Raw genomic sequence first — 50,980 nt, forward strand, 5'->3', positions numbered from 1 at the left:
ACATCATGAAACAGAATGCAGTGCTGATGACGGTCCTGTCAGGTCAGTGTGAATCATTTATTTCCAAAATTCTATGAAATAAAAATTTGTTAAAAATGGGTTAGTACATGAGTAACTTTTGTTGAGGTCTAAAGTGTGAAACAAAGTCTTTGTTCATTATTATACAAGCCTCTCCTAATTTTGCCACTATGAACCAATATTAACAAACTACTATATAATGTCTCATATTCAATAGTTTATGAGGATCCAGAAAATGTCTGATTTGCATTTGTCATGAAATGCTTCAAAGTGAGTTTCTTTATTCTTACCACAGGACTGTGTTTCCTGCCTGCCTGTTTTCCTCGACTCTACATACTTGTTTCACAGGCAAAAGACTGGAGCAGCGCTAAACAGTTCTGTAGGAATAAGTACACTGACCTGGCCTGTGTGCATAATGAGAAAGACCTGGCAATGGTCAATAAACTTACAAAGGGACTTTTAAGCGTTTGGATTGGACTCCAGCCTGACACTGAAGCATGGAGGTGGTCTCTGGAATACCAGAATTACTATGTTGAAGGAGGGTCTGAGTTCAGAATGTGGGCTAGTAATGAACCCAATGTTGGTCCAGGATACTACAAAGCATGTGTGGCAATGCTCCCAAGTGGGGAATGGGCAGATCAGGCGTGCGGTGTCACATACCCATTCATCTGCTACTACAAAAGTAATGAAAAACAGTTATGTCGTTATTAAGACTTTAGCTTTAACATATTCCATGTTGTTTTATTAATAGTTACTCTGATTTTCATTTATAAGGTTTGTTCAAGGATTTTACAACCTTTAGTTTTGTAGAGGAAGGAATGAGGATTTAAGAGATTGAAGAAAGATCCTACTAAGGATGGAGGAATTAGTCCTTATTACTAAATCTTTTATCAGAATAAAATCTGGTCAGAAAAATGACATTACACTTCATTTAAATTACAAAAAAAGTTACCATATTACTATATCAGGTTCTCCTGTGTTTGCAATAAACAAATAAATAAATAAATAATCTATTTGTATATATTTAGTAACCAGATTATTTCAACATGAATGCTACATATCTTGTAGTTACCAGTCCAATCTGTTGTATTAGACTACTACCAAAACATCTGTACGTATATATCTGTGACAGGTAACGCAGTTATTTTCCCAAATACCAAGAGTCCAAAAAAACCAAACACATTTACATGCTACACAACTATTATACAGATATTGATATATTCTTGGAGACTGACTGAATGAAACATATTTCCAGACACATCGAGCTTCATCTATGTGAATGTGAGTGAGACCTGGAAGAACGCTCAGAGCTACTGCAGAGTGAAGCACACAGATCTGGCCAGTGTGAGGAACCAGTCCGAGAATGAACAGCTGAAGATGATGTTGAACAATTCCCCCACGTGGATCGGTCTTTATAGAAATGCATGGATGTGGTCAGATGGAAGCGCATATTCATTCCCCAACTGGGCTCCCAACAAGCCACTGAGTGAAGACAACTACTCCTGTGGCACCACATATTTAGAGAAGTGGCACAACAGTGCATGTAATGGCTACAATTACTTCCTCTGTTACACTGGTGAGCTATCATTTGTTTTGGCTACAATTTAACATTTACAGAAATTCTTGTACAATCTTTTATTCTGCAGTGTAATTCTTATGATAACACAGCATTTTGTATAACAGATGTCAAGGACCAGAGACTGTTGACGGTGGAGCTGAAGACAACAGATGCCTCTGTGGACATGGAGGTGCTGCAGAATGACATCTTGGAAAAGGTAACTAACTAGTTAAAATAGAATAGCATTTTATATCAACAAACCAAAGCAGACAAAACAAACAAGCAAACAAAAGATGGATCCTCATATTTTTTCCCCACTAGCAGCAGCCTTAAGTAATGTATCAGTCAACATAATATCAAAACTTCTGTCACTCTCCCACAACTGATTGTGAAATTGTTAATGGATATTTACTGATAAACAGCTGTTAAAAAATGCACTGTGTGAGAATAATAAATATGTTTCCCAGTTCAATCAGAGGCTGATGGAGAACGGTCTGAGTGAATTCACGCTGAGATGGGTGAAGCAGCTTGATGGAAACATCTTCCACAAAAAGGAACAAGAGGAGGAGAAAGAGGAGACTGAAGAGGAGATCTGTGCTGTCACACTGACACTTTGATTTTCCAGCAGCCAACTTCAGTTAACTGTGGTGTGTCCTATCTCTCTGTCCTGTTCACTGAAAAAAATAACCTACATCGGTTGCAAGCAATAAAGTTATGTTTAGTCAGCCTTAATTTTCTTTTTTATAACTCAACACTTTTATATGTTAAATGAACATGATTTTGATGTTTTTTGTTCCTGTAAAGTCTTTACAGCTATCTCATGATAATGTAACACAAAATGGTTGTTTATGATTATACTTTTTTATGTTGAGAGTATGTAGGTTTTTTATGAGAGGGAAGACAAATACGCTCCAATTATAACTTTTAACAGTTTATTAGCAAAATGGTTAGAATTAGTTTTACATGGCGCCATGGACCTCCTCTCTCTGGCTCAGAGACAAAAGGCTGCCACACCCAGGAATTTATGGCCATGTTTCCTCTAGCGCAGTCAGGCTTAAAGTTTGTACCTTCTGGTGCCTTCACTAGTGAGACACCCTGTCAGGTTTATATTGTTGATTGTCATTTATGCTTAGAAATATTTAACCATATATGCTTAGAGGTGTATAATCGATTGTGTAGTGATAGGATGTGTGCTCCTTAGGAGTCTGCAAAGACTTCGTGTGCATTCCAGAGTGCTCTGGCATTCACACCCACACCCTGGGAGCATGGGAGAGGTCGTACCTTGTTTTATTGTTTTATGGTAGGATAAACATAGCTATATCAGTTTTAGTCTAAGTGCCTTTTGTTTAGATGAACTGCTGGACTTCCAGGCCAGCAGGTTTAGGGAAGTTGTTTATTGCGCCACACTCTGACCACACACACACACACACACACACACACACACACACACACACACACACACACACACACACACACACACACACACACACACACACACATACTTACACAACGCACAGGCAAGGTACTCTTTGTGTGTATGTATACGTCATATGTTAATGAACCTATGTATTTTCATGTAACCACAATAAAAGGAGTGTTACAGGGAACCTGTCTGATGGAGGTCAAGTGGGTGGAACGACACTTGGCTCCAGGCAGGCCTCCCTCATGCATGAGTAACACAAAGAACTTTGCCTACTTGTGTCTTGCTTTTGCTGTGTAGTAAATTGTCTTGAACGATCCAGCGAATAGGTTTATGCTACAAACCTATCACTCCCCCTCCCCCTCAAATTCTTAGAGAAGGGGGCTCCTCTCTGTTTATGTCTGTTAGTATCTGATTATAGCAATCTACTTCTAATACCACTCTACAATTCTTACTGTGTGTCATAAAGCAGCGGTCCCCAACCTTTATTGCGCCACGGACCGGTTTATGCCCGACAATATTTTCACGGACCGGCCTTTAAGGTCTCGCGGATAAATACAACAAAATAAAACTAGTACCGGTACCGAAAAAAAGAAGATTTATTCATAACACACGTGAAAAGACCCAGGAAAACCGAGTTAACGATAAAAACGATAACAAAATAACGCTGAAAACCGATAAAAACCCTGAAAACCATACATTTCACACCTGAGCCTCAACTCTCGTGGCCCAGTACCAAACGACTCATGGACCGGTAGGCTACCAGTCCGAGGCCCAGGGGTTGGGGACCGCTGTAATAAAGTATAAAACAAACCTGCGATGCTAATTATGAGATATTAGCCTTAAAGATAAAAAATAAACCCCAACATGTATTTAGTTATCTTATGTTAAACCAATATACACATTTTGGTGGGCCAAAATGTTCTTTAGCTGGATTAGCTGAATGTCTCAGAGTCTAGGGAATTCAGTATGACAATGGTGACACACCCTTGGGACTCTATTCACTGAAGATAAGTTTACAAAAAGTCTATCCAGTGAGTGAGGGTGAGTGCTGAGTAATCGCATATGAGAGCATGAGGGTGGGAAGGTATGTTTGTATCTGTGTCAGGTTGGGTATCAGACGCCAGCTCTCTGGGGACATCTCAGGTCCTTCAAGGTATGGAGGCCTATCTCCCCCACCACCACTTCCCCTGCCGGTGGCAGACGCCCTCAGACATCAGTGCGTTGGTGGTTCTTTGTGTCCGGGGATGGGCGTCCAGGTACACACCGGCTCACTCCTTGGTGGCTGCTCAGTCTCTCACTGAACGTGCTCCTGTGACTGACCAGCATGTCATGGAGTGGGTGGGAGGTGTTATCCAACATTGTCTTCATCTTGGACAGCATCCGCCTCTCCGACACCACCTTGAGGGAGTCCAGCTCCATCCCCACAACATTACTGGCCTTACGGATTAGTTTATTAAGTCTGTTGGCATCTGCGACCCTCAGCCTGCTCCCCCAGCATGCAACAGCATAGAGGATCGCACTGGCCACAACAGACTCATAGAAAATCCTCAGCATTTTCTGGCAGATGTAGAAGGATCTCAGTCGCCTCAAAAAATAGAGACGACTCTGGCCCTTCCTGTAAAGTGCTGTGGTGTTTGTAGCCCAGTCCAGTTTATTGTCAATGTGTACTCCAAGGTTTTTATAGTCCTCCACAATGTCAACACTGACCCCCTGGATTGAAACAGGGGTCAAGTGTTTCCTGGTCTTCCTGAAGTCCACTATCAATTCCTTGGTCTTTGCCACGTTGAGCTGCAGATGATTCTGCTCACACCACGTGACAAAGGAGTCGACCACAGCCCGGTACTCTGTCTCGTCATCCCTGCTGATGCAACCAACCACCGCAGAGCCATCAGAGAACTTCTGAAGATGGCAGGTCTCTGTGCAGTGGCTGAAGTCTGTGGTGTAGAGGGTGAAGAGGAAGGGGGAGAGGTGGTGCCCCTGTGGTGCCCCTGTGTTGCTGATTACCTTGTCAGACACACACTGTGGGAGACGTACATATTGTGGTCTTCCTGTCAGGTAATCAACAATCCAGGACACCAGAGAAGCATCCACCTGCATCGCTGCTAACTTATCACCCAGGAGGGTCGGCCTGATGGTGTTGAAAGCACTAGAAAAGTCAAAAAACATGACCCTCACAGTGCTCGCCGGCTGGTCCAGATGGGTGTAGACACGATTGAGCAGGTAGATGATGGCGTCCTCAGTTCCGAGACGAGGCTGATAAGCGAACTGAAGGGGATGCAGATGTGGTCTTACTATGGGTCGCAGCTGGTCCAGGATGAGCCTTTCCAGGGTCTTTATGATGTGGGAGGTCAATGCCACGGGCCTGTAATCCTGGGGGCCACTGGGACGTGGCGTCTTTGGTACAGGGACGAGGCATGATGTCTTCCACATCACTGGGACCCTCTGCAGACTCAGACTCAGCATAAACAGTTTATGAAAGACTCCACACAGCTGGGGGGCACAGGTCTTGAGGACGAGGGGACTCACTCCGTCTGGTCCAGCAGACTTCCCTGAGTGAAGTCTCCTCATTTGCATCTCAACCTGGTATTGAGAGAAGGTGATGGGTGGGGGAGGGGTGTCAGGAATCTCACAGGAGGCAACAGCGACATGCGAAGAGAGAGGCTGGCACAGTGGTGTGGCTCTGGATTCCAGGCTGACTACAGGTGAGGTTGTGGAGGTGGGAGCAGACACTGTGGTGTCGAATCTATTGAAAAAAAGATTCAACTCGTTAGCTCTATTCTCACCTCCCTCAGCTCCCCTGCTGTTGGTTGGCCTGAATCCAGTGATGGTCTTCATGCCCCTCCACACCTCTCTCATGCTGTTCTGCTGGAGTTTCCAATCCAGCTTCCTCCTGTAATTGTCCTTAGCCTCTCTGATCTTGTCCTTTAGTAACACCTGGACCTTCCTCACCTCCTCTTTATTGCCCCCTCTGAAAGCCCTCTTCTTCTTGTTGAGGAGGGCTTTGATGTCCTTAGTCACCCACGGCTTGTTATTTGGGTAACAATGAACAGTCTGAGCTGGAACAATGGAGTCGGTGCGGAACGTTATGTAGTCTGTGATACACTCAGTAAGCCCATTGATGTCGTCGGCGTGAGGCTCACAGAGTGTTTCCCAGTTGGTCACCTCGAAACAGCCCTGTAGTTCCGCTAAGGCCTCCTCTGACCACCTCCTAACACTCCTCGTGGTCACAGGTTCCCTCCTCACAATTGGCACATAGCGGGGGGTGAGGTGAATCAGGTTATGATCTGACCTACCAAGTGGGGGGAGGGAGGAGGAGCTGTATGCATCCTTGACATTAGCATACAGTAGGTCTAGAATTTTTTCAACATATTGTCTGAATGTTGTTAGTGTATTTTCCAGTGATACATGGTTGAAGTCACCCGAGATCACAATAAAGGCACTCGGGTGCTGAGTCTGTAACCGGGCTATGGCAGAGTGGATAGTGTCACATGCAGCTGTGGGGTTAGCAGAGGGAGGAACATAAACAGTCACCAAGATGACGTGAGAGAATTCCCTGGGTAAATAATACGGCCTGAGTCCAACAGCACACAGTTCAATGTCTGGGCAACAAATCCTTTCTTTGATTGTTATGTTGGCAGGGTTACACCACCGGTTGTTAACTAAAACAGCAAGCCCACCTCCTTTCCGCTTACCGCTAGCGATGCTGTCCCTGTCCGCCCGAACAGTGTGGAAGCCTTCCACGGAAGCATTCTCATCGGGAATGTCCTGGTGCATCCATGATTCGGTGAAACACATCAGGCTACACTCTCGGTATTCCCTCTGACTCCGTACCAGTGCTGAGAGCTCGCCGATTTTATTCGATAACGATCGCACATTTCCCATCACGATAGAATGGTAAATGGCCTGTATTTATATAGCGCTTTACTAGTCCCTAAGGAACTCAAAGCGCTTTACATATCCAGTCACCCACCCATTCACACATACATTCACACACTGGTGATGGCAAGCTACATTGTAGCAGACACGGCAGACACGGTTTATACCTCCTCCTCGCTTCAAGCCTCCGCTGTCTCACCGTCTCCTTCTTTCTTCTCTTCTGTCCTTGACCTCTGCATCCCCGATGTGTTTTCCTCCAAATTTCAGCTGGTACTTCTGCGGGCCTGGCCAGCGAGCCGGCCACCATCAGGGCGATCAGCTGATCTCTGGAGTAAACAGTCCGTGAGTGTAGGAGATGTGCCGCGGTCCCGTTCCTTGATAAAAGTAATAGTTCCACGGCCACCAGAAGAACAAAAACTCTCTCAATCCACATGATTGAGTAAAAGATAATAAACGGATGAAAATACAAGTCAGACAAAAAAGAATACGTAACAAAAAGAGCTAAACTAAGAGAAAAAGCAGGAGCGACTGTAACAGGCTGCACACTGGTTGGCGCATGCGCACTACTTCAGCTGATCTGTTAGCTCTGTATGAGAACTGGAGCTGGTGGAGTGTTGGTGGCAGGCAGGACATGATGTGGTGTCAGACTAGTTTCTCAAAAGACCTCATTATAACAGGTGTAAGACTGTGGCTAACTTTAGGCATGGCAGGATGCAGGACTGGGACAGTGGAGCGTTGAAGATCTTAATGAAGACCCTGGCCAGCTGGTCTACACATTCTTTTAGGATCCTCCCGGTCACCCTGTCTGGACCGGCTGTCACGGTTCTGGGTCCGTTGGACCCAGTATTTTGAGTTCATTATGTTTTGGTATTTTTGCATCATGGATTTTCCTTTGTTTCTCTGGTACTTGGTGTTTTTCTATATTATGATTTATGATCTGATACTGTTGTGATTATGATTATTATTTAGTAGACTTTGGCCATGTGTCAATTTCTGTCTCTGTGTTGAGTCCGTGTCTCTCAGTTGTGATTCATGTTTCCTGTTTTATTGTGAAAGTCTTTCTTATGTTAGTGTGTGCAGATTTGTCCCCCCTGTCTCGTTAGCCCTGATCTCTCCCAGCTGTGTCTCCCTCCTGTTGCCGATTTCCCCGTTACTACCCTGTGTATATAAGCCCTGTGTTTTCCCATGCTCAGTGTCGCGTCGTACCCTCAGATTATGCCTGTGTGTCCTTGGTCTCAGTGTTCCATCCTCACTTCATATTTGTTTTCCTGCCAGCAATAAAGCTGAGGTTTTTGAGTTACAATTCTGTGTTCGAGTCCTGCATTTGGATCCTCATCTCTGCCTGCCTGCACACAGAGCCCTGACAGAACGACGCGACCAGTAATGGATCCAGCAGACTCCGTATGGTATCGGCGACCCGCAGTCTCCACCTTCCTCAAGGAGAGGGAGAGGCAGGGGGCTAGGTGTGCCTGGGAGCACGAGTCACTATTCGATGGGTCTCGTTTGGCTCTGGGTGGGCCCCGCAGCTTCCAAACTGCGATGGCTACCGCCGTTCCATCAGCTGTTCCGTCAGGGATGCGAGGGGCCAAGTGCTCTCCCTCGACGGCAGTAGCTCCTCCGTTTTCTGGTGTCACTCCACCGCTGCTCTCAGAATTCAGGCCCTGCAGGAGGGGCAAGCAGCGACGAAAGAAGGATTATGTGGTGGAAGATACTGGGCTTACTCCACTGCAATCCTTTGCTTTGTTTTTGGGACTTCCACGTTCGGAGCTACACAAACTTCCTGCCTCTTCGTCCCAGCCCAGCCCACCGAAAGACTTTCGGCCCCGTCTGCAGGAGGATTCGCAGTCTGGCTTACCTCCCTCTTCCCAGAGTGAGCGACGCTCACACAGCCGTTGCTCCGCTTCCTCTGGACAGTCAGCAGTGGTGAGCAACAAAGACTGTCTTTCTCATGCTCCTCCTGAACTCATGAACATAACAAACAATAAATCCACCCCTAAGATTCTGAAGACTACCTGCCATTCAAGTGAATCTAAATCTACTAACTTAAAGGTAGTTGAGTCTGTGTTTGTCAACCCTGTGAACCCCTGCTCTGAGGATTTAAGAACCTGTTTTCATTCTGCCCAATCTGAACCTAGTGTTAAAATGAATAAGACTACTCCACTTAAATCTGGGGGGAGAAATGTTCGAACTGCTGTGAAATTTCCGGAGGCTTCAAGTTCTGTTTTCAAGTCAGCTGAAAGGGGGGTGGTTAATGTTTCTAAGCCAGCCTTTCAGCCATGTACTTTTCAGCAAGGGCGCAGGCAGTTGGTAGGGACAGAAATTGCAGGCTGTAACTCAGGCTCTCTGAAGGAAGGGGCTGTCTGTTCCCCAAGGACATTTAAGGACTCTAGTTGCATCTCTCTACAATCTATTAAGACCGTGGCTCTTCCCAGGGACTGTTCTGTGTCCCGGTTGAATGTTTCTGAGGTTGCCCACTCTGCTAAGACTATATGCCCAGACCCAGTTGGCAATATTGGGCATTTTGAGACCATTCCTGAGCTTCTCTCTCCTCCTGTTTCTGCTCCTAGGGTAGCTCGGGCCCAGCGTTCCCCTCCACCCGTTTCAGTTCCTCGGGTGGAAGGGTTTGGTGTTCAGCTGGTGCCGGCACCCGTTCCTGTGTCAGCTGGGGGCTCAGGTGAGCCCTTCCAGCAGTTTTTGTCGTGTTCAGAAGGCTCAGGAGGATTAGCTCAGTCACCATCACAACCACCATCACTACAACCTTTATGGCAGTTCCCAGCTCAGTTTTCTGATCAGCAGCCACCTTCAGTTCAGTCAGCTGATCAGCAGCCACCTTCAGCTCAGTTTACAGTGTCCCCTGATCAGCAGCCACCTTCAGTTCAGTCAGCTGATCAGCAGCCACCTTCAGCTCAGTTTACAGTGTCCCCTGATCAGCAGCCACCTTCAGCTCAGTTTACAGTGTCCCCTGATCAGCAGCCACCTTCAGCTCAGTTTACAGTGTCTCCTGATCAGCAGCCACCTTCAGCTTAGTTAGCTGATCAGCAGCCACCTGTAGCCCTGTCACCTACTCCACTATCACTTTCACCTCAAGTTCAGTCATCCATAGCTCAGTCGTTACCGCAATCGGATTTTCTACATGCTTTGTTACAGTCCATAACCCAGTCAGTAGCTCAGTTAGTGAAGGAATCATTGGCGTCGTCATCCGCTAAATCAGCCACTCATCTCCACCCTCAGCCAGGGGTCCCACTCACCTCTGGTCCTGCATCTACTCCAGCTGGAGGGCCTGAGGAGCCCGTCCAGCCTCATGTTTCGTCTGCTGGGGGTTCGGGAGAACCCAGCCAGCCTCATGTTTCGTCTGCTGGGGGTTCGGGAGAACCCAGCCAGCCTCATGTTTCGTCTGCTGGGGGTTCGGGAGAACCCAGCCAGCCTCATGTTTCGTCTGCTGGAGGGCCCGAGTCGCCCGTCCAGCCTCAAGCCACGTCTGCTGGAGGGCCCGAGTCGCCCGTCCAGCCTCAAGCCACGTCTGCTGGAGGGCCCGAGTCGCCCGTCCAGCCTCAAGCCACGTCTGCTGGAGGGCCCGAGTCGCCCGTCCAGCCTCATGCCACGTCTGCTGGAGGGCCCGAGTCGCCCGTCCAGCCTCAAACCACGTCTGCTGGAGGGCCCGAGGAGCCCGTCCAGCACCACGCCTCGTTAGCTGAGGGTCCTGGGGGACACCTGCTGATGGTCCGGGGAAATTGGTTCAGCCATCACCTGCTGAATTGTCCCCCGCGACTTTTACATCATCACCTGCATCCGTCCCGCTGCCGTCAGGTTCCGCAGCCGTCCCTTCATCCACGCCTGGTCCGGCCTCCGTGTCTTCATCCATGCCTGGTCCGGCCTCCGTGTCTTCATCCACGCCTGGTCCGGCCTCCGTGTCTTCATCCACGCCTTCGTCTTCGCCTGGTCCGGCTTCGGCGTCTTCATCCACGCCTTCGTCTTCGCCTTCGTCTTCGTCTTCGTCTGGTCTGTCTTCGGCGTCTTCATCCACGCCTTCGCCTTCACCTTCGCCTTCGTCTGGTCCGGCTTCGGCTCCGCCTTCGTCTTCGTCTGGTCCTGCGGTTGCCACACCGCCGTCAGAGCCAGCTCGACTCGTTCCGCCTCACCTCTGCCGGCCGTTTTCTAGGCCTATTAGGTGGCATCATGGCCTTTGGGGACGGCCTCCGGAAAGGGGTTGTCGCCGCCGCTGGCATCGCGGCCGCCCTCCGGACCTGCTCAGTGGCTGCCACTGCCTTCCAAGTGGTCGGCCTCCGGAACTGTTCGCCCGTCGCCGCCGTTGCCATGTGCACGGTCGGCCTCCAGAACTGTTCGCCCGTCGCCGCCGTTGCCGTGTGCACGGTCGGCCCCCTGAACTTTTTGTGGACTCTTGGTGAGCTCTGGTTTCGTTTTGTTTTTGATATGCTTTCCTGCGTTTTTGGACTCTGGTGTGCCTTGTTTTTTGTTTGGGCTCTGTCCCTCCATCCTGGACCCACTCCGCCCGCCCTGGCCTGGTGCTTTGTTGTGCTTTTTTTTTTTTTTTTTTTTGGGGGGGGGGGGGGGGGCTGTCAGGAGCCAGCCCTTAGCGGTGGGGTACTGTCACGGTTCTGGGTCCGTTGGACCCAGTATTTTGAGTTCATTATGTTTTGGTATTTTTGCATCATGGATTTTCCTTTGTTTCTCTGGTACTTGGTGTTTTTCTATATTATGATTTATGATCTGATACTGTTGTGATTATGATTATTATTTAGTAGACTTTGGCCATGTGTCAATTTCTGTCTCTGTGTTGAGTTCGTGTCTCTCAGTTGTGATTCATGTTTCCTGTTTTATTGTGAAAGTCTTTCTTATGTTAGTGTGTGCAGATTTGTCCCCCCTGTCTCGTTAGCCCTGATCTCTCCCAGTTGTGTCTCCCTCCTGTTGCCGATTTCCCCGTTACTACCCTGTGTATATAAGCCCTGTGTTTTCCCATGCTCAGTGTCGCATCGTACCATCAGATTATGCCTCAGATTATGTCCTTGGTCTCAGTGTTCCATCCTCACTTCATGTTTGTTTTCCTGCCAGCAATAAAGCTGAGGTTTTTGAGTTACAATTCTGTGTTCGAGTCCTGCATTTGGATCCTCATCTCTGCCTGCCCGCACACAGAGCCCCGACACCGGCAGCCTTCCTGGGGCTCACTGCCCTCAGTGTGCATCTCTTCTCAAATTCCTGCACCATGCTGCTGTCTGATGTTTGAGTTGTGGCTGCCTCTGGTCCCTTCACTTCGAAGTTGCAAAGAAGTGGTGGTCGCTCTGGCCCTCAGTCATCATGGTATTGCCAGTCTTGTAGTTGCTTAGGTACTAAACTCCCTGCCATACCTGTCATGAATTGTTGTTGCTGAAGTGGTGTTCATCCTTCCTCTTGTGCGCCGCCTTGGCCTCTCTGATACCTCTTTTCAGATCTGGTTGCACTGTACTGCATACTGTCACCAGATCTGAAAGTGGCGTCACGTTGCTTCAGCAGGACCTGGACCTCTTTAGTCATCCAAGGTTTCTGGTTGGAATACACCCGGAGACGTTTGTCCACAGTGACACTGTCGACACAGAAGTTGATGTAGGCGAGCACAGACGTATTATGCTCCTCCAGGTCCTGGGCCCTGTTTCAGGAAGCCGGTTTAGTGGAAAAACTGAGTAAGTATACCCTGAGTTAACGAAAACTCTGGGTTTTCGGTTTCACAAAGCGAGTTCAGATGAAGCCTCAGTGAGTCACTATGACGACACACTCCGTGAAGCTAACCTGCCCCCTAGCAGGTTTACTACAACTAACCCTGACTGTCTCCGCCCCTTTGTCGGAAACCTGACAGTAGGAAGTGTCGGACATGGCGTGCCCCTTCCTTGAAGAGCCAGTAGATCGTGAAGCCCAAATTCTCCGCAGAGCTCTCCGCCGGGAGAGAGTGATTAGAGCGCGTTTGGACATTTTATCATTTCCTGATGATTTTCTGTGCGAACGTTACCGTTTCTCAGCACAATCTATAATTTATTTGAATAACATCCTCAGGCCATATATTACGCATGTGACACATCGCGGACATGCTCTCAGTTCATTACATATTATTTGTATTGCACTTCGGTTTTTTGCAAACGGGAGCTTTCTGTATAATATTGGTGACGCTGAGCACGTTTCCAAGGCTACCGTCTGTCGGGCAGTCAGGAATGTTACAGTTGCACTGAAACGTCTCCTGTACTGGTTTGTGGTGTTCCCCGGTCATAGACCCACAAGATTTATCAAAGAGGGATGCCACAAAATTGCAGGTATCAGGATGAACAAAACTTAATTTATGATGTGGTGATACTTGGACTACTACTTACATTTTACATTTATTTCCAGGGTTCCCAGGCGTGATTGGCTGTACAGATGGCACTCACATTCCAATCATTGCTCCTTCAGTAAATGAAGGAGACTATGTGAACAGGAAGTCTTTCCACAGCATTAATGTACAGGTACATAGTTCCCTGTAGCATTTCAAACTAACAAATTATTTCATTATAGTAATGGATGCTAATTTGTGTTCTCTGCACTGTGAAGATCATATGTGATGCTGCCAACATTATCACAAATGTGGAAGCCAAGTGGCCAGGCTCTGTCCATGACTCACAAATATTCCGTGAATGTACACTGAGCACAAAATTTGGACATGGTGAGTTGAGAATACTTTAAAATATATAAAGACCAATTGCTTCAGAAGTGTATCCTTCTGTCTTAGGAGAGTTCACTGGCTACTTGCTTGGTGATAGGGGGTATCCATGTTTACCCTATTTGCTTACCCCTTACCCTGACCCTGAACCGGGCCCACAGCAGCGATATAATCTGGCTAATTGCAGGACAAGAGCCAGAATTGAAATGACTATCGGAATGCTTAAGGCCCGGTTCCAGTGCCTGCAAAGACTCAGGGTCACCCCAGAAAGGGCATGTGACATTATTGTGGCATGTGTGATTCTTCACAACATTGCCACAATTAGAGGAGAACACTGTCCTTCTGAACCAAACATCAGCAGTGATCCAAACCATGAACATCCTGACCCTCGCACGGACATACAAGATGGAAGAGCAGTCAGAGACACCATATGTCACAATCATTTCTTTTGACCCATCACCTCAACATGTTGAAAGAGGAATAAACAGATTTTTTGTTCAACTGGCTTTATTGGTCGCCTGTGTTTCCTGTACACAAAGTATTAAAAGATGTAAACCTCATAAAGTGTCTCTGTTGCTTCCTCCTCTGTAACAGCTGTCAATGTTTCTTCATTATTTTCCTGTAGTAAAGAAATAAACAACATTGCTGTTCTACTGTAAACTCATATAATCTGTGGAGTATTACTCACAACTGCATGTTGGTCTGGCTCAACAGGAGGCTGCACCAGATGCAGTACACCACCACCATCAACTGATAGAATATGAGGTTTATACAGGTCACTTATAACTTACAAGGGACCAAATGGCAATTAACAAACATACCAATCACCTTACACTTCATTGTCATTATGCTCTCAAAGACAACCAAGACTGAGGGAAGGCAAAATCAGTAGGAAAATAACTTCACTACAAAATAATCCATTATGGTAAAGAGTTTATCAAATGAATGAGTAGCACTGCAAAGGTGACTGTGAAGAAAGGATGTATGCACATCATGTATTATTTTGAATTTACCCCCTATGTAGGCACTTGTGTCTTGCGGGGTTATTGACTCAGAGGATGTCCCCGCAGAGATGCCTTCGGCCACAGGGCGCCCACTGTTTTGGCTGAGGGCCAACTGCTCAGCCTCTGTGAGTGGTGGTGGTGGAGGACCCCCACCTGTTTTTCGGGCCTCCGCTTTTTTTCTGTTGGCTATAACGGGCCACATTTGAGCATACAGAGTAAGCAAATATGTACTTGTAATGTGCTCAGATAATTTCAATAAGTGCTTACAGAGGGGAAATTAATGTAGCCTCTAACTGCAATTGATTTACATCGGACAAACAGACCAAGCACTATGGCTCATAATACAATTACACCTCACCTGTTTGGACTATATTTTTATATTTCATTTTTACTTGCTGCCAGGAACGTTTGGGGCCTGTTGGGTTGTACCTGCGCTCACATCATGTCACAAAATAAAATGTATGAAATAAAAAATAAAATAAAATATAATAAAATAACGTGTTAAATGGGTGGGAAATCCCTAGATCAATGTTTAAATTAACACTCACGCATTGACTCTGTCGGCTATGTTTTGCCATGCATGCTCCCTTTCTTTTGCAGCTGAGGCTGTGTTACTTTTTTCCCGCAAAATTTGCATGTTATCTGCATATGCTGCCATCAGAATTTGGGCCTCAAGCGCTGTAAGATACATTGACCGCGCCTTCTTTCCCTCCGTCTCCATGGTGACTCGCTTAATCTGTGCTCCACTAATCAGGGCTTTATGTATCCTCGTGCGCACGCTTAACTTGGGGTTAAAGCAACTCCGCGTTGATTGAACTAATTGTTATCAGCCTTTCTGAAACCGAATATTCCGAGTTGGACACTTCGGGGTTACTCAACCCCGTGTATCATTTTTAACTCTGAGTTTTCTAAACCGGCTTCCTGAAATAGGGCCCTGGTGTTCAAACACACTCCAGTCTGTGTTTTCAAAACAGTTGTGATTCACCTTCCGGCCAGGTTTTCACAGTCTATGTGGCTAGGGATGGGTACCGGTATCCGGTGCCATTATGGCACCGGTTCTGACATAAACGGTAGTAACCAGACCAAAAAGCAGCGCAGGTTTATTTCGGTGCTTTTTTTTCCTGAGATGTCATACACTTTGGATTCTAGCCAATCATTTTACCTTTGCAAGGATAGTAGGCGAGCCCAGGTACGTACATTCTTTTAGAGCAGAGCTACAGATTAAAAATGCCCAAGGCGAAGCGGTCAAAAGTCTGGCTGTACTCCACAGCAAAAGATGCAAACTCAGCAGCCTGCAACAAGTGCTTTAAGGTGATACTGTGCAAAGGAGGCAACACCTCGAATCTGATGAAACACCTGGCGACGTATAGCATTTTGTTAAAAGCCAAGAAATGCACCGTATTTGATATCTTGCTGTGAGACCTCACACCGAGCACATCTTCTGCACGTGTGGTGCCTGTTATTGGACCCGGAGTTAGCAACATCCCCCAAGAACCCAAAGACGAGAGTCCTGGCCCCCAGCCCTGTCACTGTAGCAGAAATGATGACGGATGATGATGGCAGCAGCAGCCGTTCTTCTCTGCGTGAGTAGCTTAATGTTGTTCGTGTGTAATTTACGTTGAGTAGGCTAACCACGTTATTACATTAATGCACGTAAGGTGAACTAGCAAACACCGTCGTAGTTACATGCGGCTGTCTTCTTGTTTGATGGCAGATACTCCCTTCACCCTGGCCAAAAAGGCTAAAATGACCAAAGAAAAAGTGGGAAAGAGCTAAACGAGAGGTTTTTGGACAAAATTGGTGTTTTTTCCATTGATTAAGCACTGCTTCCAGCCAAGAGTGATACCATATATGCCCTATAGCTGCAGAAAAGGCTAACATTGTTACCTTTTTACAAAAAAAACAGCCAAACATAAGAGGTTTTTGGACAAAGTGTGTGTTCTCCATTCTTTAAGCACCGGTTCGAGCACCGGTGCGAGCACCATTTAAGCACCGGCACCGTTTCAAAAGTACCGGTTTGGTACTGGTATCGGATAAAACCTAAACGATACCCATCCCTATATGTGGCTGACCGTGCTCTCCTGGCGGGAGTATGCAGGTCTCCATAGCATGGATATGTGGTTTGACAAACCTAGGTGTGGTAGTGGGGTTGTTCTGTAGCTTTTTGGATGTTGCTGTAGGCTTTGTCCAGTGTGTTTTCCCCCTTTAATATGCAGTTCAATTCTGGGGTGTATTGAACTTAAGTCAGCATGGATAAAGTCCCCAGCTATGACATCCACTGTGTCGCGACAGGAGTTTTGCTGACTACTTTTTGCCTTGTGCAACTCATCCATGGCCGAGTTAGCATTAGCATCTGGTGGTACATACAGCTGTTACCAGGACGACAGTAAAATCACGAGTTATGTAGACGGGTCTGCATTTAACAGTCAAATATTCTAAATCCAAATCCTAGGTTTTAGAGTAGAGCATTTAAAGTGGATCATATAGGCTAGGCACCATTAAATACACAGGGTACTTGTACTAAAACAGCAATTGTGCAATTGTACAAAAATGAAACTACAACTCAAAATACCTCATACATAAGAAATAATAATATGTATCTGTAAAATGTTTCTCAGCTGTATTAATTTTATTCAGTTATTCACATTTGTTTTGAGTCACTGTTAACTGAATATTTTAAAATGTAGGTATTGACTTGCAGATTTTTTTATTTCTTGTATGATAATACTTGTTAATTAAACAATAAGAACATGTAACTTGATGTCTTCTTTCATCATGAAGTTATAATCTGATATACACAACTTTGTTGATCAGTTTTGATAGTTTTGTTCTGTGGTTTTGCAGTTTTATTTGTTTCATTTATTTTATTTAATTCTGTATTTGTTTTTAAATTGCTGTACTAATGTAAGATTATGTTTTAAAGGCTTTTGAAAGCCACCTATAAATAACTTGTAGGTAGGTCATGTATGCTATTACACTTTACTGAATATAACTGTTGTAATACATTAATTGGATGCTTTGGCTTGACTTTATATAATTATATAGAGATATTATTACATAATTCCTATAAGAATTAATTATGGAACAGTACAGTGGTTAGCACTGTCGTTTCACAGCAAGAAGGTCCTGGAGTTTGCATGTTCATGAAGTGGTTTATTGACATATGCAAACATAAATGTAAATACAGCATATAAAAATAGATTTTTTTTTTTCTCTTTAACACAGTCAGAACTCTCTTTTCCAGGTTTTTCTGTAATTTCTTTTAGGCATCTCCAGTTTTCTTGAAGGACATTCCAAAGTTCTTAGAAGGCTTCCTGCAATCCCAGCAACACCACACTTCAGTGACCTGATGACACAAATGCACAAACAATCCGTGGAACCCCCTCATTCAGAAGCAGTGTAAAAAGAGAACTTGCTCATTGTAACAGATCGGAACATGAGGAAAACCAGTCTAGTGATGGGTCAGAGATACCTGCCTAAACCACCTGGGTTGGCTGGAAGACTGTTTACTTAGCCTAGCAGGGCGAGGGACACTGTCTCAGCTGAACTCTGGACATTCACACACATACATATACACTGATATGCACACACTCATCCCCCCTCCCGTTCCAAACGCCTTCGACGCTTATTCCCTTCCGATGCTGACGGTGGATCAAGGAGACCAGCGCACAGGCTGCAGGCCCGGATGTACTGTCTAATTCCCCCTTTACCCACCCCTGTTGCTTGTCATGTGTTTCTTTGGTGCATTAAGAGTTTTTTCATGTGCTATGTGCAGAGGTGTTTTTTTCTGTTCTCAAACTGATCTCCCTGTTGGAGCTCAGTCTGGGGGGAGTTATTTTTTTCTCCTTATCTTTCCTCATGTGGTGCATTTTCCATTGTTATACTTCTCTGACCTGTCTTCCCCATGTGATGTTTTGTGTAATGTATGTATATATGGTCGGAGGGTAAGATGGCGCCGCCATTGCGTGCAATAGGTCGGCAGCCTTATGAAATTTCCCCTTGTGGGACTAATAAAGGTATATGAATTCAATTCAAATCAAACCTCAAGCCTATTAAGAAAGATATTATGGTCAACAGTATCAAAGGGACAACTGAGGTCAAAGAATATGAGTAATGAAAACATTTCTGCATCAGATATCAATAGAAAATCAATGCGAATATTTTAAAAAGCAGTTTCAGTGGAGTGCTGATATTGAAAACCGGATTAAAAATGGTCAAACATCTATAATCTGCATAGAGATCTAAACTGATTTGCCAGTTTTGTGACCTCAGTGTTGTCAGACTAAACCTAGATTCACATGTTCACATCCAACAATATGTTGAGAATTCGCCTATGTTTATCAGAGGGAAAAAACTTTAGTGAGCAAATATACATAAGCAGACACTTTATAAGCAATGTCACGATGCTACAATACAGAACAGTTTGCTTTTTTGCTTTATACATTTTACATACAGAATAAACGTGCTTTAAATCCTCACCACTGATTTGTGTCATGAAATTACCCTTCAGGTGTCTTTCTGTTGTGTTATTTATTAACACATAAAATAAAAGTCCCTTTAATTTTAGAAAATACTCAAAAACATTGGTTGAATTTGATTATCAGTGGATATAATTCGGAAGCAGAATTCAACTCAAATCACAGCTTTATTGCTGAATTACAGGAGTCAGGAAGCAAAATAAAATTGAACCCAGGCTGGGAAGCAACAGGGAACGTAGTACCCTGGATACACAAAGGACAGCGAGAGGGAAGATGTGACAAAGAACAGAAGCAAACTGAGGGGATAAATTCACAGGAGGAGACTTAGGATTGCATAGAAACTAATGATATACAATATAAACTGAAACCAAGAACAGACTCAATAAAGCTCAATATAATGAAAAACAGTAAGTGCTATAAAAGGACTTAAAACTCAGAACACTGGGTCCTAAACCCAAGACCATGACCCTGTCTATAGCTCTAGCTCTAGCTAGCTATCAAGTGAACTTAAGATATGTGGGCTGTTTTCAGCTTCATGTAGGATTTTAGCATCCAGCTAGGACCAGCTTATTGGTATACTTACTTTAATACACATACAGCATCTGAAACACAAACAAGCAACTTATTTAATTCCAATTAACTTCAAACTTCAATTTAAATGAAAATGATCACAGTTTATGTATTTAAGCTGCCATGAACAAATCTTAGCTGTTCCTGTCGTACACACATACTGACAAATACTGAAATAACATTTGAATCAATTAAGGTTTCCCACATTGAAAATCCCACCACTCACAGCTGGAACCTCTCCCAACATTAGAAAATCCACAATGCATCTGTAAAGTTGCATTTTAGGCCACATAGGCTGTGTATTTGATTTAATGGTCAAAGAATCTGCCACAATGCATTGTTTAGAGAAAGCTACTGTAGTTTTTTAAATAAAGCCAACTTACTGTAAAACCATTTTTATATTGCCTTTGCTAGTCAGTGACAGACATTGCCCTACCCCAACTTTTTTTTCTAACATCAAATTCAAAAACTTACTTTTTACTGTTAGCTTCACACTCCCACAGGTGTTCTGTCATGTTATTATCTTTCCAAAAACACTTGTGCTCTCGTTGCTCTGTTAGCTTTTATGCCATTTTTTTAATTACCGTTGTGTGCCTTAACTAACATAACATTCTCAGGTCTCTCTTATTCTCAAATGAATAACCAAAGCCAAAGACTCTACGTGCACTCTTCCCAATGCAGACAGCATTGGTCAAAGCATGTTTACCCGCTCAGTGTCCCCCTACAGTTGATATCACCAAGTCTTCCCTGGAGTCAGGAGTCTGGGCCCTGACAACTTTAACAATTACCAAACAGTCCTCAAACTTCACCCTTGGGTTTCCTAATAGGTGCTACACAAATTATTATGATGATGATGATGATGATGATGATGATGATGATGATGATGATGATGATAAACCCCATCTGAACATGTAGTTATATTCAAATAAGCAGTCAATAGTACTGTAGTTTTACATGTACAGTGGGGAAAAAACACAAAAAAATTAACTTTATCTTTTATGTTTTAGGTACAGTGTTGTCATCTGTACATATAATTTTCACTGTATCTCTATAAAATTGTTAGAAGGATGTAATTATTCAAATATTTTCTTATTTTTGTAAACAAATATGGCTGACCTCCACCAAAAGGTCATGCTGTTCTTCACTAGGACAAAACCTTCATGCTGATATAAAAGGACATACATTCCAAATCAAGAGCAGGGACAGTGCCAGACCATATATACAGACCTGGCAACAATAGAGATGGACCAAGACATGCTCAGAATAAGAAAGTTCACAAAGACTCTCAACTATTTCTGGATTGGACTCCATGCTGACACGGAATCATGTAGGTGGTCTCTGGAAAACCAGAATTAGGAACTAGGGCAAAGAATGACAGGATAGCCTTTTTAGACTGCGAGATTTCCATCAGTAATGAAGGGCATTTAAAAACTGATTTGTACCATAAACCAGTGCATATGGATCAGTACTAAAAGGCTTAACTCTCAACACCCACTGGAGCACAAACCAATTCAATTCAATTTCTTTATTGTCCCACAAGGGGAAATTAGTTTAGCAGCAGGATATAAATAAACAGAACAATACTATAAAATAATAATGACAATAATAGTGATAGAAAGTCCAAGGACAGTTATTTGCCATTGAGGAGACAAGATGCAGTGGGGATAAAAGAGTCTTTTAGTCTTCCTCACAGGTACTCTAAAACGGCAGCTGTAAGGCAACAACTCAAACTCACTGTGAAGTGGATGGTTCAAACAATTAATAATAGAATGAGCCTTTCTAAGCACATTTCTATTGTAAATGGCCAAAAGTCCATCTTGCCAGCGCCCTGAAATTTTGCTAGCAGTTTTTACCAGAAGTCCCAACCGATTCTTATTCTTCACCGTCAGGTTACCAAACCAGGCAGCGATACAAAAAGACATCACAGATTTGATAAAACTTCTATAAAACAAAGACAACATCTCAGATGAGACATTAAAAGATCTCATTTTCCTTAAAAAGAACAGTCTTTGTTGAACTTTTTAGTAGTGGCATCAACATGAGATTCAAAACACAGTTTATGGTCGAGTACCACACCTAGATATTTATATCTCTCAACTATCCCAATATCGGCAGTTTTAATGATAGTAGGTGATGAGCTATAAGAGGACTTCCTAAAATCAACAATCATGTCTTTAGTTTTTGACACATTAAGTGAAAGGAAGGACTCATCACACCAATTCACAAAATCATCTACAACCTGTCCATGGCCTGACTCATCCCCCACTAGAAGACTGACGATCACTGTGTCGTCAGCAAACTTCAGGATATGTCTGTTCGTGAAATTGCTGCGACACTCATTTGTGTACAGAATGAACAGAAGGGGAGAGAGGCAGCAACCCTAACCCTGAACTGGGGATCAAGACGTCACCAACACCGTGCATTATGGGACTATTGTTCACACAGGTCCAAATTGTATACATAGAATATTAAAGAGCAGCTATCCCCAAGGTCAAGGAAAGTCAGAAAGCCATCTTAAATCTGCACTCTAATCAAAAAACAAGAGAAAGTGATGCATTTACTTGGAAATGTTATTTTTTTAAAACTGTCATAAACAACACAGGCTTATAGTTGTAAATTGCTAATATAAATTGCTAATGTTTCCCATTCATATGTAAAATGTTAAGACAAGTGTGCAACACACCTGCAACTTGAATACCTTACTTTAGTGCAAGAGCTGTAAATTTAGGCGAGAATAAAGAGTAATATAACTAACTAACAACCTCTTATTACAAGTTTTAATTCACTTTTTATGTAAATAGATACATTTCTAAAAAAAAATGTAACTTAACATGTTAATAATTTCAAACTGAATTTCCCTTGTTACTGCAGTTTACCTGCAGTACCTTTGCAGCCTGGTAATCACTATTATAGAGGTTGCTTTTGGATTTGAAAGTAAAAACCCTTAAAACACTTAGAAACTCTTTATAATGGTGAGTTGTGTTGTAAAATGGCGTAAACATTAGATTACCTCTGTACAGAAGTCTCTATTCAAAGGCTCCAAGTCTCTGATCCTTGGGGTATAACCACAACAGGTTAACAGAAACTGATTTAAGCCAGTGATGGGGGGGATACGCCCAGCACTCACTACTAAATGCCCACAGTCTGCTAGATGATGGGGACAGACAAATAGTCACATAGCCCTGCTTAAAGAACTTTTTGAGTAGATTCACTCACTGATTTCCATCATTATACTCCTTTTGTACTGTCTAAGTGCTGGAAATCAGCCATGATAGCTTGTGTAATATTTGGTTATTTCTTGATGAATTCAGGTGGCTAAATCCGCAAAGAACAACAGCAGAGGCCAGATAATTACAATCTCTACTGGAGATCACTGAAAATATCACAACTTATTTCTAGGTATTTCTTTAACCGCTCTTAACACTCTGACTATGCTGGTTTTCTTGTTTAGGTTTGAAGTTAGGTGAAAAATCATATTGACCCAACGGCCTACAACTGCATCTACCCTGGGCTGGATTACCAGTCCAATCCAGACCACTGATGATTCTTCATATTATCTCAACAAGCTTCTGCTGCCCCCAAGAGGCCAGAAGAAAGAAAAAAGCAAAGATATACATGTAGCCTCATAAACCGTCAGTTTTAACAATTTGTGATATTCTATTTTTTTCTTTTTTTTTCTTTTTAGAAAGATGCGCATCTGAGTTTAAATTAATTTCTGTTGTCCCATCATGTCGATTACAATGTAATATCCTTGAGTTCTTTGCTTAATTATATTCATGAAATGTAATTAAAGTCTTAATGTAACAGACTGACGTTTTTAAACAGAGAACACGCACAGACGAGGACGTTGTTGTGTCAGTGATCTGTTCTGATTCATTATGATTCAGTAACAAATGATGAATGATATAAAATGATAATTAATTTTAACCACAGGATTTTTCAAACAAAAAATGTATTCATAAAGCACAACAATAAGTACAACAGTGTCACCTCTTAGCAGTCCAAACAAATGATTGTACAACTACATTTCTATCCGAAACCGTTAAAACTATTTTTCAACCCTTTCCCAAGACCGAATTAAACGGGAACTACATATAACGGCCAGGTAAATTGTTTAGGTAAACAAGTAAATAATTTGATTCTAATAATAATAATAATAATAATAATAATAATAATAATAATAATAATAATAAAAAATTGGACTTACAAAAGAAGAAACACTGGGAAACTAAGGTAAACAGTGTTTTTAAAACACGCGAGACTAATAAGTATAACATCACTTTGTGATCCAGTTCGATTTTCTATCGTAGACGCAAAAAATAACGTAAACACCAAATGTGTTTGGTGAATTTTCCCGACTGTTTTTGAACGCAACGCGTCTCGTCACCCTGACCCGGAGGAACTTCTGTTCAGCTTTATTACCCACAATTCCTTTCTCCGCCTTCCTCTTTCCGTGCTGCAGCAATGTCTAAGAGAGGTATGAGAGTTGCTTTATAAAATCCACCTCCATCTGCTCTTTCTAAGACGAGCTACAGCGTATATAGTTGTTTATGTGTGATAGAGAAGCTAAATCAATGTTTTTGTGGGACTAGTTTTGAAATTATGACAAAAGTTAGCGATTTTATAAAGATCGCGGTTGAGATGGGAATTGAAGGAAGCCATGTTTTTCGTTCAGCGCCATGTATTACTGAAGCGAGAAATGCTAGAGGCGGAAAATGTGTACGAGCTAGTCGCATTTTCTTCCACACACTTTAGCCTTCTGTGTGGTGATAAGGTCTTTGTTTTTAAGTGAGTTATAACGATGCTTCCTGACCTGAAAGTGTGCCAATGAAGTGAATTTATTTGTGGTGATCAGGGCTAGCCGGGAAAGCTAAGCAGAGCCGGTGCACACCAAGCGTGAATTGTAGATAAATTGGAGCTGCCACATTTGAAACAAACTCTTATTGAGCAAAAGGGAAAATGCGTGAGGTTCAATGTAGTTTTAGCTCTTGGTTACTACGTGTCATTACTCTTAACCCAGTGAATGGAAAATAGGGTTTAAAGTGTTTACGTGTTTTGTAGCTTCGAAATTAAACAGAATTGTAAAAAGTTGTGTATTTGTAATATCCTTAAGGTTAGACGTTCCTTTAGATTTGGCTTCTCTGAATTTTAACCATCATTGTGTCCTGATCAAAGGTCATATTCATGCTGCGTTACAAGCTTCAGTAAAGCATGCTGTAGCTTGCTGCTTATGTATTACAGTGGGTGTGTAGATTTCTCAAATGTGACATTCGCTCCTAAAATGGACCTATGTGATGATTAAAGCGCTATCGTAAGTCAGGGATTTCAGTGTCACTAAGTACACAAGGGCACTCATGGTAAATACTTACATTTGAAATATCTTTCCTCTGAGTTTGAATCACAAATGCCCAATTTGTCAGGTAGAAATGATTCTTACTCGAGCATGTTTCTTTTCCTGCAGGACGTGGTGGTTCCTCTGGAGCCAAGTTCCGCATCTCCCTGGGTCTCCCAGTAGGAGCAGTTATCAACTGCGCGGACAACACAGGTAGGTCTGTGGTAACTCGTTGCTGTGTCAGGTTGACTCCTGTTGACTTTTGCTTCTCTTGTTCACCTTTTCTATACAATATGGTCTTAAACTCTTAAGTGATTGAAGGGAATTTAAGATCCAGCCTAAAACTTGCTGTTTTTGATGTTGAGCTGTTATCTTTTCACTAAGACTGACCACACCATTCTTCCCTGTATGTGAACTAGTTTATTTGGTGTGCTCCTTCTGATTTTGTTGTTGTAAATAGTTCAAATTAAAAGTATCACAAAAGGACAAAGTTGGTAAATCTCAGGGTTTGTTTGTTTTTTTCTTTCAAATTTTGAAAGTTATGTGAAACTGCTTAATTTTAACTTGGCTATAGAGAACCATGTGCTGCTCAATGATGAATGTACTGGAAACCTGGATTAATTTCTTACTGCTTGGAATGGCGATAAACCTCCCACTTCCTTGGTATTGCCCTGTGTAGAGAAGAAACCCCTTACTCGTTATTCCCTGTAACTTCATAGTGTTTTTTTTCCTAAAGCAGTTGTTTGCAGAGTAATGATCACAAAAGGCTAATAAAACACATTAGCAAATATAATCATTGTACTCTTTCTTATTGAAAGATATTGTTTTAATCCTTGTTGCTTATACCTGCTGATGTTTGCACTGAATAAGTCTGCTTTTGTTGTCCTGGAAGCAGCTTTATCATTAAATATAAGTGACGACTTGGAATACATGGTATCTACCATACTGACTAATGCATATAAATGGATTATTTGAGATTTTTTTATTTAACCTCTGTGTGAAAATTAACATGTAAAGCATCAGTGTGTCAGGTCTAAGGAGAGAGGTTTTCTGAAAACTAAGATCTCACCCAACATGGTTCTTTTGTTTCCACTTTTTCTAGACAGAATGCTTTTGACTGTTTGATTGTACTTGATTGTACCTGAAGGCTCACCTGACTTAAAATCTATACTCAAAAACATGTTGTTGAAGTTGAACTTGGATTAATATGTAGATTAATTGGTAGCAGTGTCCAATTAATTTACCTTGGGGGGTAAAGTAATTAGACACTGAAGGTATGTTGTTTTTTAGAACCAATTTAAAAAGTACTTGGCAGAAAAAGAAACTGTTTCAGAACTTTGAGTAACTGCATCTCACATTATGTGAACCTGTGCATAAACATAGCACTGTTGTTTAAAAGTGAAACTACAGTGACAGGTAGGGCTTTGCGATATGACCAAAATCTCGTATCCCAATATAAGACATCTATCGTCCCGATAACGATACAAATCACAAAATTGTAACATTTTCTGTGAATTCTGTGAATCTCGGGCAGCTTGACTTGTGTGAAGTGTTTCTAGCTGGGCGTCGTGTACCTGGAGTCGAGTGTTTTAACCGATGCATGAAACGATACATTTTTAGATATAAGTTGAAACGGCCGGCGTTTTCTTTGTATTTATTACACGGCGTGCTGCAGGGAAAAGCCTGTTCTAACGTTTGAGTCTAAGGTTTATTTTTTAGCACCTGGCGGCCCTTTTTTTGCTTCTCACCCGTAAATACTCTGCATACTCTTTCACGTGATTCAGTTTATTTTTGAAAAGTCTCAACAGGATCTTGAGTTTTATTGTGAAAGATTTATGTAGAAAATAAACAAGCGGACACGCGATAGTTTTACCGTCGTTGTTACTAACGACAACGCATAGAAACAGGCGCTTGTCTGTCCGTAGTGTGGTTATATTAAATATAAGAGAAAGAGAGAACTTTAAGACATTAATATAGCCACTACAGTGACATCAAAATAATGAAAAAATATTGCCGTAAACAGTTTATTTTGCGACACCACAAAACAAACTATAGTGTAAAATGAAACGATAGATGTTTTTATATCGTCATGCGATATATCGTTATATCGAACAGCCCTAGTGAAGCACTGGGAAAATGGCTACCAGTTGGTTCCTTCTGTCCGCCCCTTCCAAAAGCACTTGCTTTGTCTGCTCAGTGGCTCGGTGAGTTGTCGTAGAAGGGAATATTGATTTCATCACTGTGGGTGAGACGGCAGCGACCCCACTGTGGCTGACTGATCTCAATCAGGGATGAGACAAGCTGACAAAGTGAATTTATCATAAACCGGAATGGGAGTAGATCTTATTTTCTGCCACCCTGTCCTCTGTTCTCATTATGGTGTTTCTTACTGTGTTTTTCAGGTGCCAAGAACCTGTACATCATCTCTGTGAAAGGCATCAAGGGGCGTCTGAACCGTCTTCCTGCTGCTGGAGTTGGTGACATGGTCATGGCCACAGTCAAGAAAGGCAAGCCAGAGCTCAGGAAGAAGGGTAAGTGGGAAACTGGTCGTCATACAGTCTTCACCAGACATGTAGGTTCTGTTTGCAGCGTTGCACACACTTTCATAAACTAATTATTAAATGTCATTTAAGCTGCTTTCCTGCAGAAGCAGTCATTTCTCAATGATAGATAACTAAACAATAAGGAGCGGTGGATCCATTAACAGTGAAGCTGGTGACTGTATTCCTCTTTGCCTGTTTAGCTTTAGTTTAGTGAAACGTGTTTACAGGTTCTGGTTGGAGTAGCCTTCCAGCTGGAAGATCCCTAGAGCAGAGCAGGAACTACCGTCGCCATCTGCAGTCTTTAAATGTCTAAATATAAGTTGCCAGTTTCAGTTGCAGAAAGTTGTTCAAATATGGTTTTTAGTTTTTCATTTTAAGCTCAAATTAACCTTGTTCCCCTCTCCACAGTGCATCCTGCGGTGGTGATACGGCAGCGGAAGTCGTATAGACGAAAAGATGGCGTGTTTCTCTATTTTGAAGACAACGCGGGTGTCATAGTAAACAACAAAGGAGAAATGAAAGGTGGGTTTTTGAAACGTGGTGTGGCATTCATGCGCGCTGTACAGGGAGGTGATTGGTGTGTGGTCATGACAGGCGCATATTTGCCCTTCCAAAAGCACTTGCTTTGTCTGCTCAGTGGCTCGGTGAGTTGTCGTAGAAGGGAATATTGATTTCATCACTGTGGGTGAGACGGCAGCGACCCCACTGTGGCTGACTGATCTCAATCAGGGATGAGACAATTTATAAATACTCAGTACAACTTTTTCTTTTAATGTATTGGTTAATGTTATGTTTGACCCAAATGATGTGCTCCCAGTAATGAAAATAACACCACCTTATCAATTTGCCTAACTTTTATGCCTCTCCATTGTAAAATCAGTTTATTTTTTAAGCTTTTAAAATAACACAAGTATCGGGACTTATGTTCCTTCGTGTGTGTGTGTCTACAGGTTCTGCCATCACAGGCCCAGTGGCCAAAGAGTGTGCTGACCTGTGGCCCAGGATTGCCTCCAATGCTGGCAGCATAGCCTGAGCTGGACCCTGCACCTGTTTGTTTTCAATAAAAACTTGTTATTGAGATGTGTCTTGGTTGTTTCATTTACCTTTCGGTCCAAAATGTTAAGACTATTACAGAAAAGGCTCTTATTGTTGTGTTTTAATATTCATAAAGAGTCAAGTACATGCTCAGAACTTTTTTGGTAATATGAAGTTTATTTTTCTTTTATATTCAGTATGTACATGACTGAGAGCTGGTACCCCTTGCCGTTCCTCACATTAGATACACTAGGGCCAACAAAGATGTTGTTGTTAACAAAAATGTCAAGACTACAGCTGTAGGGAGAAGTCTAAACTTTGAACCTGACTGGAGAATTTAAATCAAAACAAACTAACTCGTGAGGGGTGAATTTTACAGCCGACATGAGGATGGGATAGAAGCCACACAAAATTAATAAAGAGGAATACACTTCAAAATGTGTTTTTACAGTGTCTAGCTGTCACCACCTAACCGTGAATGAAATCTTCCCCTAGTGGACTTCTTTATAGGAGTGTGGCATTAATAGAGTTTTGAATATACAGTGGAGGTGACCTGTGAATTGGCATGCATGTGTACACCATCCTTTTTCAGTTAGTGTATAAATGTGCTTTCCTGCTCGGCCATTTTCAGTTCTGTCTGCTGTACTTGGACATCCCTGGCACCTCACTGCTTGGCAGATGGAAGCCACACTACCATCTGCATATAGCATGTTTCCTCTGTCATAGATGCCTTCATCATGCCCATGTTCCAAAGTCAATCAGTCTGAGGTACAAAGGAAAGAAAAACATTTTCCCGCACTTCACTGTGACAGTATGTCTGCATACAGTTTCAGTTGTGAAAAAGTGGCGCTTAACAAAGGTACAGATAATACTGTGTATGTGTAGGTGAACGTTCAGCTGTGGTCATGTAGCCTGTGTACCTGCAGGTTTAGTAAAAGAACTTGGAAGTGTTAATGCAAGAGGTTAGTGACACAATGGACATAAAATGCCTGACAAATAAGCAGACAGTGCAAAGCTATCTAGCTGTAGAATGCACAGTTGTGGTAGGAAGTTTACATACTTGATATTTTGAGCCTTAACAATTTCTTTGAATTGTTCTTTTCCCCTGGTATAATAATTGCAGGGCATACATCTTTAATGTTTTAAAAAATATTTAGTACACAACTTTGAATTTATTTTGTTTTTAGAAAACAGAACTAGTGATAACCTCACATAATCCTCCTCACTAAAACACTGAGGGAGAGAAGCAAAGTGAGACCGGAATAAAGTCTTTCCTGGAGCGAGGTGACGGGAATACTTGTCAAATGAGCCACGAGATGGTTTCTCGTGGCTCATTTGTGGTCAAAATTATATATACAGGCTAAAATATATACACACATTCACTTTTGTCTTTCAACTTCAAGAGCTATTCTCATTATCGATCATAATTGACTTTCTCTTTACCAGCATAGAGGAAGTTATATGACAACAATCATTGAATTGACAAATATGCAGAACAACTGGAAAGTCTAAGAAAGGAGAATTACAGAGTTACACAACTTGGGAAGGTGTCTTGGAGCCATTTATAAACATCTGCAGATTCCAAGATCATCAGTTTGAACAATTTTGTGTAGGTACAAGTTGTTTGGATGTGTCATCACCGCCAAGTTGTAGAAGAAGACCCTATCCTGCACTCAGGTGAAGAAATTGGTTAGGATATTCAAGAACAACCAAGGCTCAAGTCTGCCTGAGTCTTGGAAACTGCTATAATGTCAGTGTCACTGTACAGTAGGACAGGTTTTGGATCACTGTGGCGTTTGGAGGCTTTAAAACCTCTGCAAATATACCGACTATCGAGCATGGTGGTGGCAGTATGCTCTCAGGCTGTTTTGCTGGATACAACAGAATGTTCCAACAGGAGGGTAATGCTAAACATGGATCAAAACTGGTTTTGGACTGGATAAAGCAGACAAAGCTTCTAGAATGGCTTTGCTAATGGCTAATAACAACTAATAAACAACAGTTCAACATTACTTTAAGATATGAAAGTCATTCAGTTTGGGAAACCTGAAGTTTAAGAGATTCTTTCTGCTGCAAAGATGGGTTAGAGAAACCACAGCTCATCAAACAGCATTGCTCTAGAAATGCCCCTTTATGTCTAAATTAGTTTAAAATTGGGAAGTACAACTTTTTTTTTATCGTTATAAAGCCTTCAATTAAACCAATGAATCCAATTAAACTATCAACTACTTTAAGTTTACCTACTGGTTTATAAAATGGTTTTGATTGGATACTCATGTCTATTCTTGGTAATGGGCTTCTTAAGAGTTTTGTTCCCACATACTAGGGCAACACATAGGTTAGTACTGCTGCCACAGAGGTGTAGAAATAAGAAAAGTGTATTTTAATTTTTTTTTATCCAATCTCATGTAAAAGGAAATTTCAATGCTATTTTTTATTTTTCATAAACAACCAAATCTCAGCATACTTAAAATGTGTGGCACAGTCGGTCTACTCTGGACTGGTTTAGGATGGTGTCATTCTAGTATTACTACTGTGTGTCAGAAATGCTGTGTCATCCATGGCAACTCAAGTTTTCTTCAAGATATTTTCAGTGTCTTTTCAAGTTTTGCTAGATGGACATTATTCTCCATTAACACAGCATACAGTCTGCTCTGAACTTCCTGGACAATCATCTATTTTTCAGGAGAATGGCCCATGCATCTGAGATGGCTTGAAATGAGTAGGAGCACAGAGTTTAAGAGAACACAGCCACCAAAAGCATTTGTGGGAACTACTTGAAGATATTTGTAAAATCTGTAGGTCTTCATGACTTCTTAATAATAGTGAAATTTAACAGTTTGATGTCTTCAGCAGTGTTCAACAATACAGTAAGACAAGAAAATCCATTAAATGAGCATGTGTTTACAGTAGAATTTCTTTGGCTGTGCGGTATCTCAAAAAAAATTCCTGGTCTTTACATCTGAAAAAAAAGCTTACATTTACTGTATTTGATCAAAAGGCTAGAGTGTCAATTCTTCAGTCATTTTGTATGACAGCAGTTCAGGATTGAATAAAGTAATGGACTGAGTAAGATAGGATATTAACCACTTTCTTGGGCATTTGTTTCAAGCTGTCTCAGAGTTGTGTATTCTATTTTCTTGTTTGGGTTTCTACTGTCAATATAACTTCTTTCCCAATGGTCTTGCCAACCAGCTCCATTTCTACACTTGACACTAAACATCTCTTTGATTATTTTACAGTTTCACTTTTATTTCACCAACGCCAAACAGAAGCAGCTTAGTGGGGTTTTTTTGTTTTTAAATATACAGTAGAGCTTACCCAATGCTGTAGTGGAAAAAGAGTTTAAATTTCCAGGGAGCCACCTTCACTACAAGTCAGAATTTTGGCCAAGCTATGTGAAGTTCCCATTGTGTGGACTTAAGATGTGCCATTTCCCAGAAAGAAATGGGAACCAATTTGTTTTATTTCCCAACAAGTTAACTTTAGATCTTGAATTCAGGTAGAAGAACCGACCCATATGGAAAAGAAATAGTGAAAACTTATATGATTTACTCATGAAAGTGGCCACTTTCTCATTACTTTCATACATTGTTTTAGTAAGTATCCAAAACATACAAGTTTCATTATATAATTTTTCAAGGGATCTTATATCTGTTTTCACTCTTATATGCTTTTCAAGACAGACACAAGACAGATACAAACTTTATAAGATTTATATATATCTTTTCCATATGGAGAAGCTGTTCTATTTGGATAATTAAGCTAGATTCTGAACAATACATTTTATGTGGTGCTCTAAAAGTTGAAGTTTAGCAGACTCATGAGTTGATTTGTACCTCAAGAGTGACTCTGCCTCTGATAAATTTATCTAACAAATTAAAATTCAAGGTATTACGTCCAGTCTGGGAATAAATGGCCTCCCTCCCTTCCCTTTGCTGTCCTCGTTGCTGGGGGCCTCAGTGCGGGTGCTCTGTGTTGGGCTGGGCTGTGGGCGCTGTTCACAGGTGGCATGGGGGTGGGTGTGCCATGTCCCATCCCGGTAGGTGCAGTAGCATACTGTTCGCTCGTCAATGTTCACACGCTCCCCTGCTGGGATCACCCTGTTCCCAGCAAAACAGTTGGGACCTATAATGACAGTTAACATTTTATTGTCGTTTCCGTCATCAAACAGTGAACGAGTTCATAGAAGAGCGTATCCTTCCTCTGTAGTCGAGGTTATCGCTTGTGAAACATGCCGGCTGTCTCTCTAATGGGACCGCACCTTTAGTCTCATTGTTTTCAAGTAGGGTTTACTTTTAGAAATAATCATAAACCTAAAGAATAAATAACTCCATTCTTGCATATTTTAAGTCTCAGATCTGTAATTACAGACAAATCTGGCTGTAGGTTATTATAGGGCTTTAACCCCAATTTGATATGGGGGTCCACTCCCAAGCTACAACCCACCAACCACCCACCTCAGCACTGTCAGTATTAGCTGTATGCTTGATGCTTTGTGAATTATTCAGTTAAAAAAATATTATCATGGCTTGCTAGTGTGCTCAAAACAAACAAGCACACAGTGAAATGTTTTTTTTCCATTGCAACACAGGTCTAAATATAGTTGTTTTTTTATTTTATTTTAATATTACCTGTTAAAATTATTGTTTTTCCTGTTTCGTTTAAATTATGTCAATTTTCTTGCATACAGCAGTTTTACTATTGATTTACTATTTTAGTTTAAGAAGTCTCTCTTCCCAAAAGATAAATGAATGCCCTCTAATATCTCTCAGGTCTATATCATATTAAAGCAACAACAAAATCGCAGTTACAAATTATGTGGGATAGTAATTACTGACTAAATAATGCAAACAGCCTGCCTTTGATTTGCATTCCTTATTCACAGATGGGGCTCCTTTATTTGGCGGCTACCTGAGAAACAATTACCAACCCCAACCAGCAGGAGCACAGGAAGTACAGTTCATCTAATGCCAGATCTGATGGCATCCAATAAAGCACAGCTGACATAAGGGAATTTGGCAGTAGTAAGGAAAAAAATAAATAAATTAAGCAAACAGTGACGCAACAAACTGAACCATCTGTCCCGCTGTCTGTGCAGAACTGAAGCAGTAAAAATAGAAGGTTCAACTTAACTGCAACTGCCTTTAGACACCAAGAGCAAGGCAACAGCAAAGCATGTTTATGTGCATGTTCCTGTTGGGTTTTTCTTTTTTACCTTTTAACTGCTTTCCATGTCCAATTTATTCTATAATTAAGGCAACATATAAAAGCAAAGCTAATATACCCACTGCTACAAAAGAGCTCAAACTCTCCCACACACACACACACACACACACACACACACACACACACACACACTGATGCACCAGTGTTTCAAAGCCAGTAGCAATGAAAGTCTGAGTGACATAACGGGAATGACTGTATAAGCTGCAGGGTGTGTGATGTGACATAACCAGTGCAGCTTCTGAGAGCTCCAGGGTGAACATACTGACTGTCACAATGACCGCTCTTACTATAGTGCACACTGGGCTCAACAGCTTAAATGTGTGTGTGTGTGTGTGTGTGTGTGTGTGTGTGTGTGTGTGTGTGTGTGTGTGTGTGCGCGCATGAGGATAAAGTCAGTGAGATGGGATATAACAGCACAGAGGAGAGTGGATGTACACATAGATGAAACAAATGACAGCTGGGAATGGGGAAAACATTCAGACAGCAACATTTTAAACAGAACTGTTATGAAAAAATGTCCAAAAGCACTGATAAGCTGTATAAAAGCATGCACTGAGTTTGTAAGTAATTTAATGTCCATGTTTAATTAGAACTTCAATTCAATGTTATTTATATAGCGCCAAATCACAACAACAGTTGCCTCAAGGCGCTTTATATTGTAAGGTAGACCCTACAACAATAGATAAAGAGAAAAACCCAAGAAACTTGCAACTGTTCTTGCATTACCCAACCTCACCCCAACCCAGGGGATGATGATACCTCCACCCGACCTGATGTCCTGGGTCCCCCTTGCTGTAGCATTTATGTTGTACGTCATGAGTCTTGTCATAGTTGTGATAGCAGTTGCTTCTTCCAGATGTTGGACTACTGAGCTACTAGTTTTTTCGATGTTAGTCTAGTTGTTGGGTGTAAAAGAATCCATATTTCTCGTCATGTAACTCCTTCCGCTGCTATTGCAGCATAGTGTAGTAGCATGCCAACAGCTCCCTATTCTCATTCCTCGTCTTCTTATGCTTTATTGTTTCAGTAGCCCACTTCTCATCAATGTGCCCTAGTTCCTTAACATCTGATACAGACTTTGTTAATGCAGGCAACGTCCAGGTATGGATTTTGTGGGCTATGTGTCTCTTGCTCATATTTCTGATGCGCATATTCCGTCACAAAAAAAAAATGTCCCTACTCGACCTGTAGACAGCCTTTATCCTAGTTTGGGTTCTCTATCCACTACCATGGGCCTGAGCGCTTGAGGGTCCTGCGCATAGTGGTTCCATTTACCATTTTTTTTAGCTACTGGGTAGAGCTACATCTATCACTACAGCCATCTTTCTCTGCTTGTCTACCACTACTATGTCAAGTGGGTTAGCCACCACTAGTTTGTCTGTCTATACAAAGGAGGGGGGAACAACTAAGCTGTAGTGCCTCTTCACCTCACTGTGCAATACCTTTTGTGCAATACTTTTGTAAATAGTCAACGGTGCAATAGACTCAATACTTGAAATGTGCAATTCACTTGTATTTTTATTTTTATTCCTATTTATTCTATTTATCCCCTTCGTATATTTTATTTATATTGTCTCTGTATTTATATATATATGTGTGTGTGTGTGTGTGTGTGTGTATTATATATATATATATATATAATATTCTGTAACTCTGTAACTTCTGTCGGTGCTGTGCTTTTTTGGAAATCGAATTTCCCAGAGGAACCCACCCGAGGGATTAATAAAGTTCTATCTAATCTAATCTAATCTAATCTGCAAGTCTCACAGGATCTTAGCTCATGGTGTTCCATGCCCTTCCTGCTAGCATCTTGCACCCTGCGCTTATGTGCTGGATTGTCTCTAGATCTTTGCACAGCCTGCGCCTTGGAACTTGCCTTGTGTGATAGACCCCACCCTCTATGGCTTTGTCCAGCCACTGGTAAGGTTTCTTGATGCGAGTCACTTCTTCTGTAGTACGGTAATACTACAAGTACTAGGGTACAAGATCAAGGATATATGTAGATATAGATCCTCGTGGACAAGAAGGCTGGAAGCCAAAATCAGGGTAGCACAGAAGGATTTTCATTTTTTTAACTGAGACATGATCCATGCCTACCTCTGAAGAAGCTAACGGCAGTCCACAGATGATAGGAAGCACAAAGGAGGTGGCTAACAGCAGGTACTCATCTAGACTGGCTAACAAAGGGTAGACAATCCTGATCATGAAGGATGCTCACAAGGGCACGCCATCATGAAATTACTGGCCAATTACCTGCCTCTCCCACACATGGCAGCTCCTGTCAACATTGTAGCTACCAAGCTGAGTAGGTGCATTAGTCAGTATGTAACCACAGTTCAGAAAGGCATTGGAAAAAACACCAGAGGGCCAAAGAACCAACTTCTTATTAATAGAGCAGTAGACCAGGACTCTAAGACCAGGCAGACAACCTGAGCAACCTGGATTGACTACACGAATGCCTGAAACGAGGTCATTTTGGACCATGCTTTGTGCACTGGTCATGTTGTCATGTTGGAACTATTCCTACATAGTCGGGAGCTTGAAACTGTCAAATACATCTTGGTATGATGAAGCATTAAAAGTTCCTTTTAATGGAAATAAGTAGTTGAGCCCAACTCCATAATACCCCTCCACCAAACTTTACACTTAGAATAATGCAGTCAGACAAGTACCATTCCCCTGGCAAAATCTCTGCTCGTCCATCAGATTGCCAGTTGGAGACATGACAAATTTCAATGCAATAATAAATCAGGCAAATATCTGGCAAACCTACTTAAGCAAAATAAAGAAAAAACAACAATTACAGTTATCAAAGACTTAGCAGGGAAACCATTTCGTAATCTTAAAGATATAAATAATGTTTTTAGGACGTTTGACATGAATCTGTACACTTCTGACCATGACTCGAATATGGAAGATATTCACAAATTTCTTAGTGCTATAGATCTGGCTCATTTAACACAAGACCAAGTTAGGATGTTGGATAAACCTATTGCTCTAGAAGAACTATTCTGTACTCTTAATCAAATCCCCAATAATAAGGCACCTGGCCCAGATGGAGTTCCTGCTGGGTCCTACAAACATTTTTGGCCAACCTTGTTCCCACTATTTATAAGAATGACAGATAAATTTATGATTACCTCTAGAATTCCTCCTACCACGAATACTGTTGTTAAAACCGAATAAAGATCTCACTCAGTCAACTAGTTATACACCACTTTCTCTGGTAAATAAAGACATTACAAATATAAGCAAGGTCCTAGCATCCTGCTTTGAGAAAGTAATTCCAGCACTTATCCATCCTGACCAGACAGGTTTCATCAAAGCCATTCATCTATAAACACTCATAAACTATTTAACTTAATGCTTTCACGGTATCAAAAAAGTAACACTCTAATTGTATCACTCGATACAGAAAAAGTATTTGACAAAGTCAACTGTAAATTCCTGTTTGCAATATTTGAGAAATTTGGATTCAGAGAATCATTTCTCAATAGGATAAGAGCATTTTACACATTGGTTGACTCCCTCTGATCAGGTCTGGGGGCAGCCCAGAACTCCATGGTCCCAACTTCAAAATGCTTCCGCAAAGGAAGAGAAGTGGAGGGCAGGGGTTCGGGATGTAGATGGGGTCATCCAATAGCCGGACGTACCAATCATTCAAGACCCACCTTGCTTCTAGTCCCCCCAATACTTGTGTATTAATGCGAGCAGGTGGTCTGAGAATAATAATGACTTGAAAAGCGCCATAAAAAGGGGGGGGGGGGGAGGGGGAAGAAGGAAGATGGAAGGAGCGAAAGAAGAAGGGGCGTGGATGACTATGAGTTATTTCTTATTCTGAATTCATCAATTTGGATGAGTGAGTGAATAGTTTTACTGACTCCTCACTCCATTGAGGGTCATTGATGCTCAGACTGGGGATTGGGGCACACCCCGATTGTGTCATGGAGATCAGGCTCAAATTTTCAGATAATTTCCAGTCTGGAAAGTTTCCCATCCAGATGATGTGCAGTAATTGAGTTTTTTTTCTTTAAAATGAACAATAGAAAGTTCCTACCAGCTATTTGATACTATATAATACTGATATACGCTTTATGGGCAACAATATCTCAATAAATAATGCCATTTATTAAACCTGCTTGGCAGAATTTGGTACTTTTGAGTGTGTTAGGTCCCGGGGAATACCCAAATATATTACAACAGTACTAATCAAGGGAGAACATCATTACGAACAAAATGAATGACAAAGTCATAAAAATTTGGAATGATTAAAAAAAACCCGCCTAAGATAAATGACAGCAAATATCTTTCTGGGGTCTGCATGCACCCAAGTCAGTAGGATGAGGGTTAAGAGAAGATCCTGTAACTGCAGTTTGAGGGAAAATCTAAAATTTAATAATTTATTTTACGAAATTTAAAAAGCATTAGCATTAAAAAAAAAGTTAAGTTTGTTTATATATGCTGTCAATTTCAGTTCTTTTAAGGAAATGAGAATGAGCAAAAAAACCACTGGTCAATCGGCTAAGAAAACTGCAATCTATAACTGAGAACACAGAGCATTACAAATGACTTTATACAACTCTTGCTATCGTCCATTCCTTAATAAAAATTTAAGCTTAGTTTTAATGATTACATTTACTACAGAGAGCAAAAGAAGCGATCTGAAAAGTTTTGGTAAGTACTAGGGGAGCACCAATCCAATATTTGGATCAGATATCGACCCGATCCTGGCTCAAAAAAGTAAATCAGCTGTTGGTGACAATGGGCCAATCCATGGGGCTGTCTATTTGCTGTCTATCTGGTTGGTATTGGGAGACCTAATGGAGAAAGCTTACAGCAAATTATCAGTTTTGGCATATCTGAAGATATTTCATAATCATTACACCAACACCCTTTGTATTTACAAAGGTTTTCAATTTAACTACAAACTGTGGACAAGCTCAGATTTGGAGTCACTTTTACTGTCATTATGTTTGGTAAGAGAGACATTATATAAGGTAGAAGGCCAAAGGCTGCTGATTTTGTGTAACACTCGATGGGAAGCTTAAATTGCACTTATGGTAACATAACATTATGAACACAATCTGCCCACTGAAACTAGAGTCTTTAAGAAAAACAACTGTGAAACTTGTGAATGCATTTTAATATACGATCACTTGCCAAACAGGAAGTCTTAGCGTGTTTTCTAAAGACTTTTTGAGTTACGAATAAATCCATATTTGTTTCTTTTTGTTTGCAAGAAGGGGATTTAAATTTTCATGATATTCTCCCAGTTTACACGATTATGCAACATAATGTATGCAAAGCTGATACTGAAGCAGATCTTTATGAGGCAAAGAGAAAGAAACACTTTGAACCTGAGTGACTCTCACCGGTCTTACATATGGGGCAGCAGTGGTTGGGTTCGTAGGTGGGGTTAACGCAGTGTGGGGCTGGGCACTCTGAAATGCTGCAGTACACCTCTCTGTTGGGCTCACAGCGACATCGCTCACACCTTGACAGCTGAAACACACAGGTAAGCGTGAACATCATTATTACATGTTAACATTTGGATAGTCTGCATGGTCTCAAAATAAAGATGCGTAACAATGGTAGGGTTAGAGTTGCTTTTTCTTTAACATTCTGGTGCCTTCAGAATGTTAAAAAAAGGCATCCTTTTTTTTAAAGTGCTAGTGCTCTGGGCAGCAAACCCATCCTGGACCCATCCTGCCCTCTATCAACAGTTTAATGCTTCTGTAATAGGGTGGTGTGTTAGTACGGGGGGATCATTTCTTTGCACACTTTGGATTTCCCAGTACCAGCCCAGTATTATTTAAATGCCAGCACCTATCTGAATATTGTTCCTGACCAATGTCCATCACCTTGAGACTACAGTCTACACATCTCCCTACACATCACATGTCACAAAGCTCACACCACTCAAATGGTTTCTTGAACATTAAAAAAGGTTCAGTGTACTCAAATGGCTTCCACATTCACCAGCACTCTGTCCAATAAAGCACCTTTGTGATGTGGTGGAACAGGAGATAGGCATCATGGATGTGCAGCTTTTAAATGTTATCATGTCAGTCTAGACCAAAACCTCTGAGGAATGTCACCTTGTTGAGTCAATGTCAAAAGTAGTTAAGGCAGCTCTGAAGGCCAAAGGGGATCAAACCCAATATTAGCAAGTAGTAACAATTGAGTGTATATCTAAAACATATTTATGGAATTTATTGTAGGTTACTTCATTAGCTTATTCGTGTAAGCCTTCAAACAATCATAAATTGGGCCAAACAACCTGCAACAGCAGGAAGGGTTTGAATTTGGTTGTCGGAGGAGTTTACAGAAGTTCGAGATAATGAATCACTGCAACAAGGAAAATCTTTTTTCTAGACATTTACTCAATGACCTGAAAATTAAGAATTTAACATTTCACCTTTCATCCCAAAGTTATTCAAGCATGTTGCAAACTTGCTGTTTTTTGTTTTGTTTTTTCCCCCTCTGGTTTTAGATGAGTTGGTAATTTCATATTACATGATTATGTATTACCAATGAAAAATGTATCAGTGACATGATGACGTATAGTATTACTGCATGCATTAAAACTATTCTGGCAAAAACAGCTGTGTTCTGTAAAATAAGGCATATAAGGGCTGTGTATCTAAAGTTTGCACATTCTGAACTAGTTTGAATAAGTGTTGTGAAACAACAAAACAAAACCAAAAATCCCCCCCCCCCCCCCCCCCCCACTCCCCAAACCCTGTAAACCTTTATTTTTTTTTCCTGTAAACGTGTTGCTTATTTCTTTGGAACACTTTTAGAAAACATCACAGTGACACAGCGAGGATGCTATACAAAACATTCTATGCTTTACATGTGTCATGCAGCTGCAAGAAGAGGAGAAAATACACTATTTTACTGAGCGGCAAAAAAGGAAACAATAATTTATGAACTTTATTATAAGTAGGTGATGGAAAAACATCTGGATTGAGAGAGGATCCCTACTAGCATGGAACACATCAACAGGGTTGTAATATTATGAACTTGTGGCTGGGACATGGATTGGAGGAGTTATTCAGAAGTTTGGCTATTTCTCACCCTGAACTCCTCCAGCAGCCTGTATGTTTTGCCTCCGTAGACACAGACTCTGGCCATAGCCTCGCACACCGGGCAGCACGCTTTATACCTGATCCGCGTGCACCGGGGGTGGATGCGAGGACACTTGGGTCGGACGCATACTGGGCCGTCGATGGTGCATGTGCATGGACACGACGTAGGGCTCGGGTAGTAAACCTCTCCGATGCTGTACACGAAGCCGTGGTCGTCGATACACCACTTCCCCCTGTAGTCGCCGAACTCGTAGTCCAAGTCGGTTTTGGAGTATTCCGCAGCAACCGCCACGCGCGCCGGACCGTGCGGCAGCGGAAGGAGTAGCAGGATCAGCACGAGCAGGACTGAGAGATAGCGGTTTGCCATGGCGAGCAGGTTACCTGACACTAAACCGTGTGTGCGATTACTGAGGAGCTTCTCTAACCGAACTTCTCCTCCTACTATCAGGAGCGCCTGTGACGCCCATACATGCGCGTCACCCTGGAGCGTCACTGAAATTACCCGAGGACAGCAGGCGGCTCCCCGAGCCCTTAATTTCGGCCAAATCCGGAGGTAACGTTAGGATATTAAAGCGCAGGGAAGGGCAAATGTTTGATCATAGCTTAGTTTCATAATAACACATTTTTAGGGTCAAAATGTGGTAAGAAAAAAGGGAAAAAAGGAGGAAAGAGCAAAGCTGAACAAAAGTTATAGACGTGTGCAAGGTGTTATCTGGGAGAAAAGTCAAGGGGCAAGGTTGTTTAAATATTTTATGTTGTTTTTATTCATGTTTAAGTAATAATGAATGATTTTCAACTAAACAAAGTTGGAACCTAAACATATTACCACTATATTTACATAAAAATTGTATTCTCCTTTTCTTTAAATTCATTATTTATACAGCAGCCATAGTTTCATATTTGCTAATTTGCTCTTGTCACCAAATAAGATTAAATGTCATTTTAACTTCCTACGATTGCCTTTTACATTGCTCCAGAGGTTCCAACTTTAACATGTCAGACAAATAAATGAATAATTAAATACTACTGGAATCTCTGAAAATAAATCCTTCATTTTGTAACAGACAGCGGATGGAAACCATGAACAGAAACAGCATTTGTATATGATAACAAAATCGTATTCCATCGCATTAACATCAATATTATTATTGTATGGCAAATCTTTTGTTTCAGTCCTTTGTTTATTTTTAGGAATGAAGTATTGCATAAAATGTTTATGTGTAACTGTTTTTAAGCTAAGTAATGTCAGTGTGTGAATGTGTGTGTGAATGGGTGGATGACTGGATATGTAAAGCGCTTTGGGGTCCTTAGGGACTAGTAAAGCACTATATAAATACAGGCCATTTACGATTTTAATGTCATGGATTGTGCTGCTTTCATTACCTTTAGATGTAATGTCTGTTTAGCATGTTACATTTAACCCAAAACTATGTGAAAAAGTACTCTTTGTGTCTGTCCCTAACCAAGCATAATCGATATTACTCAAATCAAACGTTTAGTTGTTTGTTTGTTTTTTTTGCTAAACTTAGTTTTTGTAACTTGATCTAGCAAAATAGTTTCCGTGCTTTAATGAAACCACAATAGGCAGGGATGTGTGGTATCCGTGTTGCACTCAGCAGTGATGCAAGGTTGTGTCATGGTCCTGGGTCGGTGACCCAGCGCTTTAAGTTTATTATTATCATTTTCCAATTTATTATCATGATTATTATTGTTGTTTGAGTTCTACGTGTTATTTTCGGTCTGCCTCTGAGTCTGCGTCTGTATCTGTCTGTCTATGGTGTCACCCCTTCTGTTTGTGAATCTGTTTAGTTCAATGTCTTGTCTGGTTCCATGTGTCTGAGTTTCCTGTTTTATTGTGAAGGTCTGTGTCGTATGTGAGTGTGCTCAGGTTTACGTTTCCCCTGTCTCATCAGCTGTGATTTCTCCCAGGTGTGTTCCCCTCCTGTCTCTCATCCCTTGATTACTGCTATCTGTGTATTTAAGCCCTGTGTTTCTTTGTGTCAGTGTCGTGTCGTACCCTCAACTTGCTGTGTGTTTGTAATGTCCTGTCCTCCAGCACCTCGGTTTAGAGTTTTGTTTTTGTAAGTTTTATTTCGTGAATCTTTCCTCCAGCAATAAAGCTGCATTTTCAGTTTATTCCCATCTCCAAGAGTCCTGCAATTTTGGGTCCACCACTTCTGCTTGCCTGCCACACAGCCAACCATGACAGGTTGTACCTGGTCGTGGAACCCATTGAGTGATTCTTAGGACACTCTGTCATGTCCCATGATCCACTCCACAGGAGATTTTCCACTGGACCAACTGAATCCAAATAAATAATAAATAAATACTTCTATTTACCAGTGATTTGGGTGCGACTTTACGGAGCGAGTCATGACACAGATAAAATCCCTCATCTGTCGGTGCAAAAAGGCCACAACATAACATAACAACCCTTTTTCACTGAAAAGGCCTGTGATTGGCCAATGACCCCCACAATGTGTAGACAACCTGATAACAGAGCCTAGAGGTGGTGCACGAGTATAGTTCTTCTTCGGATCACTTCTTTTCTGTTTTGTAAGTTTGGGTTATTCGGGGGATTTTTAACACCATGACAAGGAAAATCTGAAAGAAGATGTGGCTGCCCGTCAGTCTGGGAATGGTTGTATAGCAAGGGCATTTCCAAACAAACTGAAGTCAGTTATTCTACAGTGAGAAAGGTTATTCACAACAGTGGGGGGAAAAAGTTGACTTTCTTCACAGGAGTGGACATTCCTGCAAAATCACTTCACGGTCCACCTGTGCAATGCTCAGATAAAATGCAAAACAAAACAACAAACAAAAACAGCTTCATCTTTAACTCTACAGGCCTCAGTTAACATTTTAAATGTTAAGGTTCATGACAGTACATTTGGAAAATAACTAAACAAGTATTACTTGTTTGGAAAGGCTACCAAAGCTCTCAAAAATCAACACATCATACCAAAATCTAAAATATCTCAAGAGCAGATGAAAAACAAAATTCACTGACATCTATCAGTCTGGAAATGGTTACAAAGTCATTCCTAAGGCTTTGAGACTACAGCAAACCACAGTGAGAGCAATTATCCATAAATGAAAAAAACTTGGATTAGTGGTGAAGCCTCCCAGGTTTGGCCCACCTACCACAATTACTCCAGGAGAGGGTTAGGGTGGACTGGTGCCCGCTGAACTACCTCCAGATCAACACCAGTAAAACCACGGAGCTGGTGGTAGACTTCCGCAGGCACAAATACCATCCAAGGTATGGACATTGAGGCTGTGGACAGCTACAGGTACCTTGGTGTTTATCTGAACAATAAACTGGACTGGACTCACAATTCAGACGCCCTCTACAGGAAAGTGCAGAGCAGGCTGTACCTGCTGACTCATCCAGGAGGTCACAAAAATCCAGAACAATATCTGAACAACTGCAGGCCTCACTCGCCCCAATTGAGGTCAGTAATGATTCAACATGGTTCAACAAACAGCTTAAAAATGCTGAACTGAGACATTTTGCACTGAAAAATTCCATCACAGAGATGAGAATGAGTAATTGCAGTTCTTGCTGTCATGAGAAAGACTCATGAAAGCCACCATTCCTATTATAGGAATGGTGGCAAGGCCATTGGACAGTTACTTTTCATATAGCAAATGTTTAGATAGCTTCGATAGATGGATAAGTCATATAGAAAATGATTACTTCTTTTGTACTGTACCTGATCAAGACCCATGCTTGCTAGGTATGGCCCCACTAGGGGGCCCTGATTACCCACTTTAAGACAAAGTATCTAAGATTTATTGGGAAGTTTTTGAATTATGATTATTCTGGCCTCTTCCAGGAGATCAGTTTGCTTTGGAAGACCCTGCCAGGGCCTATTTCCACGAACATCACAGCTAAAAGAACTTTAGCTAAACTAAACCAAATTGAGGCAGCAATATTTTGAACATCAGCCTCACCAGAAGATAAGGGATCTGACAAGCTGAATAAGAAGTCCTATTAAACTTGGTTGGCAGAAAGTTCTATGGAAACAATATTTGTTTTGTTGTTTCCAGGAGAATTGAAGAAACGAGTGGAAAGAGGGGAACATGTATACCGAGACGAAAGGAGCAGAAATACTCACCACGGACACTGGGAGAAGTCACAGCACGGGAGCAGGGAACAAGCACCCTAAGAGAGCACGCACTGGGAATTATTTGCATTTTGTCATTTGTTCACTCTAAATAAACACACTGTATTCTACATAGGAAGTCCTCGTTTGGGTCCTCCCTTTGCCAGCCTGACCTCCCTTTTGCCTCTCTTCCATAGTTCATTTGATTGGTACACAGAGCATGTTTGTTGGGTTAAAAGTCAAGGGAGATGAGCAAAATTTGTATCACAGTTGAATAAAAATGCCAGAGTCTTGGGAATCACTTCAGTGATTTTAATGCAACAAGTTTGGTTCAACTGCACCAGCGGAGACAGCATGGGGAGTTGACAACGATGGCTGTAGGTAAATGAACATAACAGACAATTTACATAATGGTTTACTTGTTACAGCAACAGGATAAGCATGTGCAAGCTACTGGATACAATATAGCTATGCTCCTAAGCAGAAGGACAACATAGAACTACCACCTATGAATTTATATTGCCATATGAACATATGTTTCTAAATATTACTCAAAGGGATAAAGTAAGTTCATGAAATCCAAAAAATAAAAGGCAACTTAGGCAACATCTGAGTCTCTCCTGACTCTCCTGACTGTCAGTAAATATGAAAGACATTCTAAGTCCTTTGGATACAGAGTTATCTATGTATTCTAACTTATTCTCACACATAACGTCAATAATGTCAGCAGCTGGTTTGTGGACTATAATTTCTGTCTTTAAGTCATCAGCATTACAGCATAAGCAGAATATGAAAGACTAACAACATTTAAGATGGTCAAATTGTTATGCATCCACAACACCACTATTATTCCTTCTGTAGGGCCAGGTGTTAAATCCTGTATTTGTTTGTGTGCATCATCCTTGACAGCTCACAAACCGTTTCCTAAAATATTTTCTGGTTAAAAACAAATGTACTTGGCTGCTTATATTTATTTTTATCAATACATCTTTATTTCAAAAAGGTGTTGAAGCAGATTTTCAGTGTCTTTTCTCTCTGTCCTTATTCTCCTCCATTTTTCTCCTTCTGTTAATTTTCTTCCCAACTTCTCTTTTTCCTTTTCTTTTATCTTTCCCATTCCATGGTCATGTCTGTTCTGATTGTAATAACTCTAAATAATAATAATAATAATAATAATAATAATAATAATTTTTTTTTTTTTAAAAACCTAATAAACTATGACAATCAAGTGGACCAGTATAGGATTTAGGACACGGCCCCCTGGAGTCTAGATGGTGGTGGTGGTGGTGAAGATGAAGACTGAGGTTTGAATAGAGCTCTGTCTGAGGTGTCTGAGGTGGAGATGGGGAGGCAACCCGTTCTCACTCCCAAAGCGTAACATTTTACGCTAGGTGACAAATCGTCACCATATTACGTTTTCGGCTACCCACCACGTTCCTAAATGACGACCTCGGAAAAAGAGGAAATATGAGAACCGTCTGGACTGAACCTACACATGTTCGCTCTTTTTCTTCAAATCGCTTAGAAACACGCTATTTAACATCATTAAAGTCCTGGTTACGGTCTGGAATAAGGTTATGGTTAGGGCTAGGGATAAGGTTAGGTTTAGGGCTGGAATACAGGGCTGGAACGTCTATTACCGCGGGAGCGTCATTGCACTGGATTCCAGCCATAACCCACCGCGTACCATAAGAACGCCGAAGGTCTCCTTTCGCGTTCCTCAGGAACGCCGCGGGACGTGTCAAAACGTCGACATGTTACGCCTCGGGGAGGCAGGCTGCACAAAAAAAGTCTAAAAAAAGAACAATGGAGAGCTGAGATTTAAAGCATGCGAAGCAGAGGCTAATTGGCTCAAAGCAAAAGGGTGAAAAGATGATTGGACTAAAGTAATGATGTCAGTATTGAGATTGACAGCGTGAGAAAGCAGTAGACATGTAAATAGAAAAGCAGCTGAACACCCAAGAAAGCAGGCAGATGACTGATGACTGATCTTACTTATTGAATTTATGCATAAGCTTCATTGCTAAAGTAAAAACTTGTACCTTACTGTAAGAATATTAACCTAACCAATTAAACATATGTCCTGAATAGGAGAATTCAATAATCAAATGTGGATAATGAAATGTTTTATTTGACACCACAGTTTGCCTCTTTTACTTCCTCCTCTTCTTCAACATGCTTCTTCCCATCAGGCTGCTTCACCCATTGTAGTTTGAAGACTCCACTCAGGCCATGCTCTGTCAGTCTCTGTCTGAACTGTGAAACATAAATGCTTCATTAATATCCTGTTGAATCTTTAAATATCTCTGATTAATGAGACTTGTCTGTGGGAAAACGTTTTAATAAATCATTTACCTAGAGGTAAAGAAAGAGCTTCATCACTTGATGAACATGTAATTATAATGATGACATTTAAATATCACTTTCTACACATTAACAAAACTGTACTTTAAGTACATTTTCAGTAAATAATGTTTGTTCTTCAATATTTTAGTTGGCTTCTATAAAAAGATTATTACTAAACTCAGTTTTGTATTTTTAGCAGTAAGATTTTACTTTTCAAATACTGGACTTTTCAAATAAGCTTTATTGTGCAGTTTGCCCAGATCTATGAATAAAAAAAGTGACGAAATGAAGAAAACGTGTAAAATATGTTGCCTTCCTCAATGCACACCACAACTGGAGGCAAATCCCCTGTGCCGTGCATAGGTGTGGTTTCCCCTTAGGGGTTCACGAACGGTTTCCACCTCTATTCTGATCTTTTTTTATGGTGAGGTGTTAATTGGTATCTATTTCCCACTTACGATTCATATCTTTATGCTCAGTCAAAATAAGACAGTGTTAAAGGCTCTGACTAGCTTCACATCCATGAGGCAGTCTTCAACTCACCCACCCCCACTGCTGCTGTTCCACCTCTGACACTTCACACCTCCTCTACTCACCCTGCTCACTCCTCTCCATCCCCAACAACAGCATCCAAAACAACTCAACACAAGGCTCCAGCCTGTCTTTCTCACCACCCAGGTTAGGAGGGAAATGAGGAGGATTAAAGCCAGGAAGTTAGCGGGTCCAGATGGTATCAGCTCAAAGGTTGTCAGGTCCTGCGCAGACCAACTGTGTTGGGTGATGGAGTGCGTCTTCAACCTGAGCCTGAGGCTGGGGAGAGTCCCACAGCTCTGTAAAAACCTCCTATGTTGTACCAGTGCCAAAGACCTCATGCCCCAAGGACCTCAACAGCTACAGGCCAGTGGCTCTGACATCCCACCTGATGAAGACCCTGGAGCGGCTGGTCCTGGCTCAGCTTTGGCACCTGGTGATCTCATCACTGGGCCCTCTTCAGTTTGGCTACCAGCCTGGCATTGGAGCGGATGATGCCGTCATTCACCTCATGCATCGTTCCCTCTCTCACCTGGAGACCGCTGGGAGCACTGTGAGAATCATGTTCTTTGATTTCTCCAGTGCCTTCAACACCGTCCTGCCCACAGTCCTGAAGGACAAGCTGGAGAACTCAGGTGTGGACCATCACCTCTCTACCTGGATTTTGGACTACCTCATCGACGGACCACAGTATGTGAGAACTCAGGGCTGTGTGTCGGACAGGGTCGTCTGCAGTACGGGGGCCCCACAGGGAACGGGAACGGTTCTGGCTCCGTTTCTCTTCACCATCTACACTGCAGACTTAACCCACAACTCCACCCAGTGCTTCCTGCAGAAGTTCTCTGATGACTCTGTAATAGTCGGCCTCATCACTGATGGGGACGACAAGGAGTACAGAGATCTGACCCTAGACTTTGTGGAGTGGTGCCAGCTGAGCTACCTCCAGATCAACACTAATAAAACCAAGGAGCTGGTGGTAGACTTCCGCAGGCACAAATAACATCCAAGGTATGGACATTGAGGCTGTGGACAGCTACAGGTACCTTGGTGTTTATCTGAACAATAAACTGGACTGGACTCACTCTCATCCTAAAGTCTCAAGAAGACCTTAAGCATTTCACTTAGATGTTGAAGACTGCAATGCAGTATGCACTGAACTGTCTCTGGTCCTTGTTGCCACTTGCAATACAGGAAGTGGTCCCAGATTTCAGTTTTGGGCACATATTTTGTGATCTGCTAACTGCGTTAAATTGAAAAATGCTGAGGCACCTGATAACATTTTGAATTATCATTATTTTTATTACTATATTCATCTATTTAAAAAAGATTCATTTCATGTCGGTTTTGCTGTCAGTCTTATTTTTGATATCACATACCTGTTATAAAGACTTTCTTTGAGTAAAACGTTTATTTTTTTCATTATAGGTAAATATTATTTGAAACTCAGGTATGACCTTTTCCAAGATTTCCTCCTCCAGGTCCTCCATTTCCACAGAGGGGTCAGTTTTCTTCAGCTTAATCTTCAGCACCTTCCTCTCCCTGAGTGCTGAGTTTATAAAAAAAGAATGAGGGAAAAAAAATGCTGTGATGTAACGATCTTCTGAGACTAAAGAAAATATCAGAATATATTAAAAATACAGTAAAATCAGAACTCACCAGTATAACAGACAAAGTACCAGTTTGCATCGCAACGATAGTTGACCCACTTGCCTTTAAATATAGTCCCACATGCATCTGTGGCTATCTTGGATGGTTTATCAGGAGCCCAGTTGTGTAATAACTGTGCAGTTCCATCCGACCACTTCCAGGAATTTCTGTATAGTCCAATCCACGTGTAGGAACTCACTGTTATCTTTTTCAGCTCTTCATTCTCAGATTGGTTTCTCACACTGGCAAGGTCAGTGTGGTTCTTTCTGCAGTAGCTCTGAGCATCCTCCCAGGTGTTACTCATATTCACAAATATGAAGCGTGATGGGTCTGAAAACATTTGAGCAAAGAAACATAAGTAAGGGTCTAACTTCACTGCTCAGCCAAAGAATGCAAATGAGCTATACATCTGTGTTACTTATTCATCACCTCCATTTGAGATTACAATGATAGTCATGATAATAATCAGGACACTGATATACAGTATGCATATTGTATTTAATTACTTTTATTGTAGCAGAAGAATGGCAGTTGGCTGTTGCATTCTACATCTGCCCATTTCCCATTTTTAAGCATTGCTGCACAAACTTTATGGTGTCCTAAACCATTGGGTTCCTCGTCATTCCACATCCTGAACTCAGTCTCCCCTTCACCATAGTAATCCTGGTTTTCCAGAGACCACTTCCATGCTTCAGTGTCAGGTATAAGTCCAATCCACACATTAGAAAACCCTTCTGTGAGGTTCCTCAGTTTGGCCAAGTCTTGCTCATTATGTACAATGGCTAGGTCAGTATACTTGTTCCTGCAGTATTCCTGAGCTCTGGTCCAGTCTCTTCCATATTCAACAAGGTTGTAAAGATGAGGAAAATAGCCAGGTAAGTAAAACAGTCCTGTGGAAATGATATGTGCACACACACACACACACACACACACACACACACACACACACACACACACACACACATAATTAATTTTTTTAGTTTGGTGTCTTTAGTAGCAAAAACCGCTAAAATGGGTGACATGTCAGAGTGCAGTCAAATCACTGACCACAAATGTGCGCTTCGAAGCATTTGAAAACAAACTCAATTTATAATTTGTGGTCAAAAAATCATAGACAAATGCACACATTTTGTTTTCTTTGTGCAATTAAAACAATGAAAATAAATGAAGTGGAAATAAATAATTCAAACTGACCTGACAGGAGCATCATCATAACTGTAGTCTCTTTCATGATGCAGTGTTAGACACACTGTTCCGGTATGATATTTTCTGTGGGGGAAGTAAAAATATATACTGTAACAGTACCGCACTGAAACTCATAGCTTAGTAAAGGGTGTACTATGTATTGTACACTCAACAAAAATATAAACGCAACACCTTTGTTACTGCTCCCATTCCCCATGGGATGGACGTAGAGACCTAAAATTCATTCCAGATACACAATATAACCATCCCTCCCAAACAGTGGTCACAAATCAGTCCAAATGTGTGGTAGTGGGCACATCTGCTAT

General features: G+C 41.7%; 4 protein-coding genes across 6 annotated transcripts; 2 read left to right on the forward strand and 2 right to left on the reverse strand.

Annotated features, from left to right (window-relative positions):
• Positions 1-273: 273 nt before the first annotated feature.
• Positions 274-2,227, forward strand: LOC147331684 (putative C-type lectin domain family 20 member A). The gene is made up of 4 exons (XM_086290496.1): positions 274-700; positions 1,274-1,594; positions 1,702-1,793; positions 2,044-2,227. Exons 1-4 carry the CDS (start codon positions 274-276, stop codon positions 2,191-2,193), a joined length of 990 nt encoding a protein of 329 aa, XP_086146622.1. The 3' UTR covers positions 2,194-2,227.
• A 21,782-nt stretch (positions 2,228-24,009) lies between these two features.
• rpl23 (ribosomal protein L23) lies at positions 24,010-28,565 on the forward strand. The gene is made up of 5 exons (XM_086287897.1): positions 24,010-24,083; positions 25,068-25,151; positions 27,341-27,469; positions 27,890-28,003; positions 28,432-28,565. The coding sequence occupies exons 1-5, from the start codon at positions 24,071-24,073 to the stop codon at positions 28,512-28,514; spliced, it is 423 nt and encodes a 140-aa protein (XP_086144023.1). The 5' UTR covers positions 24,010-24,070; the 3' UTR covers positions 28,515-28,565.
• A 119-nt stretch (positions 28,566-28,684) lies between these two features.
• LOC147331686 (von Willebrand factor C domain-containing protein 2-like) lies at positions 28,685-41,319 on the reverse strand. 3 transcript variants are annotated; one of them, XM_086287896.1, is made up of 3 exons: positions 40,826-41,319; positions 39,127-39,247; positions 28,685-32,644 (listed from the first exon to the last, which is right to left on the reverse strand). In XM_086287896.1, the coding sequence occupies exons 1-3, from the start codon at positions 41,201-41,203 to the stop codon at positions 32,403-32,405; spliced, it is 741 nt and encodes a 246-aa protein (XP_086144022.1). In that variant the 5' UTR covers positions 41,204-41,319; the 3' UTR covers positions 28,685-32,402. The 3 variants fall into 3 exon arrangements, with proteins under 3 accessions (XP_086144022.1, XP_086144021.1, XP_086144020.1); XM_086287895.1 differs by having other exon boundaries at positions 39,118-39,247; XM_086287894.1 differs by having other exon boundaries at positions 39,103-39,247.
• A 4,892-nt stretch (positions 41,320-46,211) lies between these two features.
• LOC147331687 (putative C-type lectin domain family 20 member A) lies at positions 46,212-50,742 on the reverse strand. The gene is made up of 5 exons (XM_086290497.1): positions 50,664-50,742; positions 49,976-50,359; positions 49,479-49,799; positions 49,277-49,368; positions 46,212-47,201 (listed from the first exon to the last, which is right to left on the reverse strand). The coding sequence occupies exons 1-5, from the start codon at positions 50,698-50,700 to the stop codon at positions 47,073-47,075; spliced, it is 963 nt and encodes a 320-aa protein (XP_086146623.1). The 5' UTR covers positions 50,701-50,742; the 3' UTR covers positions 46,212-47,072.
• Positions 50,743-50,980: the final 238 nt, after the last annotated feature.

The sequence above is a fragment of the Aulonocara sp. 'chitande type north' Nkhata Bay genome, linkage group LG4 (assembly GCF_057382095.1).
Source record: "Aulonocara sp. 'chitande type north' Nkhata Bay isolate Kocher_YH1m ecotype deep benthic linkage group LG4, A_spYH_male_GT1.1, whole genome shotgun sequence".
Lineage (NCBI taxonomy): Eukaryota > Metazoa > Chordata > Actinopteri > Cichliformes > Cichlidae > Aulonocara > Aulonocara sp. 'chitande type north' Nkhata Bay.

Bases quoted from the DNA above. Each gene is read 5' to 3' on its own strand.
- LOC147331684 (XM_086290496.1), top strand. From the start codon at position 274: ATGAAATGCTTCAAAGTGAGTTTCTTTATTCTTACCACAGGACTGTGT. The intron at 1,595-1,701 runs GTGAGCTATCAT...TTTGTATAACAG, and splicing joins TTACTTCCTCTGTTACACTG to ATGTCAAGGACCAGAGACTG. The intron at 1,794-2,043 runs GTAACTAACTAG...TATGTTTCCCAG, and splicing joins AGAATGACATCTTGGAAAAG to TTCAATCAGAGGCTGATGGA.
- rpl23 (XM_086287897.1), top strand. The intron at 27,470-27,889 runs GTAAGTGGGAAA...CCCTCTCCACAG, and splicing joins GCCAGAGCTCAGGAAGAAGG to TGCATCCTGCGGTGGTGATA. The intron at 28,004-28,431 runs GTGGGTTTTTGA...GTGTGTCTACAG, and splicing joins CAACAAAGGAGAAATGAAAG to GTTCTGCCATCACAGGCCCA.
- LOC147331686 (XM_086287894.1), bottom strand. From the start codon at position 41,203: ATGGCAAACCGCTATCTCTCAGTCCTGCTCGTGCTGATCCTGCTACTC. The intron at 39,248-40,825 runs GTGAGAAATAGC...TGTGTGTTTCAG, and splicing joins GGCTGCTGGAGGAGTTCAGG to CTGTCAAGGTGTGAGCGATG. The intron at 32,645-39,102 runs GTTCAAAGTGTT...CTGTCATTATAG, and splicing joins GACCGGTGAGAGTCACTCAG to GTCCCAACTGTTTTGCTGGG.
- LOC147331687 (XM_086290497.1), bottom strand. From the start codon at position 50,700: ATGAAAGAGACTACAGTTATGATGATGCTCCTGTCAG. The intron at 50,360-50,663 runs GTCAGTTTGAAT...TCATTTCCACAG, and splicing joins TATGATGATGCTCCTGTCAG to GACTGTTTTACTTACCTGGC. The intron at 49,369-49,478 runs GTGAGTTCTGAT...TTATAAACTCAG, and splicing joins GTACTTTGTCTGTTATACTG to CACTCAGGGAGAGGAAGGTG.